We start from the raw sequence: 72,089 nt of genomic DNA on the forward strand, positions 1-72,089 counted from the left end.
CTTCTTCCCATTATATAACCACTTCGAACATGTTTGCGCAGCACAACAAGAACAAGCATAACATCCTTTCGTACTCCAACCAGATAAGTTGACATAAGCTGGAAAATCATTAATAGTCCACAACAAAGCTTCACGTAAATAAAAGTTCTCCTTTCTCAAGACATTATATGTTTCAACACCCACCCATAACTGTTTCAACTCTTCAATAAGTGACTGCATATAAATGTCAATATCATTCTCGGGACCTTTCTCTCCAAGGATAATCATAGATAAGATAAAAGAAGATTGGTTCATGCAAATCCACTAAGGCAAATTGTAAGGAACAAGCACTATAGGCCAAGTACTGTACAAAGTACTCATGATTTTAAAAAGATTAAATCCATCAGATGCTAGCCCAAGCGTCACATTCCGAGGATCGCTTGCAAAGCTTGGAAATTTACTGTCAAATGATCTCCAAGCTAAAAAATCTACAGGATGCCTTAATAATCCATCATCAGTTCATTGATCCTGATGCCACCTCATAGACTCGGTTGTCTTTGACGACATGAAAAGACTTTGAAGCCTTGGTATTAGTGGAAAATATCGCAAAATCTTTACTGGCTTCTTTCTTGGCTATGTCTCACCTTCATCCTCATTCACATCTTCTGCATTCCTATTCATCCAAAGAGATTTACCACAAACATGACAAGACTGTTGGTTTTTCCGATCACCTCAATACAACATGCAGTCATTTGGGCAACTATGAATTTTGTCGTACCTAAGGCCTAAATTCTTTATCAGCTTCTTCATATCTTTGCATGAATGAGGAATTTTTGCAAACGGAAACATATCTCTCAAAAACTCTAACAGCAGCGTAAAAGAGTTTCCAGTCCACCCTCCCAAACATTTTAATTGAAAAAGATGAATGCGGAAGGACAGTTTTGAAAATTTCGATCCCTCATAAAGTTCTTCATTCATTTCATTAAGTAACTTGTAGAACTTCGCCACTTCTCCATTTGGCTCTTGATCAAGTGCACTTCTTCCCATTTCGGTAAAAGCATTTCCACCAATATCACAATCATCGGATACCAAAAATTCAAAAGAAACGATTACAAACCATGACTGTGCATATTAAATTCGTCCTGCAACATACCTTCCATGTCATCTTCTCTAACAGACTGATGGTGAGCATTCTGAGGATAAGTCGGATTAATCGTTGAAGAGGTTCTAACACTCTCCATAAAAAAGTCATTTTTTGTACCCCCAAATAAAGCCATCAACAAATAGATGTTCGTAGACAACTTCACGAACATGCCAATTGATGTTGTCACACTTCTTACACGGGCAAACAATCATATTCTCTTGGCTTGCGTTTTGAAGTGAAAAATTTAGAAAAGTTTGTACTCCATTTCGATAGTCGTTGCTTAGCCTTTACAAATCCATCCAACTCTTATCCATTTCGTAGTTCTTAAAGTGTAAAGTTGACAATAAATTACGGTTACTTAAGTGTTCTAAATAGATTTAAATCATGTCATTGTACTAAAATATATAATATAAATGGTTAAAAACAGGTGATGTCATGCCTATTATTGTAACACTGTTTTTTCTTCTTCACCAACAACTCCATTTGGTTTCTGGCTAAAAGAAAGAAGTATATTTAACAATCCAATACATTGTTGTTGCCCAAAAGACTTAAAGTTTTTTATAAATATCTCATTTCCACCAAAGTCTAAATTTTTATAAAGCAATAATATTATAATTATATTAAATTAACGTAATATCTTATATTTATAGTGAATTACATTTTATTATAATTTAAAGTTTATAAATAAGTAATATCTTATTATTTAATGACTTATTAACTAAAATAAAAATCATTATTATTATATTAAAATTACGAGAAATTAGATAAATATTGAATTATACTTTATATTCATATTATGTTACAATACTACTGTAATTTGAACTATTATTTCTATTAACACTAAATAAAAATTTAAATAGATAAAGATTGAGTTATACTTTATATTCATCTTAAATTGTAATTTAAACCATTTAAATTTATAGGTAAGAAATGTCTTATTATTTTTCACTTAAATTTGAAAAACTAAATTTGTAATTTTACTAGTCATTTAAATAGATTGAATTACAATTTTATTATAATTTTAAACTTCAAAAAATAATATCTTATTATCTTAAATTACATCTCAATATAAAATATATTATTATATTAAAGAAAATAGAAAATTTGAATACATAAAGTCTTATAAAATATTGAATTACATCATTCATATTGAGTTATATTCAATGTAATTTAAAATTATTATATTACAACTAATTATAAATATCGCTAATATTTAAGGTAAGGTTTTATTATAGTGAGATTTCATGGAATTTTTTAAATCAACGGTTGTAGTTGAAAGACAGAAATGAGTAGATTGCAGTCGCTTGATCAAGCCACATTAGAAACTAGAAAAAATGAACTGGTGACTTGAAACCTATCAAATTTGTTATGGATACGTTATTTTCCTCTCGAAATTAGTTTGTACTATTTTATATTCATATTTGATTACACTTTTGTTGTAATTTAAATTGTTCATATTTATAAATAAACAATTTTATTAGTTTAAATTGTCTTTTGTTTAGTCAAAGTGGATATTATTATGTTAAAATTAAACATTTGAAGATAAAGTCCAATAAATATTGAAGTACACATTATATTCGTCTTCAATTACATGTTCATTACAATTTATAATATTATTTTTATAATTATATTAAAGTTAAAAATTGAATAGACAAACTCTAATTAATATTGATTACACTTTATCTTCATCTTGAGATACACTTTCATTATAATTTAAAGTATTAAAATTTACAAATAAGTAATGATTTATTATAAAATATTTTAATTATTATTTATTATATAAATACACCAACATGGAGTAACAAACTGAATATCAATATTTATTGGACTTTATCTTCAAATGTTTAATTAGTAATCCTAGTCGTCCTAATCAACATTGTAGTTCATTAATCTTCTTTTCTGTAGTTGCTTTGTTGTGACATTCTTGTTTTGTTTACTTGTTCTGTTTTGCACATTTTATACATAATCATTCTCTCATTTTGCCACTACACTCTCACTGTTATTTTGCTTTAGCATTAATCAAGCCTAACTCCAATAACTTGACCAAATTATACCTATCTAATCCCTGTAGAGACAATCTTACTCATCACTTTATTACTTATTCAACGTGTATACTTGCATAATTCGCATATCATCTTCACTCACGATAAACCTCATCAACATATTTACCAATATAAGATGATACCAAAATTTGTTTCACCACTTTAATCTCACCTCCATCGTTCAACCATTGCAAGGTTGAGGATGGTTTGATGTCGACAATCCAAGTTCCTTCACTAAAGTTGAACTTGCAAAATTAGTGAAGCTTCCTCCGTCGATGATCATACTACACACTTTCCCATTGATGTGGTATCGGCTGTGGAAAATATTCTCTCTTTGCAGATCTTCTACATTAGCTTGCATGCTCAAATTTCTTTTGACAACAAGAAGTTCACCTTCCACCGGATATTCTAACTTGCTTGTCTCTTTCAATGGTGGCATGGTTTCTTCTTCAGATTCACCTACGAATTCAATCTCTCCATTGTCTTTGAGGATTATTACGTTCCGGTTAGGGCACTGACTCACAATGTGTCCTCTCCCTAAACATTTGAAACAATAAACGTCTCTTGACATCCCTGTTTACATGTTGGTTTTATCTTTATTTGAAACATGATTTTTTTGTTATCTTAAAATTATCAAAATTTTCTTTTATTTGAGGCACAACTTCCTTTCTGTTTTCATTTTGGCTCCAAGTAGAGGTAGAGCCCAAGTTGTGTACCGCCCTAGCAATTCTTTTCCTCTTTAATTGTCTCTCCACTTTAATCGCCATGTGGACCATATTAGTTAGCTCAACATAATGTTGTAACTCCACTATGTTGGCAATTTCACGGTTTAGCCCCGCTAAGAATCTCGTCATGGTGGCCTCGTGATCCTTCTTGATGTTGGCTCGAATCATCGCGACTTCCATTTCTTTTTGGTAATCCTCCACACTTTTGTTTCCTTGTGTGAGGCTTTAAAGCCTTTGGTAGAGGTCCCTTTAGTAGTGATTAGGTATGAACCTCTCGTTAGAGTATACCTAAAGACCAATCATGAGATGATTGTAATCACATACTTATTCTACCTTGTTTATTAATAAAAGGCATTGCCACTGTTATTTTAGTTTCACTTCATGTGTGTGTAAAATAAACCGATTTATAATAATGTCCCTTAAATAGTAGTATTATTCTTAAAAGGTTCTTACTCAAGCATTATTGTGCTCTTGGACAACAATAATGCATTAAGACTAATATGTAGTTGATTGATGACAAAGTGTTGTCATTGACACATGGATGTCAAAATCAATACATGAGTACATGTTAGAGAACAATATATTGGACTAACCCGCTATGAGTGTGTTTCTTAGATTATTATATAATAGTCACAACATTTCTCATAGTGATAACCATGTTTACGATCCTTAAATTTGAGATCATCATTGTCCCAACATAGTGAGTCGTATATTTTGGTACAGTCAAACGTCTACTGTAACAGGTTGTACTACGAAGACTGATGTTGGGTATGCCACAATCTATGTAGTGGGATATGATTGATCAAGATAGAATTTGTCCCTCCTACATAATGGGAGCAATATCTTAGGCCACTTGATGAAGTGAAACTAGAAATGCATGACCATGCTCAAATAAGTTAATATGAGATATTACACTTATTTGTTTATTGTAGTCTACTTCAGGTATCAAGAAACATGAGATTGGACTTTGCAAGTGTGACTATTCCATGACTTAAGTCCGATCGAGTTATAAAGGACAAAAGGATATAATACATAAAAATTTATCACAGAAAGGTTATGTCAAACCACGATTTCCTGTAACTTGGGTAGCGATGATGCATTGCTAGATGTCACTCATTGCTTGTAATGTGAGAAGTGTTCTAGTATTACTACCAATATTACAATAGCCTACAAGGTCACACCTTATGGTTGAAACGAACAGAATCTAAACACAGTTGGTATTAAATTTAACTGTCACGAGAATTATATTAATTATAGAATTAATTTAATTTGACAGTTAAATAATAAACACAGTATATGTACAAATTCGTTGTGCAAGAATAAAAAACATCGTTAAAATAAATGTATGAATTTGATTCATATAAAATATTAATTATGTATTGTTTACGAAATTATTAAAATAAAGTGTTATAATAATGTCACCAAATATAAAATATATGGAAATTAATATCTTTTTGGAAAGGATATTACATTATGATATTTTCCATATATTTTCTAGCACCAAAATGGGGTGATTCTAGTTTTAATATGGATATCAAAATAAAAGGGAATCATAAAAACCCTAAGGTGAGAGAGTATTACCAACATTAACCACAAAAAGGAAAAGAAACCTAGGTCTAGCAGCCGTATTTTTTTCAAAAAAAACTCTAAAACATTCAGAGAGAGTTTTTGTTTGTTCGTTCGCAACTGGGTAGACTACGTAAAGGCCGAGACGATTCTATTGCAGCTTAGGATCGACAACATACAAAGGCGATAAAACCAACAATGGTTCCTTCGTATTTTTTAGATTTCGTGTAACACCCTAAATCCGGCCTAGATGACTAGACCAAGTCTAGAGTGTTAAATTATCAATATTAGGAAACCACACTTATAACGCAGTCAAAATGAAACCATTCAACATATTATATGCATCACAACAATTAACTAACTACATAGTCTTCCCAACATCACAATAGCATAGAATACTGGAGTTACTAATATTAAAATTTAAAGGAAAGCTAAAAGGGTTTGACCGAGCTCCCGCAGCACTCACCCGTTCAATTTTCAGAGCCACCTGAAATCCAATCAACAACGAAATAAGTTGTGAACTCAGTGCGTAAAAGATTTTCATTCAATTAAAACACATATATAAGATGGTTCCCGAATCCCAAGATTCGGTTAGATAACATAAGCAATTTCATCTCAAATACAGAATAGACCAGTTACATATGCAGAAGAAATTTCAGTTTCATATACAGAACACATCAAATTCATATGCAGTTATTCCTACCTCATCCACTACACGCCATCTTCGGCATCCCAACACACCGTTAAGGGCGTTCAATGCCCAACAAACCCTACACACCATAGAGTGATTGTCTGACATGTTTACAAAGATGCAACCTAGCTGCTTGATCAAAATGCAACAAAGCGCCAGATTAGTATTTATATGCATCGTGGCTTAGCCACTGATTCAAAGTAGATTACTTCTTTCTTCACAATACCCCAACCCATGAAAATGTAGATTACAAATATACATAACATGTGTTCAGTCATTTTAATTCATTTCACAAATAGACAATACAGATCAGTATCAGAAATAGCCATCACAGTACACATACATTTATATAATCCATATATCAGTCTTAGAGCATCAGAGAGTCCTCATACAATCAAATTTAGATCATGCATACATTGTGAAGGTCAGTACTCGTGTTGGACAACACTCACGGCCTTAGCAACAAGATCCGAATCCTATTTATATGCCACATGGCTTGGATACATGCCCATGTCCTTGTCCGTGTGGCTTACACGGCCTAGACATACACTCATATCCTTGCCCGTATGGCTCACACAGCCTGAACACACGCCCATACCCTTGCCCGTGTGGTTCACACAGCCTAGGCACACGCCCATGTCCCTGCCGTGTGGTCCTAAATCATAAATAGTAAGTTACAAGGCCTAGACACATGCCCGTGTCTGTTTCCTGTGTGAACCTTGTACTAACATGGCCACACACAGCCTGGACACATGCCCGAGTCTGTTTCCTGTGTGAACCCTGTACTAACATGGCCACACACAGCCTGGACACACGTCCGTGTCCCTTGCTCGTGTGTTCAAATTCAATGCACAATGAGTTACACGGCCAACCACATGCCCATTTCCCTGCCCATGTAGCGTCAATAGCCACGTTTTCGGCGTTCAAAATTCACAAAATTAAAGGTTTTTGGTACGCACCTGAAGGGATTTTAAAGCAATAATAACGTAGAGGATCTCTGAAGCCTAAAACAATCATTCAGTCACACAATTAAGCGCTTTAATCAACAAAATTTCTCGATTACGCGCATAATGCTTATGTCAAAAATTTTGACATGAAACCTTCAACGAAACCAAAACTTACCAAAAATTCAATGACGACCACTGAAATTGTCGTGTTGCTATTCCCTACTTCTGATATTCCCACCTAATAGGGAAACAACCAATTGTTTATCAGATATTCTCACAACACACAAAATACCCAATTCAAAGCAAGTTACGAAAACAAAGAAAACTCGTAGAAACGTACAAATTGACAGTGACTTACTCGATAGTCTTCCTACCAACGACTAACAGTAAAATTTCAACTAATCTCGTATTTCTTACAACCATAATCAGTAAAAATAAAAATAAAAGAAAGAGAAAGAAAAGTAACAAAGAAGAAGAGAAGAAAACTTAAGAAAAAATTAAAACCTGGAACTAACGTTAGTTAACATTTAACTTCTAAGCAAACTTCTAGCATTTAACAAAAATATTCCTTATCATCCTCTCCGGGACTCAAACACAAGACTAAAGAGTACACGGATGCTTAACTAGTGAACCAGCAGGCTCATTCTTGACACAAGTTTACGCTGAATTGAACTTAACTATGTAATGCATGGATAAGGGTTATTTTTAAAATAATAAAACTTTTAGCAATGTGACTCGAAATCCAGACCTTAAACACAAAAGTAGAGCATAGAACCACAAATACAAAAACTTAATTACTGCAAAATCTCACAATTAAATTCTCAAAATTTTAGGGCGTTACATTTCAATAGGTATATTTTCAAACCTTTCCTTCTGCATGGATTCCTAGTTTGGACCGCCGAAATAAATTTTCCACTGTGCCACAGAGCGTCTCAGCGACCCAACAATGGTATTAGAGCCACTTGTACAATACAGATTCGGGATTAAATTCAATGGTTGATGCAATTATATGGTATGCATGTTGTTCGTTTCGATTTGTTCAATCTATTATATATTTGATGTTTGTAATTTGTTTAACAAATGCGGTTGATTAATACACTGATTGTTAAGGGTTAACGAATATGTTTAGGAGTAGTAGGGTTTTAATTGAAGTTAACAGTTAACTTACTGCTATTTTCGAAATGGAACAATGGTTTTTCCAGTAAGAAAGGTCATCAAAAAAACAATCCTATTCGGAATTTTTACTTGTGTGACAAGGTCCGTACACACAGATCCCCAGATTTATCACTGTTCTAATTTTAAGAATCGACTAAAGAATAAAACATAACATATTTTTTTACATATGTTGTATGTTATGGTTGACTTGCACGGTGTTTGGGAATGTTTGGTCATAGCCCGATAACACATTTATTTTATTATTTACAAAGGCTGTAAATTTACAAATATGGCCTGCATGTCGTGTCTTTCTATACTTTCTATTGTATTTCTTTTCTCATCTTACTCCCTCATATGTAAAATGAGTTTCTATAATTTGTAAATTTGTTCGAGCTGCTACGGACCAAAGGAGTTGAAGGTAGAGCTACCTAATGCAGAGAAGAAGCTTGAGAAGCATCTTGCACCCTTAGGATTCCTTTCGGTTCTCTTATTGGCTTAAGAGGAACCATATTAGTTTTATGTACTATAACCATTGCATTTTATTTACTACTTTATATTTTTCATGTATGTGATGCAACGGATGATTTATTAGCATGTATGTTATTAAAATTGATGAGATCAATTAAAATATTAATAAGTCAAATTGACTATTAATGGTGAGATAATTATTATTTAAAACCCTCAATAAAATATTAAGTTAAGATAGCCTTCCAATATTTACCCTCGTTAAAGCCTCGATCGATACAATGTGGGTTATGCTAAAGCGAAGTACTTGTATCTATCTTGGTCAAACGCGAAGAATAAGTAAGTGATATTCGTCGGTTATAATATTGGTTAATAACTTAACTAGGTTACTCTAATAGGATTAGAAACCTAGAGGCAAAAGATTTGGATAATCATGATATGATTGGAACAAAAGTTGTCCACCAAATAGTAAGGAGTTACATTTGATGTAATTAGCAAGTGTTGCTTATCTAAATAACCATAATCTTGAGAGTAAAGCTAAAGTTGACTTGAGAGGAGGTAAAATACAAATCCTTACCCGCTAGAAAAACTTCAGAGAAAGGATTTTTCGAAATTAATACATGAGGGTTATTAATTTTGAATAAAATAGTGGGAGCATCATTTAACAAAGTCCTTTTAATGATTGTAATAAACTTGGTAAATTTACTCATGCACATATTTCACTCCTATAGATTTATTATGGCAAACAACACAAACTCATTATCACTGCGATCCATCCTTGGGAAGAACAAGTTGAATGGCTTAAACTTCCTTGACTAGTTCCGTAACTTCAGGATTGTCCTCAAGTAAGAACGTAAATTGTAAGTCATTGAAGAACTCGTTCCTAATGAACCAGCGACTAATGCTTCTAGAGCTGAAAATGACGCTTATAAGAAGCACCTTGATGACATGGTAGACATAGGATGTCTAATGCTTGCTACTATGACTCCTGAACTTCAAAAGCAATATGAGGATATGGTTCCTTATGATATGATCCAGCACCTGAAGGAATTATATGAGGGGCAAGCATGTCAAGAGAGGTACAAGACCTCTAAGGTTCTATTTCGATGCAAAATGGTGGAGGGAACTCCTATGGGAACTCACGTTCTCAAAATGATAGGCTATATAGAAAGCCTTGAAAAACTTAGATTCTCGCTAGGTGAGGAATTGGTCATCGGTGTTATTTTGCAATCGCTATCGGATAGTTTTAGCCAATTTGTCCTTAATTTCAATATGAATGAGATTAATAAGACTTTGCCACATTTATTCAGTATGTTACGAACAGGCTGGACCTAAGCCCGTTATGATGGTTCGCAAGAACCAGGGCAAAGAAAAGCTGGAATAATTTTTCTGCCGCGCCACGGGACGTCCAAGCGACCCAAAACCTCCTTCGTAAGATAGCTCTCATTTTGACCCAAGTTTCCCCCAATTGTTCTCTGTTTCTCCTCTGACTCAAGTTTAATTGGTCCCACCAAATCATGGCATAATCCGTAAACTCAATGGCAGCTAATTTAGCCTTCTTGAGTTCAAAATAGTTGTGACAATAAAAAAACAAGCTCTATCTTCTTTTCCCATTCTAAGTATGCCTCTGGGTCATTTCTTCCTTGGAATGGAGGAATTGTCAATGTGATATTTTCAAAGTTGTCATCAACCTATTCGTGGCTTCCTCTTTCCCTCGGTCTTTGTTCGTTTCACCTCATGCTAATGACAAAACCTCTATCAATATCGTCTTTGTCATTACCATCGTATCTATAGTTATCGGATCTATTGGAAGCATCTCCTTCTCCATGCTTGGGGTTCTTAGATATCTTCCTCATCAAGTTCGTGCCTCCACTCATTCCAACCTTTCATTTATTGTTTCAAGTCTTTCATCCAACAACCTTCACATTTTGCATATCAAAGCTTGTGTTTCCAAATTAGGTACGCCTTCTCGTCCTCTTTCATGCTCATTTTGCGACATAGTGGCTATAAAATAAGAAAATAGTAGTAAATGAAATAAAACCTCACGTTTCACTTCCTCACAATTTCACTCGATTGATTGAAACACTCTTATCGCGTTTGCACTCAATCTTAGCTTTTACTTGCTCTAATGCGCTCACCACTCCTGCCTTTTACCTCTCGATTCTCTTAAGCTCTTTAGAACGTTGGAGAAGAACTTAATCAAAATCAATCTTGTAGGTGTTCATATAGGTGGCAATCTGAGGAAATGGAAATAAGATGGTGAGAATAACGCACATGACTCAAATAAACCAAATTTGAACGAGAAATAAAAATGTGAAAAAGGCTTATACTATCTTGTTAACATAGACTCAAACTGACAAATTGGAAAGTAATTCAATAGTTCGGGCAAACTGGAAAATCTTGACACAAAGAAAGAAATTTTCTTTCACCAAAACTTACCAAAATGAGTAGAACGTCTACAACACTATTTCACCGAAAAAAATTTGATGGGTCTCCAGAATTTTTTATTACTTTCGCTCTTTTCTCTTTTTGCTACGGATACATATATTGAACTTTTTTTAAAATAATATCGAGAATTAAGATACGATACCTTATCAGAAAGATAGCTCTGATACCAAATGACGTGAGCTCGTAATTGTTAGATGATTAGAATATCACTTTTGTTGCCCAACCGTTTCTAATAGATATGAAAACAAGTTAAAATAGAAGAAAAATTAAAATAACAAGACAAGGAAATACAAGACTTTTGACACAACAACGAACCCAAAAAAGAACCAACGATATAGGAGATCGTGTCATGTTTTCTCTAAAGTTGTTAAGGAATCGAAAAGTATAAAAATAGAAAATAAAAACTCGTCAACTATAGAGAGCTAGGAACCACTGATACAGTTTATCACCACACTCCGGATATAGATGAGAAGGGGAGTGATAAGATTAAAAAGGTTGAACGCCACAAGACGAAGTCTTGATAAGTTCGTGGGTGTTCGTGAGATCTTAGAGAATAAACTCTCAAAATATATTTTTGATTAAAATCAAAATTATAACCTTTCAAAGTTACAAAATGAAAAATATTTGTAAACTATCCTAAGTAGACAAATGGTCAAATTCGGCCATAAATGTTGTACATGAATCAAGTTGTACATGAATGTAAATTCCTACGTTCCATGTATGACCGAATGGTCATGTTCATCTTCTCTTGCGGTGCATTCCCCATTGACAACTTCTTGGTGTTCATGAATGAATGAAAGGTCAAACATCTCCCTTGGACGTGCATTGTAACACCCCATACCCGGCCTGGATGCCGGGGTGAATATCGAGATGCCGCACCATCGTCTCATGTCACCCCATACCCGGCCTGGATGTCGGGCTGAATATCGAGATGCCACACCATCATCTCATGTCGACTTCATTGTCATTATCAGATTTGAAATACATGCAGTTTCATTTTACTTTAATTATTCTAGCATGTATGAGAATATCAAGTCATGCAAACTTAGTTTAATGATTAATCATACTAACATACGACAAACAAACATAAAATGTACATATCTCGAGCATTGGAACCACTTAGCAATTTTTTCCAAAAAATGTTACGTAGGTATCAATACCGCTACTATGATACCGATATTTCCTTTAAGTGGTATCGATACCATTGGGAAAATCGATACCAAACTAGTATTTTGTTTCTCACCAAATTTTAAAACATCAAAAAATATCGGTACCTTTCACAAGGTATCGATAATTACACCCCGAGTACCGATACTCGGACCAAGGTATCGATACCAAATTTATATTCTGACTCCCTACACTTTCAACAATAAAGAGGTATCATTCTAAAAGCCTTAATATTGATACATCTGCTTCAAATTACAAAAATTCAGCATATAAGAGCATTTAAACCATTCAAACTTAGTCCCTAAACATCATACTTCTATCCTTTAGTCACATATGCATCAAAATGTTTAAACAATAAACCAAACACCACGTCCAAGTTCATAAGCTTCCCAACATATGCAATATACAAATAATCCCCAAAACATCTTAATAAACCGATATAAATGTCTACCACATTGCCTTTTTATTCCCTAGAACTAGAATAAGCAAAACTCCTACTGTGATGAGTAAAGAATGGCTTGGATCAATCCCTCGACAGCCACACCTCTCACACCGGGAACACAACTACTCTACAAAGGATAAAATGGAGTGGGTGAGCTTAATAAGCTCAGTGAATGCCTAGAACAACCACTACGCAAACAAGTCGTCAGGCATCAACCAAACAACATACAACATATTCCCAAAACATCCTTAACTAAGTGTCAGGATTCACATATTTAGTCATATTCCATGCATTCTTTTACACGTTATTTATACGAACATTTAGGCATACATATACCAATTTCTGACACAAATCAATCACATATAAGCACATATAATTACATTAGTCACAATATATGATATTTTGGCTCTTGAGATTATGAAACATAAAGTTGACTCTATCACCACTCATCGGATACACGGATCTCCAACACACAACAAATAAACTCGTAGAGTCAAACATATCCCATAAGTGAAGCATATAGCTAACATTCTCCAACACACCACACATACATATCCCAGTGAATGGAGCTCGACTCACATTCCCTTATCTCTCCAAAACTATCACTGGGCCTCAACAACTCATATATCACAACACAAATAAGTGAGTACTCACAATCCTGTGACATGCCAACTATATCCGACGGTTTCATCAAGTCAAAAGGCCAAAATATTCATAATGTCATCAAATATTACTTACCGATTATCCGCATGTATTCACCGCATAATCATATCATTAACACATTATACACACTATCACATAACATGAATAACATACCATCATATTTACAGTCACAACAGTCATCCCAATATGTTCATATTTCATCACATTATAATCCTCTTTATCATAATTCACAACCATGTTTATCACATATTTAGCATACGTAAAAGAACACTTACACTCGAAATTTAGAAAAGCGGTTTAGGCTATCTCTAAATTCCCAAATACACAACGGATCTCTTACGAGCAGCTATTCCAAAACACTCACCAATTAGGCTTTCCTCGAAAAGCCGAAAGCTTAAACTAGTTTTTCCTTGTCTTTCACCTTGCTCGTAGAAGGTTCCAATGGTTCTGATGCTCTACACATATTAACCACACAATATCCACAATCAAAATTTAGCCAAATACTCACTTAAACCAACCAAAAACACAAGCATAAGCTATATTTCTCAAGAAACTGAAATTTCGACTAACAAACTTGAAACTCAAATATCTCGGTCTATACTTAATCTTTTTTTTCCTAAAACAAATTCCATTCATCTAATTATTCACCTATGACTGATTCTCAACCTTTAAATTACTCAATTCATAGTATCAAAATTTTCAACATGTTTATGGCAATTTTCACGAAAATTTATCAAGTCCTTAGAAATCCTTAACGAAACTTTAAAGTAAGTTTAGAAACATTCTAGTCATATTAAAAATAATTGAAAAACACTTTGAAATCACGTTTTTATCCACAAACCCAAAATTCACCATTAATGACCCGATTTTTGGCTTTTATTAAGAACATGTGTTTTAACAGCTAAAAACTTAGTTTTAAATACTAGATAACATTAAAAACTCATAAGGAATTGAATCATTACCTTAGATGAAGAAAATCTATACGTTTGATCGAAAACCCGAAAAACCCAAAAACTTGACAATGGAGGAACTATGATATTTTTTGGTGTTTTTCTTGGTCTTTTATAGAGGTTTAAGGTTTAAGGGTGATAGAAATCAAAGAGGATTAGAAATTTGAGTTCAAAATTGATTGAAATAGAAATAGAGAATCAAGGGACGGCAACTCTAGTTTTGGGGAAGAGTTAACGTGAAAAACTGTAAGTGGGAAGAAGAAATAGATTGTTTTTTTTTTTAATTTTGATCTAATTACTTATTAAAAACTCACAATTTTAACTCTTTTACAAATCAGTCCTTTTTCTAAAATTAAAGGTATTTAAAACTCATTTTCAGAAATTGATTTAATTTCTAAAAACCATAATTACAAACATTATTGATATATCATGTCACAAAATTCTGAACACTCGAAGGCTAAAATTCTTAAAATACCCCTAAAACTCATAGGCCCTATTTTGGCATGTGACATGCATGCACTTGGGAAATACATGAACCAACAAACGGTATTCCCCTCACCATACATGAACTTGCATATTCAATGTTTGTTTCAAAAGTCACATTATTTCCCCTTGAAGAAACGTCCATTTAAGAGCCTTGGTACATGAATTCAGCCATTCAGCCATTCATGAATTTGGCAAGAACAATGCACTTGTGTGCAGAACTCAAATGGTCAGTTAATGTTTGAAGAAATACATGAATTCTTATTGGCTAAGAAAATGGATGTGCATGAATCTGCATGGGAATACTAACAGTCATAGGCACCCCTTTGTGGCCATATACCTACAAACACTAAAAATAGAAACCATTAGCCCATTTGCAAAAATCACAAACAACAAATATCACTCAAACATACAATAGTAAAAATCAAACACAATATAAATAAAAACATGCATGTTATGAAATTAAAACATAATAAACATGACATATTAAAGACAACAAACATGTGACACAGCATAAATATGATATGGATACACAAAAGTTGTGGAAACTAAATATAACGCAAAGCATAAATGAAGACACACTTGGCACCTCAAGATACAATACATTACTACATAAAGATCATAAATTAAACCAATGAAGCCTTGAACCCAAAAATTAAATGACTAAGTGATAGGGCCCAAATAGTTAATCCAAAGTAACGTTTCATCTTAGTATTGGGCTTCACGCAATAGGCCCAATCATTCTTCCATAATAGTCTAAAACGAATCATGTTTGCAAATGAAAATGTATCATTGGTCCACTCATGAGCCCTTCTATTTGAATCTTCACAAGATGTGACCGAGCACACATCATCAAGTAAGCACTATAAAGATATATAAATAGCAATGTTTTGACATTAACCAAGTAGCCTGCACCGTTTTATATTTACTGACTTAAGAGTATTAGTAGGTGTCCCAGAGTATAAACTCTCTACCTTGCAGACTACTTAAGACAGTAATCTAGCTCATTCCAGATTATCCTTTACAAATAAACATCAACAATTGATGCCATTAATGGGAATTCTTTGAACAAAAGCCAGACTCTCCCACCAAACAACCCAACTTAACTATCACAAATACCCAAAATCACGAGCCTAGGTCATAAATGTATACAACTGTCTTTCAACCGCCCATGGTAACTTTGAACACTAGCCATCCACCCAAACCAGCTAGCACTGGAATGACTAGTCCAACCCAAACCACTAACCTCCCGATGTAGTACATTTACTATGAGATCCCTTTAGCCTATCTTACTAATTAGGTATAGTCAAGCCACGACAATAGTACTTTGAAATGCAATTGCAACCAACCGAGTAATCCTTAGGATGAGCACTTTATTGGTCACATCTAGACCAGCAAATATTAATAATTCTCCATTGATGTTGCCACAGTCATTAATTGCAAATGCCATGTCATCCATTCCACAAAAACTTGATTCTCACTCTCAATGTGCCTCGTAGTTTAACTCCTTCCCAACACCTTTGATGCAAAACAAAAGATATTAGAGAAGACACAAAAGGAATTGGAGCAAATCCACCAACAAAAAACGTCGCACAACCTTCTAGACAGATCTTATCAGATAGAAGTTCAACCTCCTCTAGAGGGAACAACACACAACCTCTGCTAAAACAACGGACACTCTCCAACCACCATCTAAATGAAGGATAAAGTTTTGTCAACCAAATCCAGTCGATCATGCAAAACAAGTAGCTGCATTAAAACAAAAGCTATAAAACTCAAGGCAATCCAAGGATTGAGTGTTCAAATGTTGCACAGAACGCCCTACCATTGGTCATACGACAAATCCATGTATCAACCAAGGTGAAATTATTCCCAAAAATCTACGATGGCTCCACAAACTCAACTGACTATCTAAATCATTTCAGGGCTTTCCATAACCTCAAGAATGTTCCCAATTTGATAAGTTTTCCCAGCCACGCTCAATGGTCCAACCAAAACATAGTGGCATTCTCTCACCCTTGGGTAAATCGTAAATTCGATCGGTTGAATCAAGACTTTATGACCCGCTTTGGAAATTGCATGGTGACATCCAAAACTTCTGCAAGCTTAATGTCCATCGCTCAAAGTTAAGACGGAACTTTACACGAGTACATTAGATGATTCCACACCGGAAGAATGAGTCATTCAGGCATTTATATTTGGAGTTAGGCATGCGATATGCACAAGCAGATGCACAATTGTCTAGGCTCCATCAATTTTATAAGGACAGGAGTAGAAGTAGAACTGGCCAAGCAAAAGATCGAGCAAGCTGACAAAATCCAGTGAAAATACGAACAATCTCATCCAAAGAAAAAGTCGAAGGAAAGAAACGAAAATGGAACTCCTCAAACTCAAAAATTTGAGCAGTATACTCCACTCAAACATAATGTGAATCGATATAATATACGCAATAAAGGAAAAAATATTAGTTGTGGAACCACCACCTAAGAAAGAGATTGGAGTAAAGAAATCCTAAAAAGCGTTATGAGTTCCATGACAGGTGCAATCAACGTTATAATCGGAGTTAGTAGTGAACACAGCAGATCCGAAAGGAAAAACTGCCTGCAAACTATGATGAAACTGGATACTTAACCCTCTAAGGAGAAAAGAGATGTAGTCTGCTAGTTTTGACCAAGACGAAGAACTATTGATTGACAATGGTTGTGATCCGAATGTCGTTTCTTCAATCTAATAAACAATGGAAGTGCATTGCTGAAGATGGGTTTTACAAAGTCCGAGTTAATCAACCAATCCTTGTGAAAATATCGATCGTTACATACTACTGCTGCTATTATTATTATTAAATGAAATAAAAACAAACTAGTAGAAACAAAATTCTTGCCTGAGAAAAATAAGTTATCCACAATGCATTTCTTCTTTGTTTTGGAAGCTTTCGTCTTGTGTATTCTTGAAATTCAATTTATTAGCATAAGAGCTATAGACAAGAGATATTTGCCAGCCCAAGCTCGTCATTCATTCATTCCTTCATTTATCCGTTAAAATATATTACGTTAAAAACTTCGCATCTCCTAACTTCTTTCCCAAAAATATTTTTAATAAGATTCGTAGAGAAAAAAAAGAAAAGAGTACATCCTCTCATCTCATCTCATCTTCTCTATTCTTACCTCTCCGGTCTCCAGCATAATAAAAATAGGTCACTGTTGATCAGAATTTTGTGGTCCCCCACCTGCTCGTCCACCACGCGCACTGCGCCCCCTAGCACCTCGAGCACGCACTGCAACCCTTCCACGACCTCTACCTGAAGTAGTAGAACCCAGTACTCCTGCCTGTCTTAACATGGCTCTTTCTCTGGCTCTCTCGTTAAGATTTACCAACGTTGAGGTTGCACTACTTCCACTCCCGCTCCCAGTCCCACTTATGGGAGACATCTGCTTCACATCCTCTGCTTCTGCTGCAGCTGCACCGCTTGAACTACCTATGTTTTTTGAGACCTCACCCTCGGGTGTACCACTTGTTGTGCCACTCTCATTAGTGCCAGAGGTAGCAACAGCGGCGGCAGCGGCTTCAGGCATTGGATCCGTCTCCACTACACTCTGCTCATTACCATCATTCGACTTTTCAGATCCTTCGGCAACACTCTCTTCACCTATATAACCTTCCTCATTCTTCTCATCATTTACAGCATCAGGAGAGTTATCGCCTTCTGCTGCGGTAACTAGAGCTTCATCATCAACCCTTGAAGGTGAAGCCAGAGGAGATGAAACTAGCTCTGCCTGACGGTCGCCAACCTCAGAGGATCCCACCACATTGTGCGCATCATTACCTCCTTCAGTATCTGCTGCTACCTCAGGGACCAGCTCTCCTTCTTCTCTCTCACTCTCAGTTTCTAGCACGGGCTGTAGATTATCTTGCTCAGCTGGATTCTTTGAATCTTCATCAGCTACCACCTCGTTTCCACTTGGTTTATCCAAGATCTCATCGTTCTTATTTTCCTGCAATCCAACCTCATTCGTGCCATCTACCTGGGGTTCTTTTGACTCTTCAAGATTTTCCTCCATTGTGTCAGCCTCTTCCTTCTCAACATCAACAAGCTCCTCATTTGAACCTTGAGTTACATCACCAACATTATCATAAGCTTCGTCTGTTACTTGTGGACAACCAACATTTTCTGAGAGTGCAGCAGCTTGACCTTCAGCAGCCTCTTGTCCAGAATCTGGACCCTTTGATTTCTTAAGAGCAGGTACAACCACATCCGTGCTGGTCTCCCCGGGAACTGGTAAATCCTCACTCAACTCAGATGTAGCAGAAGCCAGACGTTTGCGAACTGATTGTTGGTTTTGTGAAGTGAGAGTTCCTTGAGCATCAACATCGTGTGATATAGCTTCTGACATCTCCACATCACCCTGTGGCTCTTCGGGTTTGGCAAAACGTGGGCGAACAAGCCTCCTCCCTGTTTTACGAGTGTCAGTATTGGTTTTAGGTAAAATAGATCTCCTCTCTTCAGATGTTTTGGCTGGTTGCTGGTGACTTGTTACAGGAACTGTTGAGGATGCAATAACGGGAAGCTGATCCGGAACTACTGTGCCTGAAACTGAAATGAGTTTATCACACCAAGGGAAGAAAAAGAAAGAAGAAAAGAAGCCACGATTCTCAGAAAGTCACCTGTTAAGACTGGTGCAGAATTGTCAACTGCAGGAACATCTCCAGATATGGAGCCAGTTCCAAGCTCATTTAGAATTGAACGTGCTACTTTCTCAAAATCTTCTGCAGCAGATAGATATGATGAAGCATGATCATCAGAGATGGTGCCAGAAAGAAGCTGAACCACTGAGGTACCCTGGAAAAGTTAAATCCAGAAAGATATCAGTTACTCTTTACAATATCAATGCTGAAAAGTACTTAATACAAGCAGGCCTGAAAAAGATAGTATTTGTCCCCCTTTCTTGTTCAAAACTAACTTCAATATATGTAAACACTAATCATATATAACTGCTAAAATCATTGGAAAGGCTGCTTTTGCCTTTTCATTCAAGGCAAGACTGAAGCCCCAAGTCCCTCTCAAGAATCAATTAGTGTTTCCAGTCAAGAACCTCTATCTTCTTTTAAAAGCGATTAACAAACTGACAGTCAGGAGCATATAATAATAAAAATAAATAAATCTTTAATTTGGCATTAATAAATAAGGGAGAAAAAGGGGAAGAAGTTATCATTCTGACAAAAGGTTTTTCACTTTGTGTTCCCTTTTATTTTTTTCAAGTGTTACGAAATAAAAGAAGTTAGTGTGATTTTGGAAGCAATTTATTTGATCCTTCGGTATACACGGAGTATGACTGATAGAAGGAACCAGACCCTTTGCTCACCAAAACACATTAAGAAAACTAATAAATTGATAAACCTCACAACTTCTTTTACCTGAGGAAGATTGCCCTCAGCATGTTTGAGCTTTTCTAGTTCTTCTGAGATTCGCTTCACCGAGAGTTGATACTTCTCAAGCTCACCTAAAACGGTTGTCTTTCCCTGTAAAATATTAAGAGAGAAACAAACATAAACAAGAGCGGAGTTAAGGGTGAAATTCACAGCACAGTACTGTGTTCTGCTTGGGGGTATAATTGAGCAGAAACAGTATATATCTCAGCTTGAACTTTAAAGAGATTTTCTAGCAAGAAATAAGCCACGTTTTCTGATTTCATTCAATTAGGCTCATAACCAAGATAAAGTAATTTGATTAAGCTCAAACTTGATTCTTTGTGCTGAGGTCGACTCATTTCATATACAAATATCTTTGTAATAAATTAAAAATACTTGCAAAATATAATAAAATATTATTATTAGGTACACCGACAGTTAAGCATTTTTAACCCCAGAGGCAGACCATATTTACAGCATGTACCATATTATTTATTTACTAAATAAAATCCAAGGAATGTGTCAGTTTTCTTCAACTCCAATTGTGGAGTTAAAAAACTCCACTGGCAGTTTACATGATAATTGTCCAATATAATATGACAAAAACATATATTAAAAAATAATAAAACTAAATTCGCTCAATAATTCAAGCTCAAGCTTAGCATGACGCTGTCCAAGTTGACTTCAGGTAGCTAACACGTATATTAACCATTGACAACCCTTCCAGTTCATGAGGCAAAATATGCTCGAAGAACAAATAGACAAACCTTTTCAGTTTTCCTGACTGCTTCCATAATAGTCCGTTCACACTTGATACGTTTTGCTTTCTCATTCTGATGTTCATCCTTCTCTTTCTTCAACTCTTCTCTTTGTCTCTCAACAGTTTTCTCCAGAATCTGTGCAAATAGTGTGGAAGAAAAAATTGTGGACAAATAAAGAAAAGAAGAAAAACGGAAAAGAAGAAAATCAGCTTAAGCACCTGTATTCTAGTGTCTTTCTCCTCTTTTTCCTTCATGACCTGGTCACCAGTAATATCACTACCGGACCTTCTACCTGCTTTGAGAATTCAAATGTTAACAACAAGTTGCTTAGATAATAAAAAAGAATTCTAAGAAAAATTCTACCTTGTTTCAATTCCTCCACCAGTTTCAAATTTTCTCTGCTCAATTGCTCCTTTTCTTTTGCGAAACTCTCAGCTCTCCTCTGGGAGAATTTTATTTTTTTTAGAGTTAGGTAAAAATAAGAACCAGTTTCCATTTCTTAAAGCATTGTAGTCAAAATGAGCAAGAAAATGCATCTAAGTAACAGTTTCCATTTCATAACCACCTTAAATTGAACGACAAGCTTCTTCTGCTTCTCAATGTCTGACTTTAAATTTGCCTACACAAAAAATAATACAGTGATACTTTTTTACACCTAAAGTGAAGCCTAAAAGTTTATAGCTTAAATTACAGAGAAGTGGAGAGTTTTACCTCTTGCTGCAAAATATCATTTAACTTCTTATCCTTCTCATTGAGTTCCAACTTGCTGTTTGCAAGATCTTGTTCCAATTTTGATATAATATCCTGCTTCTTACACAGAAGGTTTGTAATCTCCTCAATCTGAGCGTCCTTCTCTTTCAAATTTTCCTGGATTGATATATTCACATCAGAAATCGAACAAAAAAGTAACACAAGCTAATAGACAATTATAACCGCTGTCAATAAGACTATAACAAAATGATAGATTAGCTGATCAGCCTACTAAAGAAACCTTAAAATCAGCATGCCAGTTCCGATTTGGTTTCTCCCTTTTCAGCATAGAAGTAAATTCTTAAAGCGTGTCATTTCTAGCATAAATTTCCAGTGCCATCAACGGCACAAGAAACTTTCTGAGTACTATTGCCTGTTGTGGAAGACACCAAAAGAGTGCTTCCCTAAGTGAAGGTGCAATATGTATGTGTATTTTGAATGTATTTGTCTATGTATACAAAATAAGCTTAAGATATATAATTCTGATAATAAACCCTAGGGTTGTCCAATTATATTTCCTGCAAAACATGCAAAATTATGTTTCTCTATTGTTGGTAAACATGCACTATGTCCTTATGTTCCAACTGTTACAGTTGGATACTCAAATATTAAGCTATAAAAAATTTAATATAGTTCCCTTTGTTTACTATTAAAGTTACAATTAATAAAGAAATTTATAAAGAACTTCAATCACGCTAACTTTTTTTTGCACTACCGCTTTACAAAACCCATGCCTAGGCAAACCAGGAATTTGTTTAATCAATGTGCCTTGCCTTAAAGGGATTGACGTGCTTTTGTTGTCTGGCACATGGTGCAAGATGCAGCCTTGAAAAACACTCTAAATTTCTAGAGTCTAAACACAAATTAAATGAAAATAGCCTGTTTTTGGTTAAAAATGTAAAACCAAGGCTTACAATAAAATGTAACAATAAAGTATTAGTCACTGTAGGACTTCATCGCTGACACATGAAGGCCTCCAAAGATGTTTAAATGGTAAAATACTGAACTCACAAAAGTTCAGTTTCCAGAAAAAAATGTTGTAACATGTTTTAACAAGCAGGTCCAATCATGTTGTTCAATTTGCCCTTAAGAAAATGGGCAATCTATCTAAAACCAAATAGAATATAGCAAAACCTTCACCACACAAAAGACTCAGAGAGCAAAAAGAATAATTATTAATAGAAATAAGCCAAAGATGAAAAAAGGAATAACTCGAATGTTTAACTAGGAATTAAAAGAATGTGTTAGTACCCCTTTAGTTTACCAACATTTAACACCAGAAATTTAAATTTAATAAGTCAAAAGTATTGATGAATTCATCTTCTGTTATCATCTCCTACTTTCCATGTCTGTTAGTTAGGAGGATATCCCTCCACTTTCAAATTCCAGTAGCATTAGGAGATTATGCCTACATTTTTTCCTGTCATTCCCTAAGCCCTAAAACCACGAAGCAGTCTTTAAGGTTTGAATTCAATAGTAGTTACACAGAAAATTATTCTGGCGTTAGGTTGCTTTAACTGGAGATTTTAGGCTATCTCTTAACAAACCAGCACCATAGGTAAGCAAAAGAAAACATCTTCCCAAAGTCCTAATATTCACCGCATTAAATCTGATTCTGTCTTGCATTCCCCCACAACTATATCTATTGCAGGTGGCAGTATCAACGTGATTCTAAAAGTTCCCATTCAAAAATTGCATTTCAAATACTTATAACAAGGTGACATGTTCATAAAAGTACATCCTACCTCCTTCTGTAGAACATCATTTTTCAGACGGTTATAGTCTTCCACATCAATGTTTCTACATCTCTCAAGTAACTACAACAGAAGAAATATATGTTAAAATGTCGCAATAAAGACAAAAAATAGTAGTGTACTCTTTAACCTGTGTTCATACCTCAGAGACCCTCTTTTCCAAGATCTCTCTCTCTGTCAGATGCTTTTCAATTTCCTTTTTAGAAGCTTCAACCTCAAATTGCCTCTCCATCAGCTGGCTCTCTAGAGCTTCAGATTCAATCTTATGTTTATGAGCCACCTCGCGTAATTTCTATAAGCAAAACAGGTAAGCTTGTAAAAAGACAAATTTAATAAATAAATTTAAATAAATACTGCTTATTGTGAAAAGTAACTATATTGATATTTTTTTTTCCAAAATGATCTTAGGCCAAGAGTGCCAGGATTCTACCTGGCATTCCTCAAAATTGTGCTTGTTCTCCTCTCTAAGCTGCATGTTGCTTTCACGGAGTAAATTCATTTCCCTGATCTGCAAAAAAACAAAAAAAAAAAAGAATTACATGATCTAACTATCAGGTTTTTGGAACAAAAATATTAACAAGGGCAACATTAAAAGAAATAGGGATAAACTAGTAAATGCTAGGTCTCTGAAAGGGTACTGAAATTGACAAGGTGTCAACATATTTTGGAGGAAAAGAAAACTATATAAGGGGACAAAAACATAGGGAAAAAAAAAAAAGCCGAATGAACTAACATAATTTTGGCAGGAAGTAAAGACTAACCTGGTGCTGTAAAGACTTGATCTCATCCTCTGTCATCAACACTGCTCTTGAATTGGCACGCTCAGCATTAAGTGTGGCTTTGGCATTTTCTTCTGCCTTAAGAGCATTCTCAAGCTACAAAATAAATGCAAGGAAACTTATGACATTAAACAATTCCATGAAACAGGAGAACTGCTGTTCCATTTTGAAACCAACACTATAATATATACAAACTTTTACCACAAAAGTTAAACAAGGAAAATTGGACACACCACATTTGATGACATCTTAATCTCAAAACCATATTTTCTACATATTCTTTGATTTCACAAAGCTCTTTTGAGCAAACAAAAAATTTGAACCAACCACTTCCATTAAAGTACCTTTATCCTCCTTAATACATATAGAATCCATCTACATTGTAGTTGTGATCATAGGCAATTCAAATAGAGTTTTCAAGTAAGAAAAATAAAATAAATTCATTATGTCATCAGAGTGAGGAGTATCTTATAAAAAGTTTGCAAAATAACCTGAAAAGTTCATCATTTTTTAATAAGGATAAAACCATAATAGGTAGATAGTAAACCAAACTTGACTACGACAAATATGACTCAGAACATCAAATATGCAATTCAGTTAATATTACGTAAAGGAATTACTAACTTGTGATTGCAACCGTAGCTTCTCCTGCTTCAATAAAGATATCTCTGTTTCCGCCTATAGAAATTCACAAAACATCAGAAAGTACAGGCAGCATGAGAAAGACAAAAGGAGAAATAATCTGCCCAAAAAAAAACCAAATGGAACATACTATTTGTTTTGTCCGTCGGAGGTAATTGATGACATTCTGCAAACCAGAATCACCATGTGAATCTGGAACAGAACTTTCAGCAAGTGCAGAACCACGATCTTTCTCAGCAAACTGAATATGCATAGCTTCAATCCGGCTGTGCAATATCTTGTTCTGAAGAACATATGACAAAAGATAATATTAATAATCATAGAAAACTGCTTTTTTCTACTCTTGCATTAAAATAAAACTACAAAATATATTCTAGAGTAGAAAAACAAACAAGAAAAAGATAGCATCAAATACATTATTTCAATCTGAGCAAATAATAGTAGAAGGAAGACATGCTTCAACCCTTTCAAAGTTCGCTCACAGGTGTCTTGTCTAAGAAACAAGTTGTAAATCCAAATGTACATCCAATGGTTCAAATCTTCACTAGAATGGCCTATACTTAAGGGAAATAAATTCTAAGTGACAAACACTGCAACCCATCAATTCAACTATCCAACAGATAATGCTAGCCAGGATACCACAGCATTGGAAATGCTGATTAGAGTCCGAATTAACACCGGAGTAGCCTAATATGCAATTGCTGTGACTGTATCTACCCTATTATTTAAATTAGCATCGAAGCTATCAAGTTTCTGAAAGGGGAAAATGTTTGCTTAAAAGTAAAATTGCCTTCTTTCCTATTCTCATCAAACAAGCTAGTTGCTCAATGTTAATGTTCCTTGAACACATCATACTCTTGCAGATAATGTTGGGAATAATGAGGAAAAGTACATGTTTCATGAGTTTGAATTATACAACATGAAACTCCATCTATAAGAGGAAAACCCATATTACTGCACCAGTGAGAATGAATGCAGAGAGGAGAGGAGAGGACTAAGGAGCAAGAACAAAAAGAAATAAACAAGCGGAACTCACACCAACACTGACCTGTTCATTAAGTTCATCATATTTTTTCTCAGCTTCTTTCCTTGATTCCTCAAGAACTGATTTCTCCATCTCCCACCTAGCCTTAAGTTCAGCCTGGAAAGAACATATTCAGGTAACCAGGTCATATCAATGCATTTAGCAATATACAAATTCCAACATAAAAATAAATAAAACAGAAAGAGTAACTCATAGAATAAACCACTTGACCAATTGCAGTGAACAGTATGACATAACATGAAAATGTCTACTGAAGCTTTTTACAATTATTTAATAAATAAATAATTTGTTGGATGTCACCTAGTGTTATAAAAACCGGACCGGACCAGCCAGTTCAACCAGGAATAGTGGATGTACCAAATCAACTATAATGTTAAAACCAGAAAATGAGTGAAGCAGCAAGAGCCGATAATAAACTGGAACCAGAAAGTGATTAATCTAGGAAAACATGGAGAAAAATTGGCCGAAACCATTAACAGAGAAAACAGAGGTCTCACCCATATTTTTTAGACTGAAGAGGTTGGAGAAAATGGGTAACTAATGCAACTCTTAGCTTGAAGTTGACTGGTAAAAATAATGGTAGAAAGGGGCTACTGAAAGAGAAGAAAAGCTAATAAGAAAGACAGAACTAAGAACAAAAGAGAATGAGAGGCTTAGGGTTCAATGGAGAAAGATAGAGGACGACAGAAACGGAAAGAAAGGAAGCATGGGAAAAGAGAAGGTTTGTTAGAAAAGAAAGGGAATTGTTTATTTGCTAATGGGTTTTGGATAGTATTTCTGGATTTATGTAATGTTTCGGCCTTATTTAATGGGTTACTAATGAACCGCCCGGTAAATGTTAAAGCTCCTGTTCCAGATTATCATAGTTGCCCCTACTTATATAATAACCCATTAAAGCTCCGGTAAATGTTTTTGGTATCAGCCATTGCAGGTAATTGGGTTTCATTAGCCACATTGCGACACAAGCTCGAATTAAATTCCCCTAAACTCTGGGGTTCTTGCAGCTCAACAGTTTCACCTCTTAACTGTTTCTTTCTTGCCCTAGTATTACAGCACTTCACCACCCCCTATCATCTCATATCCGACCACTGAGCTGCCTCAGAACATTGAACCACAAGTGCTTTCCATCACAATAACATGCCATCTCATCACTCAAATCAGGCCACTATAATTACCAAACATAAACTATGCCGAAAATAGGTTTCGAATATAGTAGGCTTGTCTAAATATGGTTAGTAAATAATAAACACCTAACATTTTAAGTTTTATTAGTATTGTGGGTTTTGGGATAGTATTTCTGGATTTCCCGAGTCTCCTATGAATCTCTGAATATCCAAAACAATTAATTGAATTTATTTATATGAGTAGGAGCAACTATGATAATCTAGAATTATCAACAAATAAATATAAACAAAATGTTAAAGCTCCTGAAAAATAAAATACAAAAAAAGGTGTTTTTACACTGACAGGCCCCGCTGACATAAACTCCAGACTGGACATCACCTGTACCAAGTCTTGATTAGAGAAGCTTGCACCCATTGTTTAATATTATTTTCCTTTTAGTTTAAGGATACTCTTTTCCATTGTCCATGACTTCCAGAACCATCTCATCTCACTACTTTTTTACAACAATCAGTAATAAGAGCCCTTTATTTCTCTCCCAACTAGACTTCTCTTTCTCTTCATTCTACTCAGTTTGAACCCCACATAGTTCCTCAAAAATATTCTTCATACCTATGATCCTCTGTAATTTCACATCTTAAAGACATTTCACTAACTTCAAAATTGTTATTGAGATTATTTGAGTCTCTACAATCAATTGGATTAAATCAATGTCGGTCTCAATTTAAAAGTGGCATTCTTGGTGAAGACGGGTTTAGGATGTAAAGGAAGAGATAGACATTTCTTGATATATTTTGCATCTGATTCATGGTTTTCCAGTTTGAGCTGAGCTTGAACTAAACATTAAAATCACTAAAGCCCAAACAAGTTCAAACTCCATACTAGTAAGATAACATTAGCCTCAACACAACCAAGCTCAACAATGGGGCACTCCTTTCCAGCCCAAAAAAGCAGGCAAAAAATTCAACATACAAAACAAACAAACAAAAATAAAATAGAAAGTGTAAAAATAACATACATTTTCACTTTTATGTGCATCGGCCAGTTTACGCAACTCAGATGCTTCCTCTTGCAGTAAAGCCAACTCTTGTGAAGTTTTAGTCAACTCCTGAATTGTCTCTGATTGTAGAATAACCTGTTCAAAGAGGATGTCACAAAAGCAATCAAGACTATTACGCAGCCCCGAACAGTTTTCATTAAATAGAATGCATAAAAGCTGTAAAAACTCAAAAAGACCCCATATAGACAAACTCGAAACAAAGATCTTTCTTTACAAGCATATGATTCGGTTCCCTTTAAATGAATACCCAACACAAAAGCATTTTACATTATTTAATTGGGTGTCTTGAGATCATAACCAAGAAATTTCAAATTCAGGGATAGTAATAGATGGAAGATGACAAACCAAGGCAATACGAGTTTAAAAAGGTATCATGAATATGCAAATACATAAGAACATATTCACATATTACCAGTGTGGTCAAAGTTGAAAAGCACCATCAACAGACTAGAAACCCCTGTATTAATCCAGAGGTAAATTGCCAAAAATGTACTCATGCAACAAAAGCAAGGTGCAAATAAATGCACATAACAGAACATTTATTTGTATATAACACACTCAAAAACATAGAGCTTAAAAGTTGACTCCACTACTCCACTCCACAGCCTGATGTTTGAACAATAAACTTACAGGTGAGAAACTGTCGAGTGTCAAGTATAATAGATACACTGATTCATATTACCAAAAATAAATGGTACTCTGCTTCTTAAGATGAACATAAAAGCACCTTGACCATGCTACATAAACCATATCAGATCAATATTAAAGGAAACGATACTTCATATTTAATTAAGAACAATGCCCTAGCACCACCAAAACAATTATAGCTGTAAATGAATTAAGCATTCGGTGAACCATTCAAAAGCAAGCTCAGCTCAAGTTCTGTTTACGGTGGTTTAGTAGGTCAAACAAATGACTTCAAACAAGATTTCAAGTTTCATTTAATGAACAAGCTGTATAACATAGGTGCATTCAGCTCTTTCTTTTTCATGAGCAAGCTCATTTAATATTTGTGAACAAGTCTAATGAACTAAATTATAGTTTGTTCTCACTCTCTTTATGTTGACTACTATAAATATCTTTTAACAAGACTTACTCGCTAGTTAATATTACATCATTTAGAAATACACTTCAGATATGTCAAAATTTTGATGATGTTTAAAATATTATTACTGTTGATAGATTTAATGTACCTAAAAGTGGAAAACATAAACATGTTAAAGAGTTGGGGAAGAAAAATTTGCTGCTTTAGTTTTGCACTAAAAACCAAAATTATTACAAGACAAGGAGAAATAGTTCTCATAAATACTTTTTAGGCTATCTCCTAATGCTATCAGTTATAGATATCGGCATGATTAGGACCATGCCATTGAACTTCAAGATGGCCATTCTTATAGGTCTTAGTGGATTTTTTATCTTGAAGTTATCCTTTTAGCCAAGTGAAGCCCAAGCCAATCTTTATGGCTTGGAGTGAAGCTCAATAATAGCTGGTGTTCAGCTTGGAGATCAATTTCGTTAGCCTAGAACTGGCAAAATAGCAGTACAGCCGACACAACACAGATCGTATTGCTATATAGTAGCAGATCATGCTCAGGATGGTACTTCTTATAGTGCCAGGCTGAGTCAAAAACGTTTGGCTCATAGCTGGAACAGCAAAGCCCATGATGAGCACAGGCTAGCACGTGGCACAGTCCAGCACAATCCAACCCCTACATCTTTTTATTAGATCAACAACCATCACATCTTCAATATTTTTTTGGTTGACTAATGAGAAATAGCTCCATCTGTTTTTCCTTTCCCTCTTTTCATATGATATTCTCGTAATTCTTTTTTTCATATCTTCTATGTCAGTAAACTTCACTTTTCAAAATTCAAAATTTCCTCTTCCTATGAATGTGGGAATTTTAAGCTGAGACACGTAACATGTGACTACTTTTTTTTCTTTAAAAAATTTAACTCTTTTTTAATAATTATGAAACTAAAAAGTAGATGCATTAGAGAAAATAATATTTTTTTAAAAATAATATTCAGTCCTAAGTACAAGGCCAGGCTTGGCACATCCCACAATATAGTGTGCCATCAGCAATATTGGGCTTAAGGTCTATAAACATCTGGGCCTTGCCAATCACATTCATATTATTGGACTGACAAAACTGACCAAGAACAAGCTTTGGTACTAAGACGGCCTGGCCCATCCATGCTACCACCTCTAGCTTAGCCAACTCAACCAAGAGAACAAATATTAGACTTCAATATGAGGCCATTTATTACTTGGCTCATTAATAATTAGATGTGGCAAAGCTAGTGCAAGGGAAAACTGGGCACAGCTCTATTCTTACATATTCATTGATTAACAAAGTAGATATTGATTATCTAGCCAACTTTGTGTGCAGTGAGCAAACCTGTCTTTCATAATTGGCTTGAGCTGCACGCCACTTCTCATGTTCGTTCTCCAGGTTTTCTTTCATAGAAGAAATTTGAATCTCCAATGCCATAATTTGAGAACTATATGCAAAGCACAGAATGTCAGAAATCAATTCATAGATGATTAAAATAAGTCCCCATGTAACATACAGCAGAAAAATTCGACCTTTTGACTGCAGTTTCCTCTTTTAAACTTGTAATTTCTGCTAATACAGAAGAGAGAGCCTCTTCCTTTCCTGCAGTTGCAGAGGCTACTTCCTCGGATTTCAAAGAAGATTCATTCTCAAGTTCAGAAACCCTCTCTCTAAGTGAAACAAGCTCCGCTTCTAAAGATTTCTTCAACTTTTCCGCCTGCCAAATTAATTGAAAAGAAAGATTGAACATATATAGCAGATCAGCCAACCAATCACAAAAAGTTCACCAGCCAAACGTTAAAATACAGCAAATACCTCAATCTTGAAATTTTCATGTGCCAGTTCCATTTGCTTCAATGCATCTTCATTTGCCTGTGCTATGTTCTTATACTGCAAAGCAACATGGCATATTATGACATAATTTCAACCACAAATTAAAATCTAATTTACTCAAATTTAGAGAACCTGTAGCATGTGATCCCTGTTAACTTTTGCTTCCTCCTTTAGTTTCTCTATCTCTTCCTTTGTCATTGGCAGTTCTGTCGCCTGAAGACATTTAGCCAAACCAGGGAAACAAATTATAGAACCAAAATCAACACAATATCAATTAATCAGTAGAAAATTCAGGAAAACATACAGAAATATAAATCAGAAAAGACTTTCATATGAAAAAAAAAAGGAATTTCAACAGAGAACCCAGAGAGGCAATTTAAGTTGTTTCTTATTAGCAACCAATAAAAAATATTTACCATGAAACAGAAACTGATGTAGTCAAGCAAATAAACATGATGCGCTGTTCCAGATTTATCAATGAAGTCTAGATTCCATGAATAAATTTAGTGAATTTAGAGAGGTAATTTAAGATGTTTCTCAGCAACCAAAAAATATATTTTATAGAACTGTGAAACAATAATTGACTAAGTCAAGCAAATAAACAAGATGCAACGTTCCAGATTTTGTCAATGAAGTCTAAATTCCATGAATTAATTCACCCCAACTTTCAATTGGCGTTACTTGGTATTAGTTCTTCAAGTTTCAGGCTGCATCAGATATGACTCGCCTTCAGCGTTTTCCATCTCAAGTTTTATTTAACATACTTGGTCTTACAACACAGGAAAAATATAGCAAAACCGTAAGTATGCAGTTCCATATAAAGAACTTCGTCTCTACAATACGGAAGCTCAAACTAAATGAGCCAGATTTTAAACCCAAAATGACTATGCTACTTCTAATAAATATTTTAAAAGTTAAATTGGCCATGAGTAGGCACGGGAATATTTGTCAAAAATGGAAAGTCCTCCATATTGTTTTGATTTAAGACAATCTTGATAAGAAACTGTAAACACCACTTGACTCTCGCTTTACCAAGAAAAAGGATCTGCATTTGCGTTGGCTCCTAGGAGCTATCCAAAGTAGCATGCACAAAGAGAGCCAGACTATTCTTTCCTTTCCTTTCCTTTCCTTTGCTTCTTCTTCTTTTTTTATTCTTTTTTTTTGAGTAAAAAAGCCTTCATGAAAGTAATAACATTAACCATTCTGTTCTATCCTTTAAATGGTACACAGGATGTTAGTTTCAAGGGTTGCCCTACAATAGCTGTACTTCCTTTCCGTTTGTTCTCAGTTCTTTTTCCCAGACAACCAAGAGTCAGACTATCATTTCCTCTTTTTCCTTTCTTTTTTTTTTTTTTATTTTGAGGAAAATGATGCCTTCATGGAAGTGTTAATATAACCATTCTGTCCTTTAAATGGTACACTGGATGTTAGTTTGAAGGGTTGTCCTAAAATAGCTCTACATCCTTTCCATTTGTTCTCAATTTCTTTTTTTACTGGACAACCAAAACTTGTTACTTCTAACAATTCAAATGCCAGAGTGTCCATACAAAATGTAACAAGCAGTAAGCAGTGGAAATGGAACATAACACATACACTTCAGCGAGAGCATCATTAAAGACAACCGAACCAATAAATGAAAAACGCTAACCTCATTTGTTGAAAAAGCGGATGGTGTACCACCATCTAGTGCCAAAATCTGCATCAGAGGACCAGCAAATAGTCAGCAAGAAATCCAAATCAGACCTGAAGTAAAATACTAAACAAAAAAAATTATAAAAATGTAGCGGGGAAAGGAAAAGTAGACAGCAGGAGGATGGAGCAAAAGCAGTCAAAAACAGTAAAGGAAAGAATAAAAAAGCAACCATTTATACCAATGTCCAAATCTTGTATATTAACAAATCAAATTAACAATGAGTGGTGAGAGATCAAGATTATATTGCACATGAGATGGAAGAAATGGTGTTCTTAAATATTTCCTAATTCATAAAATGATTCCAAAAAGAGTTCCATCAACATACCGATGCAGTGCCAAAGTAGACAACTCAATGGTTACACCGACAAGCTATAAAAAACAACTTTCCCTAAATTAATTTCCTAATTACACTCATAAAAGCAAAGCATTTTTTGCACTTTTTCAAAGCCTGCAGAAACCCCATGTTGATATTGAGTTTATATCCATTTAATTCCTTAGAAGAAACAAATAATACTTTTCTTTCAATTATTTAAAAGACATATTGGCACAGAAAATGATGATTTTAATAGCAGTCCGCATATCTCTTAGAATAAAAACCAAAAGCGCTTGAAGACCCAAGTTTGATCTCAAATATAAAATTGAAATCCAGCTTAGCAGGCGATAATGATATGAACAGAAAGATTCTACCCAACATTTTAAACAGGTGGAATGGCAATTTCAGGAATTAGTAATAGCAAGTGCTTGGAGGCCAAAAACAACACTATTCATGGAGAAACCTCTAAATACACAATAGAAAGAATATAAAAGATATAATGCACTTCAATGAGATAGAGATTAGCATCTAAAGTGGAAATAGTGCTTCGTAAACAGAGGAGTATAGTCAACACTACCTTAGCATCAGAAGATTTAAGATTTTTCTCCAGATCAGCAAGTCTGGCCTGATAAAATATTTTAATAGGAAAATCAGATCAGAAACTCAACTAAAGGAGGGGGGGGGGGGAATGACCGAAAGTAAAGCACATATAACTCCAAGAGTGAATAAGAACAAGCAGAGCTAAGAGTTAGACAAATGATATTACCTCAGAAGTGGTAGCCCTCGCCTCAGCAGCAGCACGAGCATGCAAAGCATTAGCCAGTTCTTTTCCCATTTCTTCGACTTGTTTCATAGCATTTTTCAGAGTCTGCTCACGGTCAGATATGAGAGTACGAACATTATCCCTCTCTTCTTGCACCTGCTTCTTAGCTTCAGCCCATTCTTTCTACAAAATTTGGTCAGGCCAAGAAGTTGGTCATGAAAACAAACATGTCAGCATTTCTTGAGAAAGTACAAAATTTTTCAATAATCAGCTAAAGATATATGACCAATCATCAGGTGATGCATCTGCAACCTAACTTCTACAAGGTATATTCAATAATGCAAAATAAATCACCTCTATTCTTTTAACATACTCTTCTTGCTTTCTTCTCTCCAAAGCTCTTGTTTCCTAAAACACAATTAGATAAGGTGATCAAACCAACATACATGTCAAATACGTACAGATGAGGGAACAGACGTATTCTCGTAACAAAATAATTAAACCTTGTTACCTCACGAACTTCCTCTGCACTCTGTATAGTATCCAAACTAGCCTGCATATAATAACATTAGAATTTTTACTGGTACCAACCAAATGTGAAAAAAAAGAAAGTTTAGGTTGTTTCTTCTGTTTCTTGACTTTCACTTTTGGAAACAAAAAAAAAAACTGTGTTCCAATAGAAAAGGAAACAATCAAGGGGAAAATTTTTTATCTGACTTTTGTATAGAACAATTATGTCAAAATTAGTATTTCACTTGTCATTTGTTCATTCTTAATCAATTATGTTGTTTTTCATCATTTGCTTTAGCTTTATAGCAATTTTTAAAGAAGTGAAATCCATTTTAAAAGAAACAAGGAAACAAATCCCAAATCAATCACACTATAAACCTGCAGACGATAAACTCTCTCTGACAAGCTGCGAACTTCATCACATGCTCTCTTTTCAGCATTTGCTAACATATCTTTTTCTTGCTTCAATATAGACACCTATTTGAGAACAAAAAAGTATAAATAGCAACATTTACAGCAGTTAGAACAACAAAGTTTGCCAAACACAAAATATAAACAGCAACATCAGCAAGTCATAATGACAAGGTTGCCAACAAAATAGTTACCTCCATTGTCAATTTCCGAGAACACTCCTCAGCAGCATTTAAAGATTCAGAACTTTCACGTAGCTTCTTTTGGTAGTCAATAATCAACTGCGAGAACTCCACATTTCTTGCCAGAACACCATTGATTTTATCCCTCTATGATGTTCCAAATGCAATAAAGAAACAGAACATCACACTAACATGTAAATGACCATAAACTAAAGATGTAATAAAACAGAATCACAAACAGTAGATAACATGCTTCATAAAATGAGGAAATAAAGAGTATGCTAAAACTAATCACCTCATGCTCAGCTTCTTTCATGACACTCTCAAGTTTTTCTCTAGCAAAATTAGATTCAAGAGCCAACTTGTCACGCTCTGACCGTAAAGATATGATCTCGCCCCTGTTAATCAAAGACAAGACAAAAGTTAACAATAAGATGTTTCAACAAGTAAGAACAAAAAGAAAATAGAAAAGGTGACTTTTTGGAGTATATTCACATCAAAGGTATGCAATGACCCAAATAATCCAACACTGAATTCTGCTACAAGAATTCACAGCAATTTTGTAACACTACAATAATGCAGAAGTACAGAAGTTGCCATAGACTAGAAGCTACCAAGCTTAAATCAAAAGAATGCATTTAATTGATACACATAAACAAGATAAATAGCTTTAAACTGGTGCGTTTAAACTGGTCATTGTATGACGAATAATCTTCAGTAACTGCAAGGATTTTTAAATAAATTTTATGTAGGTTCTTTGTATTTTAAATAGCTTCTAAAGGAGGCTTCAGCTGCTGGTTAGTGGCCATAAAATCTGTTGATTTAGTACAGTAAAGCATTTCACTGCTGTAATAAAGTAGCAAACAAAAACTGTCTGTAACAATAAGGAAAATGAATTGTTTACTTCTTTGAACTAGTACACACAAGTTTTCTAACGCAAGTGAAACAATTATGCATAGACTACATGGCTATAGAACATACATACTGATCCCCTGCTTAAAGAGAGCAACAAATAACAAAGAAATAAAGAGACCAATTGACATATGATGGCCAGGATGTCAGGATTTGTGGCTATTCCAATCAGGATGGAAAATTTAGATACAGCAAATAGGAAAAGACAAATAAAAGTTAGATACGGCAGGAAAATTTAGATACACCTAGGGTTATCTAGAAATCAAGTCTAAGGTTGACTGCATCAGACAATCACAAAACAATAATGCTGGAAATTCTCTGCTATATAGTAAACTATATCTCAATAGGAAGAGTATATTAATTCAAATAGTCTTAGGATCCTAATCCTAAACGAAATAGGAACTCCTACCAACACTAGTTTGACCGTATGATATATGGACCTAGTTTATAGATAAACTCCCCAAAAGATTCTATTTTAAAGTTCAGAACAAAAACCATAAATTAGTCTGTTAAAATATAACAATAACATACCTGGCCTTAGCTAGATCCTCTTCAAGACATCTTAAACGTTCAGTGGCTTTTTCTTGTGCTTTCTTACTAGCTTCCTGTTTTATAAATTATGATACAAAATGTCAGCTCAAATATAACAGAAACTAAATGAACAGGTATATTCACCCCCCAAGGAAGCATGGACACAGACACCAGTATGACACAACAAATGTAATGCCACATTTGTTACAAATTCTGATACAACATTACAAGGATATGCAGATTAAAAAACGGAAAAGACAAAATTAAAAATCCCCATGTTAGTATTTAGAATTTTATTAATCAAAAATAAAAATAATCAAATCTATTTTAAAATGTACATAAAATTTACATAAAATTTACTTTTAGCAGTATTTTGTCATTGTAAATATCAAGGCAATTTTATAGTTGTATTGAATTATGAATTAATTTCACCCAATGATCTTACACTCAAAAGTTGTTACCTAATAAATGGTAAGACCAGCCAATCAAAAACCCATTTCACGAAGCCCATGTAATTACCAAATTCCATCCACTTTATAAACATTGTCTTCATAGGCTGAAATTTCTAGTCGCCCACACAATCACCCATCCCCTCTCTTTGTGAATCCTCAGCCCATTCTTTTTCTCATCTATTTCCTCTCCCAAAAATATCACCCCGGATTTGCCCCACCCAAAACAATTTCTGTCCCCTTAGTCCTCAGCTTTGATTTGTCTGATAGCCCAAATTTACTTTTGTTAGTTTGTATTTAGTGGTTAGATCTCTGGTCGGACCAGATTAGGGCCAGGTCAGATTCAGGCGTGACCTGTGTATTGCATCAGAACAGTATATGGTTGCCCAAGCCGGCAACCCACCCATGTTTATAAATGACTAATCCAACTAGTTTAGGCACACCCATATTTTTTAAAACTTTAAAAGTGTATATAATATTTAATAATTCTATATATTTTTATTAAAATTTTAAACATAGACAACTTAAAATATTTTTTAATGTTCACATTATGGTATTATGTATTTCATGTTCATGTGATATAAATTACAAAAATATAAAAACAAATACAATGGTATAAGATTGATACCTGTGAACCTTCAAGAAGAAGCAAGAGATCCCTCCTTCCAGTATCTGAAATAATTGATTTAATTCTAAATATTAATTTATAAAGAAAAAAATGAAAAAGGGAAGCATTTGCCTAAAGAAAAGTAGTGCAAATCAAAAAGATCGCAAAACAGAAATAAAACAATAACTGAAAATTATATCATTAGGGATTTGCTTGGTACGAAAGATGGAAAAGAGTGAGGATAGAAAATTTGTCAACCTAATGGTTAAGCTACAAAGTTAGAAAGTCATTATGAATCTTGACCGTTCGATTAACAAATTTTCTATCTGCCCTCTTTTCCATCCTCCATAGCAAGCAAAGGTTAAGATCATCATACAAACAGAAATTTCAAAAAGAAGGAAACCAAGAGAAAAAGAAATTCTAATATGTATATAAATATACAAAATATGATAAAAACTAAGAAACCGCAAATGCTAAATAATAGACAAGTCAGACTACTAAAAATGCAAGCAACCTGACACATTAGGTTATAATATAAGCAATCAAGTTTGCCCACAGAAAAGCACGTGCATCCTTCAATTTTATTATTTCCCTCCTGCTACAAGCCTAGCAATCAATTTAGGATAGTTACATGTTTAATCTATGGGATAGAAATATAAATAAAACCACTGATGACCTGGCATTATTGGAGGTTATATTCTAGATTTAAATAAATGTAAATGTACCTTGTACAGATAGTCCTCTAATATAACCCTAAAATGGCAGAAGATGAAATTTTACAGCAGATTGCCATGTTAACTATCACAATGAGTTATACCTACAGAAGTTACCACAAACAACTTCAAAATCCAAGTCTATAAATTGCCACACACCCCTTCTACAAGAGAATGCATCACCAAGGTATTTTTATAACTTATGGTGAAGAAAAGATGAAAACTAACTACAATGGTTACCCAAACATGCCACTTATGTCTAATTACAGCAACACCCAAATTCAACTACTAAGTGGCTTTCCAAACACACCCCTAAAATGCGAGCTCCAGATCAAATGGTTGCCCGGCTATATAAAAGAAAATATTACAAGATGGACAGAAACAAAACCTGGAGCGGCTTCTGCTGCAGGGGAATAAGACAGATGAAGCTTATGTTCCTCCTCATATAACTTTTTGTACATTGCAACCTATACATTATAAAAAAGATGGGAAAACAAGGATTAACTAAGGAAAAACTGGATGCAAACTCAAGAAAAAAAGGATCAGAAAATAATAGGCCATAAAAGACTCACAGAGGTATGCAGTGATTCAATCATGCGCCCCTGCTCTTCAGCTCTTTGTAACACTACAGCAACTTTCGATGCCGCTTCATCAGTTTGTTTTTTCAGCTCCAACTCCAGTTTTTCCTGCAGTACCATATATTCAACCACACCTACTTGTCAAATAGTGCTTTTTATGTCTGTGAACCAAAGATGGAGAATCACTTAGGCTTTTCAGGGTTTTGGTATTCATGTTATTTTGGGTTCTAAATATGGCTTGTAAGTAGAAAGATATTCAAGGTTTTGGTTAGGTTCTGGATGATGGATATTTTTACTTTGAAACATTTGAGTATAGTTTTTTTTTCTATATAAATTCCTTCTTTCTCATTTCTCCCCTAAATCCTCTCTTTCTATACCTGTTTCCTTGCTTCACTCTAATTTCTTTTGTCTGTTTCTGATGTTCCCTATAAATTTCCATATTATCACCCTTTTCCCTACTTGTGTATTTCCACTAAACAAATCGATATCTCTACAGAATGATAAGAAATTCTAGTTACCTTGAATTCCATCTCTTTACTTTCGATCTGATCAGAAAGATCACGCACAAGGCTCCTAAGTTGGACATTCTGCTCAACTAAGCCATTTATATCCTTGAATGTCAACTATTAAACAAACGAACAGAAGTGAGATAAAGATCATCATATTGGAGGGTAAGAAAAGGGAGGAAGATATTCTAAAAAAGGAGAAGTGAAATTCTAGCTAGAATTTCAAGTTAATATTCACTTCTGATATAACTTTGTCAGCATTAGGCTCCAGACTCATATCAGCAGCAGCAACAGTTGCATCACCACCTGGAAAATCTTGCCCAAGAGATCCACAACGTAGTTGTATGTCACGGCACTCCTTAAGAAGAACCGTCACCTACAGCATTGTGATCCAGTTAGAATAGGTGAAGCGGATCGATGTTGGCATCCCTAGACCCTTCTTGACATAACTACATGTCACATAAACAAATATATCGCATCTTTCATCATAGACATAATCCCAAACCAACTTCGCGCTTTGATTAGATAACAAAGTAGCACCCAATTTTAGACCCAAAGAATTCTGTCTACATCAGAGACATCCAAGACTGAATACACACATCAAGAATGTATAAAAGTTTGCAACACATCAAGTACATTATCATCCTGAAAATATATGGTCATTGTTTCAATCACTGGAACATAGTTTTTTTTATTAAAAAAAATATTAGAAATAAAGATTGGGAACAAAAGATCAAGAAAGAAAAGAAAGGAAAACTAGAAGTAGTGGAAAGGCAGAGAAAAAAGTAAGGAGATAAAAGAGAGTAAAAAAAAAAGGAAAAACCTGTTATGTGCCTAACGGCAAGGAATAAGAGACTTGAATCCCATATTTGAAAGTACAAGATATGGTCCTCCAAAGGTCCATATCAGATAGGGGAAAATAAAAAGAGAGAATAAAAAAAGGAAGATTAGTTGTCAACTAAGCATAAAAAAAGGCCACTTTTCCCTTAAAGGGGAAGGAAAAAGAATATGAAAATGAGAGAATAGATCCTCATAGTCTATAATGTATATAATTTCCATCTCAAATGCTAAAAACAAATTCAACTGCGGCTTAAGCATCAAAATAAGGGCATCAGTTACCTGCTTTTGAAGATCAGCAATCTCCTTTTGAGCCAAGGAATTGTCTCGTTCATGCCTCCTCAAATCAACCTGAACAAATCCGCACACCATCCATAAAAAGACAAAAGCAGCAACAAATTAAGGCATGTATTTCCTTTGAAGAGAAAATTTTCACATACCTTCAATTCCTGTATTGCTTTCTCTAGACTTGCGCGATCTGATGTGAAATTCTGCAATTTTTGGTTGATCACAGTGTATGCCTCAAGCAATCTCTCATGCTCAGCTGCACAAAAATCAAGCGTCAAGATCAGGATCCTGATGGACATCATCCAATAATATCCGAGCTTTGATCAAGTAAATCAATTTCTCTATGAAAAAGAGACTTTAAAACTTTTATCGTAGATAGGATGTTGCCAATTCTTTCAGTCATTTGAAGACATACCAGATGCCACCTTCAAATAGCACCAGACATTACAAGCAAGAAGTCCTTTGAAGGACCAAGAAAAGTTCATCTATAAACTCACAAGTACTAATCATCAACCAAGAATAGCACTGTACCTCTTTCATCCATAATGACTACTGCTTTCTCTTCTATTTCGCGTAGCACCTGTAAAAACACCACAAAAAAAGTTCTTAGATTTCTATTCAAAAGAAATTTGAAGCAAAATGAAAAAGAGAACACCCAAAAGTAAAGCTTATCCATCTCCAAAAAATTTCCAAACAAATAAATAAACATCTCACATCCTTAAAAAAGTGGCAGAGCAACTGTGTGGGAGGATAACTCAAGCCTAGCTAACATAACTGACTAAGACGAGGCATCTTATTGAAGATTGATTTATCACAATATAGCCAAGACCACCATCACAATCAATAGAGAATCTTGCATGACCTTTTAGATTTACTAATGGCTAGGCTTCAGAATGAAACTAAATAAGGAAAAAATTGAAGTCCCTTTCCTGATGCAGTACTAAGAAATTTGCTATCGGTGGAGGATTTGATGAACAACCGCCACACACCACGAACTTGAATACAAGTGAAGCCGAAAGAAATGGCTAAAAAACTAAAGCAAGAAAGTTACTGTTTGTAAAGCTCATATCGAAGGTGACTGCAATATAATGAAAATAAAGCAAGCTAAAAGTTTGAATTTCAAAATATGGGAAAGAAAAGAGTAGGAAGTAACTTAAGTTGGCTGATCAAACAGTGGAATCAAAATTTTCATTCACTAAAACCAAAATAACAGGTCACTTAGGAGAAGACATCGAACTTAAGCAACCTTCATACTAGTGTCGGCTCAAAAAGTCACTTCGGTTAGAGATCAATGGGAGTGAACTAGACATTAACCTTTAAGATGATCAACAGTAAGAATGACCTAACAGTTAGGATGGATGGTCAAGGAGCCACCATACCTGCCAAGCCAAGCGGAGGGAGTGGTGACAAGGGAAAGAAGGCAACAAATTATGCAGTACAACAAGTTCTGGTTCCAGTATTTTCCAAGCCAGGAGAAAGTGAAATTCAGTGGTTTAACTATGGCAGAATAGAAGATGACTCATGCTTGACCACAAAAACAAGTGGAAAAAGTGAAATTCAGTGGTTTAACTATGGTAGAATAGAAGATGACTCATGCTTGACCACAAAACCAAGTGGAACTTGCCTGATTTGTAGAAATCATAAGGTAACAAAAAACTTATCATGATTATGATAAAAATAAGGGCTCTCGAAAGACTCAACATGCAATGTAATACACAAACTTTAATTTGATACAATTATACACATGAAACTTTGATTTGGACTCAACCATACACATGAAAATTTGATTTTGATTTTGATTCAATAAATTTTTATTTGAATTCAATTATACACATAAAAATTTGATTTTGGGGTCTGTCTATTTGGTGAAAAAAATTTACAGAATACGATTTCTGAAAGATGTATTGATTTTCTGAAAAACTGATATTTTTCAATGTTTGGATGAATCTGTGTAAATTATTTTCTGTTTGGTAAATTTTCCTAAAATCATTTTGCAAAAGTTATTTTGGGTGAAACAAATACAATATTAACAAGAATTTTTTTCATAATTAATCTATAGAACAAAGTTCGGTTATTAATTAATAAAATTAATAAACATTGATTTGATATGATATTTTCTATAATATATAAAAATATTTAAGTAGTAGGTATAAATTTTGTAGCATAACTAGAAAAATAATCAAATGCATAAATTGAACAAACATACTATAATCATACAGTTCACAGAAATATAATCCAACAACAATGTCCAAGTGCATACTACAGCTATATCGAAATTGTCCACAAGCACAATTTGTTCAATATACGAACAACATTAAAACAACAAAGTTAATCTTGGGTAAAACTTTGAAGCCAAATTTTATATATAAATTACATAATAAGGTAAATATTATATAATTAAAAGAAAATTGAATTTACCTTTAAAATTTGGATTTACAGCAAATCTCAATCCAATTTATAAATTAAAATTTTGATTTATTTTGCAAGTTCTTTTTTCAAATTCGATTAGCAAATTTAATAGAAAGGTTATTTGTTTGGTTTGTTATTATAAATTTAATTTGAAGGTCAACTCATCAAAACTCAACACTGAGAGAATCTTCAATCATTTTTATTTTTTGTTCAATAAATAAAAAGAAAATATGATGAATTAATTGTAAAAAGGCAAGGAAAAGACTTAACAAAAAAAAAAACAACCCAGGCTGTCTAAAAGCACGAGAGAGGAGCTTTTGTAAATTACATAAAGGGTAAAACGTTTTACCAAGAAACAAGGCGAATTTGGATTGACATGTAAAACTTTTTACATTGACTAAATTTATTATCCGGAAACAAACAAAGACCCTTGTTTCAATTCTACACAGAGAAAAGGTAAATGCATCCATTTATTTTCAAGTTGAATAAATATAACTATTTCTAAATGCATTACATAAACGTAAACTGGTTCTACACAATATCAGGGTTAGTCATGTATAGAATTGCACAAAAATCGAAATTCATGTATCAGATTGCACATTGGTCCAATGTTCATGCATAGTTTTGAGACTTAACCCTAAAAATAATGAGAAGAACGATGTTTACCAGCTCTAAGAGAGTCAAAAGTTTATCTAAGAGTATTGAAAAGTATAGAATCGGACATTGGAGATGATGACTCTTTAACAACTCATTTAGCAAAGTGCATGACCAAGTTAACAATGGTGGCAGAGTAAAATGTCACTTGAAAATCACAATGCACTCAAAAGCTGCCTACAGGCCTTCTGTTCTTTCTTGTCATCAAAGAATCAAGGTGGATACTGTTTCTAAACAAGTTCATCAACTTCAACCATGCAGCAAGATGCCAATGAAAATCTATTTACAAAGGAAGTTTAGAGCATACATCAGTATAGGAGATTTTTAGGTCAAGTGGGGCTAAAGCCACAAGTATTGGATTGTTGAGGAGTTAAAACCCTTCTAAAAATAGTAGAGATGGCAAAACCCTTTTAAAGGAATACCATTGTCTACCAAAGCATCACCACGCAAAAAAGGATACAGAAAAAAAAGCAGAGTATCTTCAAAAAAAAAACCCATAAAAGGTAAGGTACACAATACCCGTTGCAATATTGATTCAGATTCCTTCCTTCCCAATTGCTCATGTCGAAGAGCATCAACAGCCTCTTGATATTTTGCATACATTTTAGCCAGCTAGAGACCCAAAGAAAAACAAAATAAATAAAAATTGACATAAAAGAAATAAAAGAGTGAAAAATTATATATACAAGAAGCTCACACTCCAGCCATCACGGATAAGAGAAGCAGCTAGTGCCGTTCCAGAAACCCCAACTGGGATCTTTGGGACAAGCGCATGATTATCCTCAACCATGTCATTAGCATCATATGAACTAATCCATCTGAAGTTTAAGAGTACATTTGAATCAAGTAAACAACTGATATCAAATAAACTCAGAACAAGAATCAATAATTTAAGCCAAAAAGGCAACCATAAATTGAAGTGAATTCCAGCATCAGGTTGTATGGTTCAAACAAATTACCATTTAGGCTAACAAACATCACAACAGTCTTCAGTAGTTCATTTACAAACCCTGATAAAAATAATAATATTTTATTCTGATTTAATTAATTATATTTGTCCATAATTGCACTCAGAAACCATAATCTCAAGCAAATTCCAGCAACTGGCTGTATGGTTCAAACAAAATTACCATTTAGGCTAACAAACATAGCAGCAGTCTTCCTTAGTTCATTCTTAAAACCCTGAGTTCATTCTTAAAACCCTGATAAATAGCTAATATTTATTCTGTTATATTAAATATGTTTCCATTATTGCAGTCAAAAACCACAATTTACCCAACATTTATAACTTGAAGTAAATTCCTACCTTGCTCTCAAAAAAAATCCAACCATCTATGACCTCAATTTCCATACTCATGCAGTAGTAACTAGGAGTATTCACTGATTTAATGAAGTACACATGCATTGATAAATCAATGCTCCAAAAAGTCTTCTTTTCACTGAACAATAATAACAATAAAAATAAAACAAAAACATACGTTTCTGATGTAAAATTGCCAAGTGGAAGTAGATTCATCTCATTCGCTTTCCTACCAGCTTCGATTTCAGCTTTGCACTTCTCAAGTTCCTCTTTCAGATCCGCCATCTCCTATAAGTGTCAATACAAAAAAGGAATTTAGAACCAAGTGGGACAAAAAGTTTGATTCCAAAGAAACCAAGTATTTCCTCTCAGACGAAAGGAAAACGTAGATGCCTAAATACCGGTTCATGAGCAAAAAGCCATAAATATGCATAGGAAATAGGGAAGAGAAGATATTTTTATGGATCAAGAAAAAGATTGTTGCCTAAGACAGATATATAGATCACCAGAATACAACAAAAAAGTACCATACCTTTTCAACCTGTTTCTTGGCAGATGCTTCCTTCTCAAGCCTATCTTTGTAATCATCTTGAACTTGACCAAGGTGCATCTGTTTTGCAATAACAATAAACAATAAACTAACAAAAAGAACAACACAATCCTATATAAGAAAATTTATATACTAAATTCACTAAAATCTTACTTCTAAAGCTTTTATAGCTCCCTCAAGCTCCCCAGCCTTTTTGGACCATTCCTCTGAACTTTCCTTATATAACTCAACAAGCTTATTTGCCTACGGAGAATTGTAACATAAGAATAAGCAAATTAGTGCCAACAGAGACTACAAAAGAGAAAACGTTATAGACATATCCCTATAATATTTATAAAGCAAAATACAAAGTGAGCAATCATCCTGTCCTTTACAAAAATCAAAGAATAAGAGAGCAAAAAGAAATAAAACCCTAAAGAAAGATTAACCAGCTGAAGTCATTTAATTGAATTGAATATATTTAAAATAGAGCTTGACTTATTAAAAACCTCATAATAACATATGAATTGCACCAAAGGTTGAACTAATACTTAAACAGTTGAAAGGATAGGTAAGCACTATCTCATATGGGAGTCATCCCCATGAATTGCTAACAGCTGATTGCCCAAAACAGCTTTAACTTCCCTTCTAGACCAATTACATACAATAAAACAGGAATCCAGTAGCAGCTACTGGTACCTTGGCCATAGGGTCACACTCTAAACAGAAGGAAACTAGAAACGTTTATGCACTAGTAAATAACTATCTTACCAAAATCTAAGTTCATAACCACACTAGCAAAGACAAGTTGTTCATATCATGATTAAATATCACATTAGAGAATAAACTAATTAAATACCCTTGGAAAAACAAAATTGCTGATCCTCAACAGTTTATCAAGTCCATTTAGAGAAAGGACTAATGCAATTATCCACGGGAAAAACAATGTGGCACATTCTTCGACAGTGTGTCAAGTCCATTCACAAAGTAATCCTATTTAGGTATCAATTTTAACATAACCAAGAATGGGGACATCAGACACTGCATCTCCAAAAATTGCAAGTAACTAAAAGCAAACAGAAATGTAGAGATGGAATTGTAGCTATTTTCAAGGGTCTCTCCATTTTCAATAATAATTTGTTCCAGGCAGTTTAAATACAAGAATTATAAATCTTGTGGCACTCACAATTGATAGTTCAGCAGAGAACCTCTCCTCATTGGATGTAGCAACCTCTTTCGATGAGCACAATTCCTTCAAAAATTAAAAGAAAACAATGGCTTAGGATTGTTGTCAGCTGATACTAGAATCTAACAGTAATAACAATTTTAGAAGGCAAATAAAAAAATTTAGTATAAAAAACCTCCTGTAGAGATGTCAGCTTAGTTTCTAGTTCCTTTGTTCTTTCCTTGTGCCAATTTAAGGAGCTGGAGCATTCATTGTATTGCTTCTCGACCTGAAAGAATTAAAAGAACAACTAAGTAAAAAGATGAAGGGCATAATTTTTTTTGCGAACAATGTCTCATAGAAACAATTACATCAGCAAGCCTAGTAGACATATCAGCTTCAAGTTCAGCATGTGTTCTACGAATCTGAGTAAGATTGTCAACTTTGGCAGTCAACTCCTCGTTAAGCCAAGCATTGTGCCTCTCGATAAGCTCCTTTTCCTGTTCACATCCAAATTTTATTTTTCTTTTCCCCTCCAATCAAAGAGAAAGGAAAAAGACACCCTTGAATGCATATAACTTGAAAAAGAAAAGCCTAATGGAAATTTTCTTGGAAAGACCTGAGAAAGACGTGTGCAAGTAGCCTGTACTCGAACCAACTCAGCCTCGGTTTCACTTAATCGAGCCTCTTTGTGGGCAGAGTTGTCGGTCAAGTTAACCTTTGAAATTGTTATCGGAATCATAAAAGCCAGCCATTAGTTTTCTAGCAAAAGTTAATTGATATACAGATGCAAAAGTTTCAAATAAAAATAGAAATTTACAATCTTATCAAGATAGGCCTTAATAGTAGCGTTCTTATCAGCAATCTCCGAATCTTTCTGTTCAATCATCTCAAGCAACTGCCTCTTCGACTTATGTAGCTCCGACACCTCCGTCGTTAACCTCTCAATCTCTCCATCTTTTCCAATCTAATAAAATTTACAGTTTATTTGCTTCATTAAATATATTTGTAGAGAAATAAAAGGAGGGAAAATCCATTTATAACTGATAAAAAAATATAACACTTGTAACTAAATTCTTACGGTTTGGATTTGGAGTTGATGCTTCTGAGCCTGAGCCTGGGCGAGGTCGGCGTGTCTCTCATCCAGAGAAGATTGAAGCTGTGCGTTTTGAGACTGGAGGTCCGACAACTCCCCAGAGATGGAGAGGAACTTCTGCTCGAGAAGTGAGCAGTTTTGCTCGGCAGTGATGGCGTTGGCATCGGCCTTGGCCTTCGCCGTCTCCAGCTCTCCGTATAGCTCCCTTATGAAGGCATCGGCCCTCTCCGCCACTGCTGCGGCATCATTGGAGAGCCGCGACAGCTCATCGTCGGAGATGAAGAGGGGCATTCAGGGGGATTTTGAGGTGATTACTGGTGCGAATGGGTGACGAGAGAAATCTGGTTGTGATGTTTTAATAGAAACAAGAAGAAATTGGGAGTTTATTGTGAATTGAGGGAACCCTATATCTGTCTCCTCATTCCCGTCTTTTCTGTTTATATAGTACACTGGTTCTTAATATATGAAAGTAGACATCTTTTATAATTTTAGAAATGTCGTATAAATTTTTAATTCATATTTTATTTATTTTGTTATAAATTATAAGAATCTCATTTATACTACTTCTATTTCATTCTTTTTATAAATAAACTAGTACCAAATTAAAAGTAAAATATACTTCAAATTGAAAAATCCTTCTTGGTTTGTTGGTCCAATCAATTTATATAAAATTATTAAAAAATAGTTCAATCGATTTGTATGGTTTAAAGATCAATCATTTTAATGTCACTTTTTAAACTAGTACCTTAATAGTACCGATCCAACCGGTCCAACCAAATAATTCAATATTATTCAAACAACTCTCAATATATTTAAAAAAAAGGTTCAATCGGTTCGTACCGGTTCGAAGGTCAACCGCTCTAATGCCTCTTTCCAAACCAGTACACAACGTTGCCAATACAATTGGTCCAACTAACCAGTCCGGTCCGATTCAAAAAACTATGACTCTAAATCTCTATACATTTTGTACATTTAGAATTTAGTCTCCCTACTTTTATTTTTAAGAATTCAATCCATCTACTTTTCATATTTAAAAATCTACTTTTTAATCATATATAACCATCTAACATTTTAATCGAAAAGTTAATCATATTAACTATTTGGAGTAATTAATAAGACTATAAAAATATAGAGACTAAATTATGTAATAAATTAAAATCTAGAAAATCAAAATTGAAATTTAATCATTTTATATAATGTAAAAATAAATAAACAACTTAGGGTCCGTTTGATTGCCAAGAAAATATTTTCCGTAAAATGATTTCGGAAAATGTTTTACTTTTCGTAAAATGATTTCTTGGAAAATATTTTCGGTGTTTGATTGAATCATGTAAAATATTTTCTCATTGCTTATGATTTCCAAAATATTTTCCTAAAAGTTGTTTTACATATATTAATATATATTAATAAATTTTTATATTTTATTGCAATGATTTATTTTAATAATACTCAATTATTTATATACATATTAATAAATTTATATTTTAAATTGTTTTTACATATATTGCAATGATTTATTTATAAATAAATAAATCAAATTAAATATATAATAATACACAATTATTAAGCTAGAATATTAACCGTCATAAATTGAAAACAATGCTTTTAGTGAAACCATGAAAAAAGAATGCTACCGAAAGAAGAACAAAATCATATAATAGATTCAATGAAATCTGTCAAAGGAGGGGTAGATACAATAGGTCTTTGAAAACATTGTTATATGCAGCCCATCAACTTCAATTCAAAACCATTTTCACATGCTGTACAATCTCAGCTAGAACCAAAAAAAAAAAAAATCAATCTTTAATGGCATTGTGGGACTGCCTTTCTCAACCAACCCCAACTAAGTTCCAAAATGAGGGTCTAAACTTGAAGACCAACGTCAATTCATTGCCAAACAAAAAAAATGTATGATTTGATCCAACTATTAAAAGCTATTGTAAGTACCCTTTGTTGAGTATCTACCAAAAACTCTTGAGTTATTAGCTGACTGGAGCTCTATGAGGAATGCCTTTCCTTTTCTTCACTCTTTTCCTAGGCTTTAATAGACTTTTGGTCACCCATGTCTTTGTCTCCTCCAAACATCGCTTGATGAAAGAGATGATTGCTTTTCTTCAGTACTTATTTCGTGAATTTTATTGTATTTCCATGAAACATAAGGGAATTCTCGTATCGGCAATTCGATTTTATCGGTTCGGTTTCAGTCAAGATGGTTGAAACACAAACATTTGTTTATGATTCGTAAAAGGAAATGAGGGAATTCAAGTGGTGAAAAAATGGGGTTGAATTTGCATACCTTGCATGCGATAGAACAAAATTTATTAGAAGGGTCTTGAAGGTATCTTCCACAAATTTCGTCGATGGTTTGGCATCTTTAGCTTGAGGCCGAGGGTTCAAATGTACAGCTTTTTCACCATTGATTTTGTATGTCGGGCAAACGATTAAAAATCATTACAGTAGTGTCATGAAACTATGTATCATATCAAATTGCTGGAAAAGTTTATCAAAAGAGAAAAAAAAGTGGCAATCAAAGCAATCATTTGGATGATTCTTCAAACATAATGATATGATTCAACGAGTAGTTTAATCAAAAACACATTATATATGGATCCTAATTAGTGATTTACCCAAAAAAAATAATCTTTTTGACCACATTTATGATACTACCAAAGCAATAAGGTCAATTGAATTCCCTGAGTTCATTTTGTGGTGCAAGTGATGGCTCATTCGAGATATGCATAAATAGTTTATGACAAAAAAAACAAGTCCAGATATTCAAGAACAACAGTTTGAGGATAATATTCAAGGATCTTTAATAAATATATATGCATACATACATGTATATATTTGATCCATTCGCATAACAATAACTGTTCTAAACAAACGAGCATCTCTGTAAACTGAAGCCTAAGTTATTATGAGAAATAATTTGATGATGATATTCTATACCACTTGGAACTGTAATAACTTGGGGTCTTTGATAATGTCATAATAATCAGGGACATCGCGAGCCTCAATTGGTTCCTTGAATGGCCAAGCATCAACATGGTCATGCATTGACTGCTTGAACAAAACCAATTTGCTTAGAATCTAAGGAAAATCATGGCAAGAGATGCTCTCATAGACATCTAATGTCAAGTAAACACTTGGAGAGAATCAAGTTATCAAGAGTAAAAGCGAAAGGGCAATGACTTATTAACATTTATAATTATACTGTAATTAGGCCAGTGCAAGAATCCTGAAAGTTAGCATTAGCTTCCCCTGCATCTTAGACAAGGTTTTTGATTGTGAGAAGGGGGGACATGCATGCTTTTTTTTACAAACCTATTAACCACAATAAGGAAACACAGCAATGATTATTCAGAATTATACCCAACAACAATAATAATAAGAAGAAATTATATCATGATTGGTCAAATGGTTGGAGACATGTTTTTGTTTAATTGCTTTTGTTATGTCATTATAGAGAATTGTCTGGGATCTAGTGTCTTTAGTGTAGTTATTTCGTCTATATGTATTGGAATTTTGAATAAATTAGTTTAATAAAATATCCATTAGTTTCATTAATATCTTTGTATATTATCTTCAACGATTTTTGCACGCAAAGCAAAATGAAAGTAAATATTGACTCATTGATTATCTAACATTTAACTAATACAAAGTGGTACTACGTGATCAGATCATAATATGGAAAGACAACTTATATTAGTAAATAATCTAAACACATCCTTAGTCTAATAAGATTTGAGCAAATCGATTCAAAAACTAATATGTCGTTTATGAAGTTCAATTGAGAAGATATTATAACACTTCAGAATTCTCAAAGCAAAAAAAAAAGTGTTATTTGAGGAAAAAATATAACACCTCATACTCAACTCGATCATCGAGTCTGAGTCATGTAATGTCACATCCATTGCCAGAGCAACTACGATCAACTATATTCACATTCTATAAATAAACTTTCAAATACAAGCACTATAAGCAGAAAACACGTTATATAAACATTTATAGGTCTAATACGAGCTTACGAAAGCTTAATACGATCCTGAGGGAGAATAAGAACTAAACTGCAAAGTTTTCAAAATATCTCAAGTAGGTGTCGTGACTTCTAGGGCTTAGTGTTGCGACTTTGAATATACTAGTCAAGCTTTCCAACCTGAGGACAAAATTGAAAAGCTTCCAAAATAAAACAAAGTCAACGCCACAAACTCAAATAGGGGACATCGCGACGAGATAGCCTAATGTCGACATTCAGAGTGTGAAGTCGCAACTTCCACAGTAGTCCACTATCTCTAAAATTTCCATTTCATACAACCTAATATAAGATAACATACATTGGCCTCAGGGCCTTAATCAACCATTCAACCATTCAACATAATTTAAGATGCTCAACATAATATTTTCAAACCATTAACACATTTACTGTAACGCCCCAGAATTTGGGCCTTGAGCAAGGGAACGGTTTCGAAACTATGTACAAAAGTATGTCTGCTTTAGTGGTTAAGGGTTCTGAGAGGAGTTGGAAAAGTCTTGGGCTTTAGCAAAAATTTTGGTTTTAAATGGATAAAACTCTGGATGCTTGGATGTAGGCCTTTTAAATTATTGTGTTAAAAAAAATGTCATAAGGAAGCATGTGGTCTAGTGGTTGTGGCATCATTAAGGTTGCAAGGGAGTCTGGGTTCAAGTCTTGGTTTTTGCAATTTATTTTGGTTTTTCATTTAAAAGAACCTGGACTTTGGCCTTTAGACCTTTTATTTAATTGAAGACAAAATGTGATACAAAAGAGCTTGTGACAAGGAGGCAAGTGGTGTGATGAGTTATTGATGGTGTCTTGGGTTTAAATCCCATTACAAGCAAAAAGGATATTTATTTTGCTAGCATGAGGCGGTAGGAGTTTGAGGTGGTTTTGAACTCTGTTGCGTGAGAGTTTGAATAGGTCTTGGAGGTTGTCGTTGTGGAGAGCTATATATCATCTTATTGCTTTCATTCCTATTGTAACTGTAGAACGGCAAAAGAACCTGCGAATCATGGGTGATAAACTGTGGAGGCCTCCATGAGCATTTTCATGGGCTTAGGCCGTAATGGACCACGTTGGGCCGTATGGGCTTGTGGGCTCTACACGGATGAAACCCACTATTTACGGCAAATATTAGACTGGGCTATGTAGATCTCATAGCCATTGTGAAATTTGGGCTGAACAGGCCACACGAGCATATGGGCCTACTTGGGTCGAATAATGGGCATTGGGCCCATTTACACTATTATGACCAATTAGGTTACTTGAGTCGCTCGAGGTGAATGCGAACCTTTCGAGAGGTCGATATCTGGACCAAAATACCCCTGTAAGGTAGAATACTAAAACACCCCTATAGGGTAAAATGACTGTAATACCCCTAGTGGGTAAATAACTATTTTTGCCCCTCGAGGTCAAATGATTGTTTTGTCTGTGGTTAAATGATTGATTTGTCTATGTTCGTCTGTGATTTGAATGACTAATTCTGAGCATGGCATTCTGCATGCACGGCTTACTGTATGGGGTTAGGATACTGTTATAGAGGAAGTGATGTACTGGTGGCTCTGCCATAATCACTATAACTAGTGGCTTGGCTACATATACTATTACTGGCAGCTTTACTGCGATATTGTTGCTGGCAACTTTACTACGATGCTACTGATGGCTTTGTGTCGATCATAGTACCGATACTGATGGCTTTATGCCAATCATATTACCGTTACTGATGGCTATGTGCTGATCATTTCATTGTTACTGATGGTTATGTCCCGATCATATCACTGTTACTGATGGCTTTGTGTCGATCATGTTACTGTTATTGATGGCTATGTGCCGATCATATCACTGCTACTGATGGCTTTGTGCCAATCACATTACTGTACTTATGACTTGTAAGCATTCTGTTTATAGCTTATAGCTATCCTATTTACGGCTCTTAGCCATTCTGACTACTGACAACTCTGCTGCATTATTACTACTGGCAGCTATGCTGCGATATTAATGTGAGGGTTGGGTGGGTCGACTCTATCCCCACATGGTGTGTTGGGTTGGTACGAGTGGTGTGTTGGCTGGATTGAGATGGGTTTGCATACTTGCACCATACTGATACTGTATCGGGCTTAGGCCCACACTGTTTCTGTATTAGGCTAAGGCTCACACCGTACTGTTACTGTTAAAGGGCTCTAGCCTAGACTGATTTTGTTTTGTATACCGACTGTTTGATAAGGGATTACACATTAAGTTTTCGTAAACCCGCCCTCTCCTCTTAACTGTGCAGGTAATCCTTAGCCATAGTTGATTCGGTGCTGCGAGGGACTCGGAGGTGGCCACACAACCGCATCAGCTTTCGTCTTTAGCTTTTGATTTATAAGTAACTGAATTTGGGTATTTTTATATAAAAAGGCCTCTTTAAAGTTATAAAATTTAAATTGGGGTTTTTATTTATTTAGTTTGATATAAACTGATAGTTGTAGAATAAAACGGGTTTTCAAAAGGTAACCGTTTTCAAAGACACCACATTTTCGCAATAAATTAGATTTTGGAAAATTTATAACGTTTTAAAAGTGATTAGTTTTTAATGATGCACGCTTGGAAATGAACATCTCGTTTTGGAATCACCGTTTAATAACAAAATGATTAATTGATTTTAAAAATTTTAACAACAACAAGTTTTACGCTAAACACCTCAATGTGACACCACCAGATTCGGCCATAATTCCTAGGTCGGGTTTGGGGTGTTACATTTACCATCACAACAACATTACCAAAAGTCGACCATTTACAATTCCAACTAGCTAGTCCTAAGTACATGCCATTTGACAAAATGAAGGAACTATAAAAACTTCTTTGAGTCTGAAGCTTTGATCTGGATGTTGGATTCACTTCCCGAGCTTCTAGAGTTACCTATACCTGCGCACAAAACAACCAAACCGTACGTTGAGTGATAAAGCTTAATTGTACTTTCATGATTCAAGATAATATAACATAAACATTAGCAATTTTCAAAAAGCATAAAATCTTAATGACTATCCAAATCATGTCCTATAAAGCCAAGCAATTCCATTAATACGTACGCACATGAGCATACAGTTAACAAATGGTATAACTGATTCAAGTCGCTTGCCAAATACCTACCTTTAAGCCATTCAATCATTCATTGCCATTCATGAATCACAAGTTTATATCCTTGACATTATGACATTCAATTTCATATTCATTCAACATCAATAAACCATTTAACTTATCATTCAAATCTCTTTCTAGAGTTTATCGACTCATTCATATTGGTTTCGACCCCCAAAGCTCATTTTCAACTTATTCACATAGTAGTTTACACACCTTATCTATCATGAACCACACATAGTAACACAATATACCAATTTTATCAACACTATATAACTTTTTATACTGCTCTTGTCATCTCGGGTTGCCCGACAACGATGACTTTTACTATATTGATTATACCATTCTGGGTGGCCTGATGCTTCACACTATTCAATATATTACCATCCTGGATGGGCCGACAATGATGACTTTCATTATTCTTATATTTTACCATCCTGGGTGACCCGACAACGATGGTTTTCACAATTTACATATCCCACCATCCCGAATATCCCGACAACGATATCATTCAATATCTGAACATTCTACTATGTCGAATAGCCTGACAATGATGATTTTCGCTATATACACATTCTACCAACTTGGATGGCTTGGCAATAATAGTTTTCAACCTAAGTCATGCCAACTAATTTGACGGTACTCGAGTTCGTTAATAGGGTGACAATGAATCACTAAACATCATAACCATATATCGTAGTTCAATCTCATCACTAATTCAATTTATACATCTCATATCGTATAGCAATTCACATCGAACTCATTTTACTATGCTCGGACTAATTCACAGTTCCGACATTCAACACCATCATACTATTCAATTCAGTTCACAATTTCAATACTCAATATAAATCACTCCAATTTAATTCATATGACTATTGTATACTCAGACCGATATTCGATCATGCAATTAATGTGTATATGCAAGCAATTAAATTGATCTCAACTTGTAAAAGTACAAACTGGAATCTTGCGTCACCCGTCGACAACTCTAGCTTTTCCTTTCCCTCTCGATGGCTCAACATCGACGTTAGCTATGTAAAGTCACAAAACATATAACACTATAAATTTCCATTCAATTTACAATCAAATACTAAATCATTCATATTTTATAATTTATTCAATTTAGTCTCTAAACTCGGGACAAGCATAACTTTCGATCTAAAGCTTCAAACTAAAATCTGATTTCACATTTATTCATTAGGGACCTTATAATTTCTATTCCTACCACAATTTCATAATAAATTTTCATTTTATTCAATTTGATCCCCAATGTACAAAGTTAACAATCAAGCTTTACAATTTAGTCCTTTTTATAATCTATGCTTAATTTGTATCAATTTCACCCCTAATTCATCCAATTCTCAACAATGGAAACTTATCAAAATTTCACCAATTGAACAAATTGATACATGGGCTAGCTAAATCAAGCTCTCATAATTAAAAAAATCTATAGAAATCAAAAGAAAATTGCTAGGGACTTACATGGAATTATTAGTCGAATGTCAAGCTAGTTTTAAAGCTTTCTACTTTTCTTCATGGCTAATGGTGGATGGTAGAGTTTGGAGAAGATGATAACATTTCTCCACTCAATTTCACTTATATAGCTAGATTAGATTATAATTAAGCTTAATTAATTATTTTAATCTTGCTTAATTAAACATTAATATTTAATTAATTTAATCTAATGACATTTTGTAACACCTCATACATGACCCGTTGTCAGAGCAACTACGATTTAATTTACCTTTTTATATATGTTATTAATAATATTATTAAATCTCAATATAAATTTTCATCATTTATGGGACTATACGAGCTTATGAAAGCTCTTTTATTAGCTCGAGGTCTAATAGGATCAAATTGTAAAGTTTACAAAATATCGTGTTGACGTCATGACTTCGAGTGTTCCTCGTCACGATGTAACTTACTGACTTGGCCTCATTGCGATGTTAAGGGGCCCAATGTCGCAACGTGACTACCTGATTCTAAATGGTTCAAATGAAACCAATTCACAATGGCCTAACAAGCTGGCCAAATACACATTCAATATGTTTTAACATAAGCTATATATATATATCCAATACCTCAAATATTTCATTGAAAGTTCATAACTAACCAATTCATCAATTAACCATTCAATTCAAGGACAAACTTATCATACAATACCATTCTATCATTTGAACCATTCAAACTTTAGGCATCATATATATACATAGGCAAACTTAGCTTTTCAAATAATATACCAATTTCATTTACTCAACTCACCATATGACGACATCATAATTAACCATTTCTAATATAAACTATCCACATAGCCATATGTTATACAAAACTAACTCACAACCTAGGTATATGCCATATACCAAAACGAAGGAACTATACAAACATTGTTAAGTCGAAGGTCACTGCCTGGATATTAGAATTACTTCTTGTAACCTTGAAATATACTTGTACTTGCTCACAGAATAAACAGTATGCTGAGCATTAAAGCCAAGTAGTACTTTCATGATTCAAGTTAATAAAATCCAAACATTAATCGAATCCATACAATCAATTCAATTTCAAACTTTAGCTATTTCACATACTTGTTCATTCCAAAAATTTCCACTATCGAGTGAAGCATACAAATAACCTTTTTTGTAATTCAACTCGATTCATATTAGGATTTAAACTTACCATGTCATGCCATTCCATATTAAGATACCAATACTTTCATTTCATAGCACCTCAATTGAAAATATGGTTTTTTTCAACCAATACATATGATTGTTACATACTATACTTTCTAATACTTACCTAGCCATTTGCCATTAAATTCACCACCTACTTATGCAATTCATTCTATTATCATATATATATGCCTTTGTGTGTATGTGAGCATACATATGGCAAATGGAAAAATCAAATTATTCAACATTTGCAAAAGAAATGACCAATTCATGCTATTTGTCAAGTGTCACACTTTATGCAATTTTAAAACACGCAATACCACTCGTAAATCACACATATATGCCATAGAAATTAAGCCATTCAATTCCATGATTAACTTACATCATTTATCTTTTAACTTATCATTCGATACCTATCCTGTAATAATCCTGTAACAGCCCGATTTTGACCCTAAATGGACGTAGTGGTTTCGAGACCACAAATTTGAGTCAAAAAAATTTAATATTATTTTATGTGTTTATTATGTGTGAATTTATATTCATGAAATTTTTGTGTTTTCATTTTGTTGTTTGAGTGCCGATTTAATAAAAAGGGCTTAATTGCGTAAGATGAAAAAGTTGATAGTTAAATATGTAAGGGCCGAATTGTTGTTGTCTTTAAAGCATAAGGTAATTATGATGCAATTAGACCATTTAATTATGCATGGAAACTTTTGGACATGAGTAAGAGGAAATGGAATAAAATGATAAAGGTTAAAATAGTAATTAATATATTATAATGTAAATAATATAAAACATAAAATAAACAAAGCCATGCATGTTCATCTTTGGGATAACCGAAAACAAGAAAAAGAAATAAGGTTTTAAAACTTTAAACATTCGGCCTTGGTGTTGCTCAATTAAGGTACGTTTCAGTTTTTTATAATTTTTACGTTTTTGAGATTGTTGCTTTGTGTTCTTTAAAGCCCATGCTTCAATTTTGTGAATTGATGATGATTTTGAAATATGCCATTGATGAATTCATGAGTTTTGTGATTTTTAAAGGTGAAATATGAAATATATGTATTAAATTAACATAGTTTGTTTTTGAATCTTTGATGAAATTGAGTAATTAGGGCTAAATTGTAAAAATAAATTTTTGAGGGACTAAAATGAAAAATAAATCAAATGTGTGGACGTGTATAAAGCTATTGAATATTCTACCCTAGCATAGTGTAAGGAAATTTTGTGTATTTTGTGTTTTATGTAATAGGGACTAAATTGCAAAAAGTGGAAAATGTCAGGGGCAAAATGGTAATTCACCCATTTGTGTATTTTTGGATTAAAGTGAATGAATTGATGAATAAAAGGGCTAAATTTGAATATGTATAGATCAAGAACTGAAGAAAACAGAATTAGATCAGGGAAAGTCGAAAATAGTCGAGTAGTCGATCATATCCGTCGATATCCGAGGTAAGTCGGTAGGCATTTAAATTTTGTTAAATTCATTAGCATAAAGTAGATATGTGATAAATTGAAATATTGACTATAGTAATAGTTTTGGCCGATTGTATATATATTGAAATAGGTAAGTTAGTTGAATTCAATTTTAATTGATAATTAATGTCTGAAAGTCGTATGAACTCTACAAATACATGAGATTTTTTTAAAAAGTGTTTCTATGTAAGACCACGTCTGGGACGTTGGCATAGACTTGTGTTTTCGTGTAAGACCCTGTTTGGGACAGTGGCATTGATCAGTGATTACATGTAAGACCACGTCTGGGACGTTGGCATTGTACGAGTTTCCTGACTATTCGCGTATCCTTTTAAATTTCAAATAGTTCAACGGAAAATGTTAAACGAAGATGAATATGTAATGAATTATATATACAGGCATGTATTAGTTATGTGATTAAATGGAGATAAGGTAGGTAAATTATTTAGAATCATATATAGTATATACTTATGAGTAGTAATTTATCATTTGTATATATAATAGTATTTCTGGGATAGTTGGTTACTATGTTGTTAAGGGTGAATGTTTTATAAGCATTCACACAAGAGAATACTCGGTATATTAAATAATATATGTGGTTGAAGAGTGATTATGAAATGTATATTATATTTATAAAATAAATTATATGCCTTTTTTCGTTACTGTTAAATATTATTCATGCTTACGACTTATTAAGCTTTGAATAGCTTACTGTGTGTGTATTTGTTTGTCTTTGCTTTATAGATTTTGAAGTTGTTAGGAGTTCGAGGATCGTCAGTAAAGTCTATCACACTATCGACTATTTACGGTATCTTATAAACTGGAATTTCTTTTGGGATTTCGGCATGTATAGACTAGCTTTAAGGTGTGCTTAATTCGAATGTGTATATATTTAAGCCATACGAAAATGGCTTAATGTTCTTGTCTATGTTTGATGTTTTGTTGAAAATGGCTTAATGTTCTTGTCTATGTTTGGTGTTCTTTGTTGGATAATGGCTTAAGTATATTTTAAACATCCTTTAATACTAAATGGATAATACATATAAGGTAATGTATATATAGATGTAATCGGTGATGTTATGTTTAGGAATTTCGCACTAAAACATATGGTATGAGTAGGATTGATAAATGTATTATAATAAATAATGATAAGTTAAGTAATTTTAGATTAAGTAATTGGCATATGTATAAGTGATATATATATATATATATATATATATATATATATATATATTGGGTTATGATTAGCCTTAGTTGTGAGATAAGCTAAATATTAAGTAATTGTAATTATGATTTTATTAAGTTGAATGTGGGTGTATGGTTTTTTATAGGATATATATATACTTTGGTTTGGTACATAGGTAAAATAATATGTTTAGTTCTAAGTTTGTCATTGAAATAGTTATTAATGAAATTGTTAACCATATACGTTTGTGACATGAAAATTTGATTATAAGCATGTTGAATTTGGTTTTATTAAAATGAAGTTAGTTTGATTACAAATGAATTAGAAAATAAAAAGTTACTAACTAAGAAAATTTTGGTTGGAAATAGAAGATTTATAAACTATATATATTTTACATGTATATTCGGTTTCTTTAAGTAGCTATTAAATTACGACTATCATATGTTTGTATTTTTATTTTGTGAACTATTAAAGTTGTTAAGACATGACTTAGTAAAACAACATATTTAATTATATTACTTGAGTCAAATAAATTTAGTCATATCATTATACAAATTTGTTAATGAGCTAATTAATTTGTGAGTGATGATTGAAAAACGTAAAATGAAAAGCTTAATTTGTATGGAATGAAATGAATTATAGACTTTGGAAATAGTTTAAGTATGTATATATTAGACCTTAATAGGTGAGTATAGATAAATTATACCTAAAGTAACATTGGATGGGAACGAATCATTTTATCCATTATAGTAAACGGCATGATTCAATTTATAATTGGATGGCAAAATGTGTACCATTTAAGTGGTTATCCTCATTGGTTAATTAGTCAAAGAATGAATTTAGAAAGCATATGTAATAGGATATAAATAGCATAGAATTTCTTATAGTAACTTGATAGTGAACAAAGGATATATCGAATAACAATGTGTACACTTGATTATGCTTAAATGACTTATTTGATGTGGGTTTTGTGCTTAAGTTTTTTTAATATTAATAAAATGTGTTAGCTCATTTTATGCAGAGATAAATGCCGATTTTGTATAAGGTCATTAAGCTATGTTCAGTATATATATATATGTATGCTGTATAACTTTAAGGCATGTTTAATTGTTCGAAATACGATTATATTCATAGTATGGATTCGAGCATGTTTTCTGGATATAATTTGTATTTGTAATATGAGTATGTATTACATGAATGTTTAAATATGCACTTGTGTCTGGTAATACCTCTTGACCTTGATCCGGTGATGAATATAGGTTAGGGGTGTTACATTTGATTGGTATCAGAGCAACAGTTTAGTCGGTTCTAGGACTAACGTAGCGTGTGCGAGTCTAGTTATACATGCCATAATTTATACTGCGATAGTGTGATGACTTTTGACATTTGAAAATGTGTTTTCGTATAGTAATTGATCCCGATCGAGCCGTAGCCGATGATGTTGAAAGTATAGCGTCTGTTCCCGCGCAAGGGACAGAGCTGGTAGATTCGAGACCGATCTCGAGTAACCAGGAGGGGGAGGCTAAACAAGCCTTTTACCAAATGATGAACGACTGGTTTACTCAGTATATCCGGACTAATCCGGCTGCACAACAACCTCCACCCCCGACTAATCCATCTTCGATACCTGCTATACCTCAAGTGAGTGATCCGTTGAGATTGCTTAAGCCTCCTGTTGACAAAATCCGAAAACACAGGTTCATGAACCTTATGTTCATATTTCATATAATAATTCATCAACAATGTCATATGTTAATGACTTGAATTTGATCAATTCATGAACCTTAGGTTCATGCTTTCAAATCTCACAATTCGACTAACAATTTTTTTCTTATACTTTCATTTGTACGATCAATCAAATTTATTCAATTCTCACATTTCGATTGTTCACACTATTAACAAACTCGAACCTTGGTGAATACACGGATTCCAACCAAACACACCAATATGACACTTTGTGCCTAAAGCGGTACTCAGTACCTAATCAATGTATCAGAAGCAGTATACAACACATAAAGTGCTTGAAACGACACATGTGGTGCCTAATACGACACATGTAGTGCCTGATCGGCAAAGCCGATAAATTCCCGTACTCTTCCAATCCTATGGCATGCCAACTATATTCGACTAAGCTCGATTAGTTAATAGGGTATTCAAATCACTTTCTCAATTTCAATTTCACTTTCAATGTTCAATTCTGTTCGATACAATTTCCACTTTCCAACAATATATTATCAATATTCATACATAATCATACTTCATCTCAATTTCATTCATTTCAATATTGATACTTACCTTAAAATTTTACTTACCATACACATAAATTTAAATATAACATTTAATAAATAGTAGTTTGAATTATAGTAATACAAACCGTGAATTTCTCGTTTTAGTCCTCGATAGCCTTCTCCTTTCCTTTGTGTGCCGATGCCTTGGGTTCTTTGTTAACTACGAAAATAATAATAATAATTTTTCATTATTAATACAACACTAATTTACAATAATTAATTGAATTTCTTTTCAATTTATACCCTAATTCCAATTTAATCCTAATTAACTCATTTACTTTCTAACTCAATTCACTCTTCATTTCTACTTAATATCTTGCCATATTCAACTTAACTATTCAATGTTCATATTAAAACCCTAATTTTAAAATTTTTCAATTTAATCCCTACTATGTAAAACTTATAACCTAGTTTACAATTTTAATCCTTTAATCAATTCTAACTTGAAATTCATTCAATTAAACCCCTAATTCATTATTTTGTTCAACATGAACTATGTTCAAAACCTAAGAACTTTCAAAACATTAACTTAATTTCAACAAAACTTTGTTCTAAAGCTTCTAAAACATCAAAATTAAGAGAAAATAACTTAATTGACTTACTTTTTAAAGCTTTAAAACCTTAAACCTTAAACCCTAGTTTTTCCTTTTATTTTTCTTTTTCTCCTTTCCCCTGCTCTGTTTCGAAAGCTTCTGTTTCTTTTCCCCTTTTGTTTCTTTTGTTATTTTACTTTATTTTATATATATTAGTTAATAATATTATTAATAATAATACAATATAATAATATAATAATATAATAATATTTAATTCATAAATATATTTTACTTAAATTTGAAGTAAATAAATAATTATAATACAAGTGTATATATATTATTACACTTGTACCATCTTATCACCATACACTTGTCTTAATTTATTTTATTTCATAATATAATAATATTAATAATATTTAAATAGAAAACCATAATAATAATTAATAATTATAATAATAAATTAATAATTAAATCTCTAGATTTAATACTCATTAATCGCCTCATTCTAAGCAATTAGTCTAATTGCTTATTTAGCCCTAAAGTTTTTCTTTAATCTATAATTAAACTTTTACCCTTTATTCAATTTAACCCTTTTCGCAATTACTCTTACTTAAACTAAATTCACTTAATTAAAACCTAATTAAACACACTACTAGACTCATAAATAGTTCTAATAATTATTTACGAACTCATTTCATTAAGATGGAGGCCCGATAATGTACTTTTCCAATGCCCATGAATTTTGGGCCATTACATATCTAGAGTCTACCGATCTATTCATACTCATTTCAGCCTCCAGGGCTCGTTTCCAACCATTTTCATGATCTCTTTTAATTACTATCTATAACATGAATCACATATATCACAAGTCATATAGAAGCACACATATAGTTCCTATACATTTTTCAGTTCACAATTCATAATAATTTCATACAATTCAATTCATTACCATATCCTATTATCAACCTATTTCATTATATTTTCAATTTTCCAATTTCTTTTATAATGTTTCGCTTGATAGAACCTTAGTAAAACGGACTGTGATACACGGGTGAATTAAGTTGCTCACACAAGCTAACATTTCATCAAGTTATCCGTCCGACCTAAACCTACGTTACATATAACTTGAGAATCTGCAATAAATGTTAGATCTCGTTATAAATTGTACAAGCGCAAATATGTCCCTCTTGGCATGCCAATCGTACCCTAACATTTTATAAGTTTAGATAGGTATAAATTTCACCTATTTCAATATCGTCCCTGTAATTACTCACATATACATATCACACCTTGTGAAAAGGCACATATTTGATTTTCATATCATGTAATCCATCCGTATTTTTACAATTGTACTCTATAATTATTTATACTTACCTGACGTTCCTTGTACATTGTACAATCACATAGCAATCGCTATTTACATTTCATTTCAATTCAAACCAATTCATATTTATATATATTCACATTCAATTTTAGAATCATATCTCAAAGCATCATCAATCCACAATTAATTCATATCATATAACATGATTCATCCATTCAAATATTACAACCATGTTTCATAAAATCATACTTCCTTTCCATGTTATTGAATTTAGTCCATTATCATGATATTCAATAGCAATAAAAGCAAATCAATTCATACAAAAATTATATTTTCACCTATATATTCAATCATGCAATTAATATGTATATGTCAGCAATTATATCTATCTCGAATCATAAAAGTATAAATCGATATCTTACGTCGCTTATTGACGTCTCTCTCTTTTCTTGCCCTCTTGATGGCCCAACGTCGTCAATAGCTACGTGCAATAATACGATAGATAAACTATTATCAATTTTCATCCAATTCACACTTACATACAAAGTTAAACATATTTTGCGTTTTATTCAATTTAGTACCTAAACTAAAGACAAACATATCTTTAGATTCCTAGCTTCAAATTAAAAACTGATTTCACATATTCTCATTAGGAATGTAACACCCCAAAATTGCACCTAAGAGTTTTAGGGGTATTTTAGTGATTTTAACTTTAGTGAGCTCAAGAATTTCGTTAGCATGGTGTTCAAGAATATTTTTGTCTATGGCAATTTGAAAATTAAATCAATTTTTGAAAATGATGTTCAAAAGACTTTCAATTTTGAAATAGGGACTGATTTGTAATATGGGAAAATTATGTGTGTTTATGAAGCAATTAAACCAAAATTTTAAAATCAACCTAATATCCCTCACCTATAGTTTTATTTTCACAATAGCCATCTCCCGCTCCCCTTATTGCCATCCCTTTCTGTTCCAAGTTCTCTCTTTCAATTTTATTTGTTAAACCTTCATCCTTTTGATTCCTACTATCACCTAAGTCGAAAACCTCCATAGTATTTCAAGAAAAACATCCAAAAATACCATAGATTTCTCCTTTATTTTTGTTTAGCTTTTGAGTTTCTTGGGTTTTTGATCATACACTCGGCTTTTCGTCATTGAAAGTAACGAATCATTTTCATATTTTTTAAATGTTATCTAGTCTTTTAAACTGATTTTTTAGCCGTTAAATTACATGTTTTAAATAAAACCCAAAAATTGGGTCGTTAATAGTGAATTCCAGGATTTATAGTAAAAATGTGGTTTCAAGGTGTTTTTCAATTAGTTTCAATTAGATTAGAAGGTTTCCAAATCTACTTTGAAGATTCGTTAAGTATTTCTTAGGTTTTAAATGAATTTCGTGAAAATGATCATAAACATGCCAAAAATTTCGATAGCATGAATTGGGTAGCTTTGTATAGTTTAAAGGTTAAGAATCTGTCATAGGTGAATTAGATGAACAAAATTAATTTTTGGCGAAAAAATTAAGTATGGACCGAGATATTTGGAATTTAAGTTTGCTATGTCGAAGGTTTCGGTTACTTGAGAACTTAGCTTAGGCTTATGTTTTTAATTGCTTGAGGTGAGTCCTTAGTTGATTGTTGATTGTATTATTGTGTGACTTATTGTGTTGAAGCGTCGGATTCATTAGGACCTTTTACGAGCTAAGGAAAGGATAGTTAAAGCTTTTGGTGTCTAGGCGAAAGTAGTTGGTGAGTGTTTGGAATCACTGCTTGTAAACACGATTCATTGCGTTAATTGGGAATTTAGAAGTAACCTAAACTCTTACTTTAGATTTTGAGTGTAAGCTTTCTCATACTGATGATTTTATATGTGAAAATGTGTTGTGAAATTGTGGATTAAAATGTGATATTATGATATGTGTAATAAGCTTATGATGACTATTGCAAAAGAGTTATTTGTGGGCATGTTATACGTGCCATGTGACAGTGAATATGTTACAATTATAGTGTGATTATGCAGAGAAAAGTGCAGAAAATAGTAAGTAATATGCATGTTTAATAACATATATTTTGGCCTTGTGAACATTGAGACGTGAGTACTCACCTATATGTATTGTGATTTTCGGCACTGAAGCCCTGTGACAAGTTGGAGAGATAAGGGAATGGGAGCTAAGCTCCATTCAACGGGATATGTTTGGTATGCGGGAGAGTGTTAGCTTTATACGTCACTTTTTGGGATATGTTCGACTCTATGAGTCTTTTGGTGTATTGGAGATCCGTGTATCCGATGAGTGGTAAGAGAGCCCACTTTTATGTTTCATAGCTCAAGTGCCAAATTATCCATAAATATGTTTATGAGTATTGTGATATATTCTTAAATGTTATGTGATTATTATGTAACAAAATCAATAGATAATGCATAAACAAATAACACGACACTAGGGTTGAAATGTTGTAATTGTGCTATATGGTTGCTTGATATTGCATGATGATACGTTTGCATGATAGTTTTTCTGAACATTCATTGAGCTTGTTAAGCTCACCCATTCCTTTTTAAACCATTGCAGACTAGATGAGTTTCGGTGTGAGTGGTGTGGTTCCGAGGGGTGATCCAAGTGAGTCTTTTACATTATCCGTAGGTGTTTATTTATTTGTTTATGTTTTGGGTAAAGGCAATGTGGTAGAAACGTTGCATGATATTGCCATGATGTTTTGGATATTTTGTTGCTTAATTGTTCTTAGGAATTATAGGCTTTGACCTTGGTGTGTTGATTATTGCTCTGACATTTTTTTGATATTTTGAATTGTTATATTGGTCGCTTTAACATTGGTTTATAGAGGTAAATCATGCATGTTGATTAGATATTTTTAGAATGGATTAAATGCTTAGATGTGCTATATTTTTGTGGTTTGGAACAAAAGTATCGATATTCAGGTCATAAAAACGATACCTCTGTGATATTTTGAAGTGCAAGAAATTAATTTTGCAATTTGGTATCTATACCATATCACGAGTATCGATACTCGGGGTGAAATAATCAATACTTTAATAAGGGTACCAATAATTTTCGAAACTTTAATTTTTAAACGAGAAACAAAATGCTGATTTAGTATTGATTTGCTAATCAGTATCGATACTTTTGTTATAGTATCGATACCTACGTACTTATTTAGGAATTTTTGCTAAGTGGTTCAAAAGCATGTATATTTGTTAATATTAGTTCTATCGAAGTATGCTGAGTATGTTTTAATGTTGATTGATGTATGTTGGACTGAAAATTTGTGCGAATGGTTTATAAAAAGAGTGATTTATTAATAACATGACAAACTAGTATGAGATTGATGTGTGACGGTAGTGTAGCATCCTCTTACTCGAACTCGGCGATCGGGCTGGGTATAGGGTGTTACAAGGGACCTTATATTTTCTATTTCTAACATAATTTCATGATAGGTTTTACATTTATTCAATTTGTTCCCTAATGTAACAAAGTTAACAACCAAGCTAAATTAACTTTACAATCTAGTCCTTTTCATAATCTACCCTTAAAATCTATAAATTTCAAGCCTAATTTTTCAAGTACTCAACAATGGAAACTTTCTAAAATTTTACTAGTTTCACAAATTGGTACATAGGCTAGCTAAATCAAGCTCATATGATCACAAATCTACAAAAATTACAAGAAAATGGCTTGAAATTCATACCTAATTTATTGGTCGAATATTGAAACAATTTGAAGAATTCTTTCTTCTTTCTTTCGAAAGTTAGACGGTGAAGAAATAGGAAAGATGATAATATCGCATCTTTTCCCACTTAGTTTGCTATATATATTATAATTAAGATAAAACTAATTGTTAATTAATCATGTTTATAACTTAATTAAACCTATTTTTTCTTTAAACTTAATTAACTTAATTTAAATGGCCAACATCATTTGAATAACCAATTTTATTTAGATTAATAACCAATTTTTCATTTGAATAATTTCTATTTAGATTCTCAAGCTTTTTCATGCATAACATATTCCCTTTCCAACATGCAATATCCACCACAGCATTAAACATCAAATTTTCCCAAAACATAGTCTAACATAACATCGATTCCTTATCGGTCCAAATCCATATTAAAAAAATTAAGAGTAATAACAAAAACGATAGTCATAATAACCAACCAAAATTTCTAAACCCACATTGCCTTTATTCAAAAAGTTTAAAAATAATTATAAAACCACCTACTCAAAAGTTTATTGCCTTCCATGGATCACTTCTTTGGCCGCACTACTCACACGGAAAACACTACTTATCTGCAAAATGTTAATGTGGAGTGTGAACTTAAATAAGCTCAGTGAATGTTGGGAATTACCGCAAATATACACAATATCACATGTTAAGCAAGAGCATACGACGACTCACTCATAATTATATTTTCAATAAGTCAAAATAACATATTCACGCTTTATTAAATCATAAAACTATTACATACTCTCAAATGCAATTACACTCAACTCATATACATATAATTTATTTAACGATAATTTATCAAGATAAAACAATGTATTCATGCTTTAATGACTCACAAGTCTAGCTCATATATTCAAATGCATTTACATACAGCATATTCATATTTTAATCAATTTATGATAATTTGGTAACTTGGAAACATGAAACATGAAGTGGACTCTATCACCACACATTGGATATACTGGTCTCTATCACACCAATGACTCAAAGAGTCTAACATATCCCATAAGTATACCATAAAGCTAAACACTCCCTAACACACCAACATATCCTGGTGAATGGAGCTAGCTCAACATTCCCTTATCCCTCCAATCTATCTCGGGCCTCAATGCTCAAATCACAAAACACAAGGGTGAATACTCACAATCCTATGGCATGACAACTATATCCAACAGTTTCACGATATCACAAGGCCAAAGTATCCACAAATACACACATTTAATTATTATTTTTATGCATTTAATCTCTATTCATAAACATCAATTCACATCACAATTTGTACATAATTCATACTTATTGTTCTTCGATGTAGCAGATTAAACCAGTTTTCACATTTAAGGAGCTTGAATACAAGTATTTTCCTTATCTTTTAAGTAGGTTTCTTTAGTTTTACTTACATCAAATAAAATGTGCACATTGAGTCTTTTATTGACCTTAAGGGCCAAATGAAGCCTAAAGGAGAGCTAATGTACTTTGTGAATGTACAAGAGACCATTATAAGGAATTTTGGACCAATACTGGAGCTATGTCACGACATGGGAGATCCGATGTTGCAACATAGAGAACAGAATTGAGAAAGTAAGAAACTACCTTCAATGTTGTGACACAGGCTGAGGGTATCGCACTATACCCCTGAAGATGGCTGCAGAAAAGCATAATGGTTGTTATGTCGTGACACATGTATTGGCGTGTCGTAACATCGACTCTGTGATGAGAATAAAACACAAAGTAGTGGCGTTTTGGTCTGTACAATCGAACTTAAAGCTTGTGAACGTCAGCTAACCTAGGGTTAAAGACGACGACTACCTGAAGACTATAAATAGGCTCCTTTGGCACACATTATGAACATTATTCCAATAGCTTATATTCTCTCTTTAGGCTTAAGTTTTGTTTTCTTACTTTCTTTAGGTTTTCATAGTTTTAGTTTATTTTTTCTTTGTCTCTTTCAAGAGTTTTGATTTATAAAGGATATCAACTGTTATGGATTCGTGCTTATTATCAACATCAATCAGGATTTTCTTAAACTCTCTATTTCAATCCATTCCCTATGATTAATTCTTCCATCTATTCCATGTTGTTTATGAAAGCCATGAGGAACTAATCCTTCTATGGGGAATTAGTGAGTGGAAGCATGATCTCTTAACTATTTTGTAGGGTTACTCAACGGATAATTTGTTTGGGGAAGGAAGAACGTGAAACAAACCCTAGGCCTGACAACTGTGAACACCTTTACCCCAAGCCAGTTTAGAATGTGAGGTCTGAAGATAAGTAATCATTGCTGACTCATTATGTTAGTAGAAGATCAAAAGATCTTGCTAGGGTAGTGACTAGTTGGTTCATAAGGAACCCGAGACGATAGTTTATTGGGATTGCTGAAGCGAGCTAATCACTTATCTTCAGATTCGATTCACTTTATTCTTTATATCTTTTGAAATTTAATTCTTTTATGTTATTTTATTTAAGAAACCCTAAAATTATCTCTTATTTTACTTTCATACTATAATTGACTTAAAATATTAATTAGATTTTTAGTTGTTTAGGTTAAGATTGATTTAGTACTTACCTCCCTTAGGTATGATTCTTGGAGTACTTACCTAATTCATTGTAAAATCTATATTACAACTCGACCCGTATACTTGTAGATACCGCCTCATAACTCTCTTGCAGCATTCACACTCTGGACGTTAGTACGTCCGAAGGCGATCACTTATCGGATTCACATTTAATTGCACTTTAAGTGCTACAACTATGCTCATTGAGTCATCACATATCCGTTCACATATGAATGCATTATAAATCAAATTATCACATACCACATAACAATATTCACTTACTTTACCTGTCACATAAGTATCACATTCCACAATTTGACATACATTATGCATATTTTCATAACAAGACAAAAAGTATAAGAAAAGTTTACACTCAAAACTTAGGATAAGAGTTTAGGCTATTCCTAAGCTCTCGATTAACGCTATGAATTATGTCTACAAGTAGCGATTCCAAAACATTCACCGTTCACGTTTTCGCCTATTTTCTGAAAGCTTAAACTAGCTTTTCCTTGCCTTTTGCCTTAATCGAAAAAGGTCCCAATGATTTCGAAGCTTCACACATATTAAACACACAATATACACAATTAATTAGCAGCCACAAGATACCTTAAACAAACAAAAACGCTTGTATAATACTAGTTCCTCTTGGAACTGAAATTTTAAACTAGCATAGTCGAAACTCAAGTATCTTGATCCACATTCATTCATATCACTTACAAATGATTCTAAACATCTAATTACTTATCTGAGAACAATTCTCAACCTTTAAAACATCCAAAACTGTTTAGATTTACAATTCTAAAAATTTCGATATCCATGGCCTTTCTTAACAAAAAATCAATAAAACCTTCAAATCTGTTAACGAAACTTTAAATTAAGTTTAAAAACCTTCTAATCACATAAAGCAAGTTGAAAATTACATAGAAACAATATTTTCATTTATAACTATAAAATCTACCATTAATAACCCCAATTTCGGCTAACATGGAAAATCTTTGATTTAATTGATTAAAACTTGATTTAATGGCTAGACTATATTAAAAACTATTAAAAATACAAAATTTTGCCCCGATTGAAGAAAATGACGAATGATTGATTAAAATTTGAGAAACCCCACTTAGAGAATATCAATGCAATTGATGGTATTTTTGGTGTTTTTCTTGTATTTAAAATAGATTTGATGCTTGGAAGATGATAGAAAACAAGTTTGGAGTGGTAAAGGCCAAATATTGAAGAATGATGTTTAGGGATTTTTTCTCTCAAAGAAAAGGGTGAAGAGGTGTTTCTCTTCTTTTTTTTTTCCTTTCACGTCAAAAATAGAGTGAAAAGGGGGAAAATATGGGCTTATTTTAAAACTTGGTATAATTGTTTTAAAGATAGTCCTAATTTAAACCCTTTTACAAAACAATTCTCTTTTCAAAATTTAAAGCCTATTTCACACTATTTTCATAAATTAGTTTAAATTTTCTAAAGCCATAGATGAAGATATTTTCGAGTTACCATATTCCAAATTTTCGAACTCATTTCGTGCCATAATTTTAAAATTACTCTCGAAACTTCTAGACCCAATTTCTGGATGTGACAAACTGAACTCGGAGCTCATCTTACAGTCCTTAAAGAAATCACCTGCAACTCTCTTCTTCTATCCGCACTAACTTGAGAG

At 33.5% G+C, this 72,089-nt stretch overlaps 1 protein-coding gene across 3 annotated transcripts; it reads right to left on the reverse strand.

Annotated features, from left to right (window-relative positions):
* Window positions 1-17,857: 17,857 nt before the first annotated feature.
* On the reverse strand, window positions 17,858-47,969 carry LOC105783023 (nuclear-pore anchor). 3 transcript variants are annotated; one of them, XM_052631941.1, is made up of 48 exons: window positions 47,509-47,969; window positions 47,248-47,394; window positions 47,047-47,145; window positions 46,799-46,927; window positions 46,624-46,716; window positions 46,449-46,514; window positions 45,437-45,526; window positions 45,266-45,343; window positions 44,912-45,021; window positions 44,131-44,251; window positions 43,953-44,045; window positions 40,902-40,950; window positions 40,523-40,626; window positions 40,365-40,433; window positions 39,484-39,621; window positions 39,258-39,362; window positions 38,734-38,847; window positions 38,550-38,628; window positions 37,470-37,513; window positions 36,393-36,466; window positions 35,245-35,347; window positions 34,962-35,096; window positions 34,735-34,833; window positions 34,358-34,399; window positions 34,201-34,254; window positions 33,850-34,029; window positions 33,661-33,708; window positions 32,726-32,773; window positions 31,210-31,290; window positions 31,060-31,134; window positions 30,777-30,961; window positions 30,589-30,691; window positions 28,145-28,261; window positions 26,008-26,100; window positions 25,090-25,242; window positions 24,942-24,995; window positions 24,300-24,413; window positions 23,969-24,046; window positions 23,681-23,830; window positions 23,530-23,601; window positions 21,746-21,901; window positions 21,600-21,653; window positions 21,398-21,476; window positions 21,253-21,326; window positions 21,041-21,169; window positions 20,280-20,384; window positions 19,530-19,704; window positions 17,858-19,443 (listed from the first exon to the last, which is right to left on the reverse strand). In XM_052631941.1, exons 1-48 carry the CDS (start codon window positions 47,812-47,814, stop codon window positions 18,062-18,064), a joined length of 6,246 nt encoding a protein of 2,081 aa, XP_052487901.1. In that variant the 5' UTR covers window positions 47,815-47,969; the 3' UTR covers window positions 17,858-18,061. The 3 variants fall into 3 exon arrangements, with proteins under 3 accessions (XP_052487901.1, XP_012463651.1, XP_012463643.1); XM_012608197.2 differs by having other exon boundaries at window positions 17,858-19,452; XM_012608189.2 differs by having other exon boundaries at window positions 17,858-19,458.
* Between the last annotated feature and the right edge of the window lie 24,120 nt (window positions 47,970-72,089).

Source organism: Gossypium raimondii, chromosome 1 (assembly GCF_025698545.1).
Source record: "Gossypium raimondii isolate GPD5lz chromosome 1, ASM2569854v1, whole genome shotgun sequence".
NCBI lineage: Eukaryota > Viridiplantae > Streptophyta > Magnoliopsida > Malvales > Malvaceae > Gossypium > Gossypium raimondii.

What these genes read in the sequence shown, in the direction of transcription:
- LOC105783023 (XM_012608189.2), bottom strand. Translation starts at nt 47,814, where the DNA reads ATGCCCCTCTTCATCTCCGACGATGAGCTGTCGCGGCTCTCCAATGAT. An exon ending in CTCGGAAATTGACAATGGAG is followed by an intron (nt 34,834 to 34,961) that starts GTAACTATTTTG and finishes GTTCTCAAATAG; the next exon opens with GTGTCTATATTGAAGCAAGA. An exon ending in ATGATGAACTTAATGAACAG is followed by an intron (nt 25,243 to 26,007) that starts GTCAGTGTTGGT and finishes TATGTTCTTCAG; the next exon opens with AACAAGATATTGCACAGCCG.